General features: G+C 44.3%; 6 protein-coding genes and 2 pseudogenes across 12 annotated transcripts; 3 read left to right on the forward strand and 5 right to left on the reverse strand.

Annotated features, from left to right (window-relative positions):
* The window catches only part of LOC133924215 (probable helicase MAGATAMA 3), a 6182-nt pseudogene extending 438 nt beyond the window's left edge, over window positions 1–5744 (forward strand).
* A 4869-nt stretch (window positions 5745–10613) lies between these two features.
* LOC133924216 (putative disease resistance protein At4g19050) lies at window positions 10614–12340 on the reverse strand. Its single transcript, XM_062369655.1, has 2 exons — window positions 11345–12340; window positions 10614–11222 (listed from the first exon to the last, which is right to left on the reverse strand). Exons 1-2 carry the CDS (start codon window positions 12175–12177, stop codon window positions 11219–11221), a joined length of 837 nt encoding a protein of 278 aa, XP_062225639.1. The 5' UTR covers window positions 12178–12340; the 3' UTR covers window positions 10614–11218.
* Window positions 12341–13265: 925 nt separating this feature from the next.
* LOC133924217 (uncharacterized) lies at window positions 13266–18267 on the reverse strand. The gene is made up of 3 exons (XM_062369656.1): window positions 18187–18267; window positions 14062–17210; window positions 13266–13939 (listed from the first exon to the last, which is right to left on the reverse strand). Exons 1-3 carry the CDS (start codon window positions 18196–18198, stop codon window positions 13936–13938), a joined length of 3165 nt encoding a protein of 1054 aa, XP_062225640.1. The 5' UTR covers window positions 18199–18267; the 3' UTR covers window positions 13266–13935.
* Window positions 18268–19869: 1602 nt separating this feature from the next.
* LOC133924218 (COP9 signalosome complex subunit 8-like) lies at window positions 19870–25381 on the reverse strand. Of its 7 annotated transcripts, none has more exons than XM_062369658.1 (9): window positions 24901–25381; window positions 24555–24689; window positions 23985–24098; window positions 23605–23783; window positions 23101–23261; window positions 22917–22993; window positions 22652–22833; window positions 21719–21826; window positions 19870–20290 (listed from the first exon to the last, which is right to left on the reverse strand). In XM_062369658.1, the coding sequence occupies exons 4-9, from the start codon at window positions 23771–23773 to the stop codon at window positions 20151–20153; spliced, it is 837 nt and encodes a 278-aa protein (XP_062225642.1). In that variant the 5' UTR covers window positions 23774–23783; window positions 23985–24098; window positions 24555–24689; window positions 24901–25381; the 3' UTR covers window positions 19870–20150. The 7 variants fall into 7 exon arrangements, with proteins under 7 accessions (XP_062225642.1, XP_062225641.1, XP_062225643.1 ...); XM_062369657.1 differs by having other exon boundaries at window positions 24866–25381; XM_062369659.1 differs by lacking the exon at window positions 23985–24098 and having other exon boundaries at window positions 24555–25381.
* Window positions 25382–30414: 5033 nt separating this feature from the next.
* LOC133924219 (uncharacterized) lies at window positions 30415–33778 on the reverse strand. The gene is made up of 8 exons (XM_062369665.1): window positions 33392–33778; window positions 32614–32694; window positions 32433–32521; window positions 32270–32344; window positions 31776–31837; window positions 31631–31690; window positions 31312–31515; window positions 30415–30845 (listed from the first exon to the last, which is right to left on the reverse strand). Exons 1-8 carry the CDS (start codon window positions 33512–33514, stop codon window positions 30751–30753), a joined length of 789 nt encoding a protein of 262 aa, XP_062225649.1. The 5' UTR covers window positions 33515–33778; the 3' UTR covers window positions 30415–30750.
* Window positions 33779–40221: 6443 nt separating this feature from the next.
* Window positions 40222–41027, reverse strand: LOC133923496 (ethylene-responsive transcription factor ERF110-like). Its single transcript, XM_062368783.1, has one exon. It carries the CDS (start codon window positions 41018–41020, stop codon window positions 40319–40321), a length of 702 nt encoding a protein of 233 aa, XP_062224767.1. The 5' UTR covers window positions 41021–41027; the 3' UTR covers window positions 40222–40318.
* Window positions 41028–54492: 13465 nt separating this feature from the next.
* LOC133925475 (uncharacterized) lies at window positions 54493–59779 on the forward strand (annotated as a pseudogene).
* A 747-nt stretch (window positions 59780–60526) lies between these two features.
* LOC133925476 (transcription factor bHLH95-like) lies at window positions 60527–64258 on the forward strand. The gene is made up of 4 exons (XM_062371392.1): window positions 60527–60907; window positions 61013–61155; window positions 63586–64063; window positions 64173–64258. The coding sequence occupies exons 1-4, from the start codon at window positions 60577–60579 to the stop codon at window positions 64256–64258; spliced, it is 1038 nt and encodes a 345-aa protein (XP_062227376.1). The 5' UTR covers window positions 60527–60576.
* The last annotated feature ends 6254 nt before the right edge of the window (window positions 64259–70512 follow it).

The raw sequence follows: 70512 nt of genomic DNA on the forward strand, positions 1-70512 counted from the left end.
TGATTCCGTGCTTTGTCTTGTGTGGTGTGTGTAGAGGTTGGGCTGAACTGGCAGAAGGGGGTGGTAGCATCGAGCGCGGAGTCCGAGGGGTTCCACAAGGTGTCTATGGCTGTGCTCGATGATTTCAGGGAGAATGTGTCGGAGAATGATCTCCTGCTGCTCTCCAGAGAGAAAGTAAGTGATGTGCAAGTAAATTCAGCAGTTTAGGTGGTCCTGATTTGCAAGTATCTGGTACTGATTGACTGGAGAGTTTGATGGGACAAAATGTGTCAAATACTCAAAAATGTTGTTTGGTGTGCGGCTATGTGCATCATAGTTGAAACTTGAAACTCAAAACAATTAATATATTTAAGTGCCTGAGGGACTGTGTTACTTTTAAGTTTGTAGTTCTTACCTTTTGAGCCATTTTTCTAGGAAAAAGTAAAACCGGCTCTAAGCTATGTGTATTATAAGATTACTGAAATTGTTCAGTGTGGCAAGCTGAAGACACTAAGTGATAAACTGGATATGCCTGCACTTTTGTAGTTTGAGAAGGGAGTGACCCCTACTGCATACGCCTTTGCATTGGTGGAACAGCGTGGTGGTAGAGAAACGATTTCTCTTAGAACATGTGTGGCAGGTGAAATTAAGAACCTGAATGTTGCAAAGCCTGTGAATTCTCCAAGGCTGCAGCGTATTGCTTCCGTTTTTACAACCGCAGAGAGCTTTCTGTGGATACTAAAGGTGAGTTTCAATTGTTTTAAAAAAGTGCCTGAGTTTTCAGGCTTGTATTGTTTGTTGACAGCATGTACTCCTTGATATGAACAATGAACTTGCATACCCTTTTTCTGGTCAACATTTTCAGATCTGCAGCTTGTCGACAATAATGCGAGAGTACTCAGCTATGCATTCTGTAGCTTTCTTCTCTTCCTTTTAAGGATCTGATTCTTTCGGCTGCTGAGAAGAATAAAGACAGTGATGATCAAAGTCGCGCGTGGAACATTCCTGAGCCACTTATGGATTACCTCAAAACAAATCTTAATGATTCACAGCATCAATGTGAGCATCATCTGTGATTTTTGGCATTGCTGTTGTATCTATTATGTATCCGATATCTTTGAAAAATCATGTCTCTGATAGATTACTGTATTATCTCTAGGCAGGTCTTTCGCGCAGATCCTTTGTTCTTATTCAAATTTGTTATTTTTTACTACTATTATTAATTTCCATTGTTATGACTTACCTGTCTTGATTAGTACTGTGAAAATAGTGCAAATATCTGAGCAGTTTTAGATGTATGTTTTCTGTATAGAAGGATACACAGATTGGCACACAGCACACTGCTGAAGAGTGATGTGCAATTTATATGTTACTTCTTGTAACTGTTTATTTGCAGGGTCCTCCAGGAACAGGAAAGACACAAACTATCCTTGGACTCCTCAGTGCTGTTCTCCATTCTGCTCCTGCAAGAATGCAGACCAAGAAACAAACTCACTTGGTTATCCTTATTTCAGTGAAAATGGAAAAGTAATTCCATTTTGGAGAATAGAAAGAATCACCATGTTTATCAGATATGAGATACTAGGTAGTACTGAAATATAAATGTTGACTACAGTTTGCGAAAGCTTATCCGGTTATCCACTTCTTTTTTTTTTTCTCCACAGTCTTCGTTCGTAGCTAAACTTGGTGCATGTATTTCATATGCTTTGTGATCCTGTAATGCAGAGGAGAATTTGATGTTCAAAAGCATGGGCCAGAGCTGGACATTGAGGGCAAGTATGTTAAAAATGCATATTTCCTATTTAATTTCTAACATATTTATTTGACTCTGGAGCATGGAAGGATAATAAGCTGAGTAAGAATGCCAAGCAGCTTCAAAACTATGAGTTTTGCCTGCAGTCTTTCAAATGTTCCATCCTTAACTGATTTTTCGTATAGTTCCTCTGTATGGTGTGTTTCATAACTGAAATTATCTTAGCTGTTGATATTTCTGTCGCTCCTTGGATATCACAAATCCACCAAATGAATCTAGGGACTGTTGGAAGGATAAGATCATCGTTATTCCTTTACATACGCCACCATCATTTGTAGCCTTCTTACTTACTAGCTTTGCTGTGTGGAACTGATAAGAATCTGTTTTTCAGTGTAATACTGGTTGTTTTTTCTGTTGTGAAATTATGTGGTTCTAGTTTACATTCACCATGCTACTGCAAGTTTCTTTTGGCACTATCTAACTGCGGAGTTTACATTGATAGGCATGCACACTGGATGAAAGCATCTCCTTGACTACTTGGTGCATATCCTCGAGATCTGATTGTGCCTGTCGATGGTGATGATTGTTTTTACCCCACTGGGAATGAGCTGGTACTCTTGTGTACTGTGCACTTGCTAAATTTTGCCCTGGTGCCTGGATGATTTTACCCCTTACATGGCAAGAAATTTTTTGTACAGAAACCTGAAGTCGTAAGTTCCAATCGGAAGTATCGGGCCCATGTGTTGGTCTGTGCTCCTTCCAACTCAGCACTCGATGATATTGTGTTGCGTGTCCTTCAAACAGGTAAAGATTTTCGGTGCTAAGTCATCCAACACAGCAACTATATTCAAAACTAAAATTTATGCATCCAGTGCATTCTGTGACTAGTTGAACTTTACATTTTTAGACTTATGCTATCATTAGGATGCATCATGAGAAAATTAAGTAATGAAGTAATGCTTCTTTTTTCAGGAATACGAGATGAAAATAACAACACTTACAACCCTAAAATTGTGCGCATTAGAGTATTGGACTAAAGGCGCATCATTCTGTTAAAGCAGTTTCCAGGGATTAACTTGTAAGTGACTTAAGTTGCATAGCATTTTCTGTCTAACTTCTGTCAACTACAATAAATTCATACCTTTGCAGATACAACACAAACTTTCTGGTGTAGATTGCATGTTAGATGGTGGGAGACGAGGCGCTGGCGAATACGATCGAATTAGAGTTTCAATACTAGACGAAGCAGCCATTGTACATCCTCTGCTATTATGAATTTAGCTGATTTATTTGTTAGAATTTATTCTCATTGCCAACAAAACTTGTAGGTATTTTCTACTCTAAGTTTCAGTGGATCATCAATTTTCAGCAGGATGACCCGTGCTTTTGATGTTGTTATAATTGATGAAGCTGCGCAAGCTGTAGTGATATCTTTTAAATGTTGCTCTATCATGGAGCATTTACATTATCATTTTGGATAATGGCATTCTCTAAGCATTTATTTCAATTAATATTTCTGAAGTCTGACTTCTCTTCTTTTTCAGGTGGAACCTGCAACTCTTGTACCCTTGATCCATGGGTGCAGACAAGTTTTTCTTGTATGTTGTCTACTCATCTCAGACATTCTACAGAGTTTTTTCTTTAACAATCTCACTTTCCCTTGCGCAATATGTATATTATTCATCAGTATATTACCTTGTTAATAGAGGTAATGCACAAGCATGGTATTTTCAATATTTCTCTTCTCTGGGTTGTAGTATGTAACTACCTATAGAAACATTTGTCTGTCTTAGCTTATGTTAACAACTTCCTTTCGTTTCATGGTGTGCTTGTGTGTCCAGTCCCGCCATTTATCTTGACTTATTTCCCTCAAAAGGGTTCTCTTAATATCTTGATGTATGAATACATTCACTATAGCTTTTGCTAATGATGATGATCTCATCTCCTCACAATTTCTCTTTATATCCTGATCAGGTCGTGACCCAGTTCAGTTGCCCGCAACTGTCATTTCCTCAACTGCTCAGAAGTTAGGGTAAGATGATCCTTATTTTCTTTATACTGGTACATATTGTTAAGGTGTTGCCATATGCTAAGATAATTCTCATTTATCCATTAGATATGGAACAAGTCTGTTCAAGAGATTTGAAGGTGCTGGTTTTCCAGTGCAAATGCTTAAAATTCAGTATCGCATGCATCCAGAGGTAATCTCCCATCCTAAATTATCTTACGCTGGAAATTGGAATTATTGTTGTAATTTGTTATCCACTCCAAAACAGATTAGTATCTTCCCTTCAAAAGAATTTTATGAAGGGGTACTACAAGACGGAGAGGGACTTAGCAAGAAACGTCCATGGCATTCCTACATCTGCTTCTTGCCATTTTGTTTCTTTGATGTTGACGGGATTGAATCCCAGACATCTGGAAGTGGTTCGTAGGTGAATCAGGATGAAGTGGAATTCATAACTCTTTTATATCACCAGCTGGCAATGTGCTATCCAAAACTCAAATCTAGTTCTCTGGTAGCTGTTATATCACCATATAGGCATCAGGTGAAACTCTTGAAGGACCATTTTCGGTCAACCTTTCGTGATCAATCAAAGGAAGTGATAGATGTAAACACTGCTGATGGATTCCAGGTAACTAGTTCACTTTTATGTATTTACGAATGGGTTTCATTACGAATCGGCTCTATGCGTCTATATACTCTTGCAAGTAGCAGTGATTATGATGTTGTATCACACTGCTCGTATGCAGGGCCGTGAAAAAGAGGTAGTCATTCTTTCATGTGTAAGATGCAATGAGGAGCAAAAGATTGGGTTTGTTTCTGATTTTTGACGAATGAATGTTGCCATCACAAGAGCAAGGTCTGCTGTACTAGTAAGTGCCTCTTCTCAAACTTTTGTTTCCCCTTTACTACGTTTTGCATTATCTGGGGTAGCATCAGTACCATCTTTTTGAATGATACACATCACATATATGCACTCAAGTCACAACTAAGAGATAGAGGCAGGTTATAAATTTTATAATTCAGGAGCTAACAAGATGTATACATAAAGGGTGAGATTCTTTCTCATGCATCCGTGCACGCAAAAGTAGATATGTCATATCTGTTCAATGCTGCTGCTTACAGTTATGGCATCTGAGATGATGAACTCCAGAATACCTTTTTGAGATCAATGACTGTGCATTATGTAACTTCAAGTTCATGGCTCCATCCAGTCTTCAAGATTTAGCTGACATTTAGACACCCAATCTTTCTAGCTGTACTGTTATTTGCCCATGCTAATATACTTCATGTGTTTACTTGTGAATCCAAATAACATTCTGCATAGTGCATACCACAGGTTGTAGGTTCCGCTTCAACTCTGAAGCAAGATAAACACCGGAACAACCTTGTTGAGAGTGCCAAAGAGTGAAACCGCTATTTCAAGGTGTGATTGTGACCGCTACTATCCTTTTTTACGCTTGGAAGAGCAAAGCATTTGGATGAATCCAACTATGAACATCCTGCAGGTTCCCAAGCCATTTACCACATTCTTTGCTGAGGATAAGCTGAAAACCATGAAAGTGGAAAGGCTTCCTCCACAGCTGATGCTCAAGCACTGGAAGCAATCAATGAAGTAGTTGTAGGGCAAGAGCTCATGGATGTCGATGCTGCTGCCGATCAAGCAGATGGAGGGGATGCTGCTGCTGCCATGGATGCTGATGATGGAGGTGGCGATGATTAATTTCCCGCTACCATAGAGGTGTGGCCTGGGTAGAGAACTGGTAAATAGAGGAGTAGGCATTTGTTAGGTGGACATGGAGGTGGCCTTAGGTGAGGCTTCAAATTAGAAGCTCAAAGCATTAGACTCTTTTCTTGCTTCCTTTTCTTTTTTCCAATTCCGAGAGGCAGAGGTGGCTGAATGCCTGAGTTTATATTGCAGACTTGCCATCTGACGTTTTAATTTTTATGTATACAAGTTCTTTACACTACAAAAGCAATGTATTACAGAACTGCGGATATGGCTTCTATTTGCTTGTGCTTACGGTCATACGGATTCACAGAGTTTTATTTACATTTTCCACCGTTCACAGTTAACTTCAAAGAAATGCACTGGCATCAGGCGATGTAGAAACATGGGGATAGAGCCATGCTTCAACTGAAAGAAATGCAATGCCCACTAGCTGAGAAGAAATTCATTCTATGCGAGTTCCATCGTCGCGGTCCACTTCAAGTCCTACATGTGCAAGTCCTACATGAGAAGTAAAAGTTTGGAGGCAGCAAACACGTGCAAGTCCTACATGAGATCGCGTTATATATAGCCATCTATGGCCGCTGCACGATATAAAATCATGGCCTTGAGAGGCAGCGCAGCAGCGTGTCCGTTGAGCCGAGAGCAACAAAACGCACGCACAGCTGCAGCGTGTCCATCGAGCCGAGCAACAAAACGCACGCACGCACACAGAGCGAGGAGTAGTGATGAGAACTGAGAAGTGGCTGTGCTCGAGAGGGAGGGAGGACGCCCTGCCCTCTGTGCTTGAGGTGAAGAGTGCTGAGCGCATCGTGGGATCTGGAGGCACTGGGACTCCGGGCTATGCGAGCATAGAAGCGTCGGCTGCCCATACCAATCTGGAGTGCTGATCGATGCCGCGCTTGAGAGCTAGGTGTTCTCGCGGTGCTGCTGATTGCTCAGGTGAGTGAAGGAGACATCGGTTTCCCTCTCCTTCCGCCGCACCGCACTGCTCGGCCAGCACGGTCCGCGTTTCAAACGCCGAGCACGACGAGGATCACATCCCTTCAAGTTTCTTACGTCCAGACGAAGTATTTACTTGTGCTTCGGCATTGCTAACCAGTAGCAGTAGCACACTAAAATTTTCGTGGGAGCAAACGCAGAAGAGGATCGAGCAAACCAGTCTAACCCACCTGTTCCTCGAGAACGACGAATTACTTCCTCTGTCCAAGTACAAGGAAGAACGAAAGGAACAGCAAACCAGTCTATCCCATCATTCCGATCCACACGCCCTCAAACAGCGTAATGCGATCGAGACGGAGGACACCAGTGTAAGTGTGTAACTATGGTCTGTCATCGGCAGCAATCCTCCTGTCAATGAAAAAAGCATGGCTCGTTGCTTGTTGCGTCCCTCCATGTGTATTTGGCTTGGTGCTTCTCGCCGGCCTTCTCTGTTCGAGCTTGCTTTGCTTTTATCTTTTCTAAAGATGGATAGGAGTAGCTGTGATGGATTTGCGTTAAAGACAATCATGCATGGCCCGGTAAAGAGTAGCAGCTCGTTCTCCTTTGTTTAAAGAGATTGGTCATCTTTGGGCACTAAAGATACTGTAAGAAACTATATGTTGTCTACTTCAGCAGTAAATTCTTCTGAGCTATCTTCCTATACTCGACAAAATAATAAAGTACTGGTACACTGTCCAAAGAATTGTTTTCGTGTAACAGCCCATTTTACCCACACAGTAGCCTCCACAATTTTTAGAGAACGTAGTAGCATCCAGAATTTTTTATTTTTCTATTTCGAAAATCAAATAATTATAAAAATAGGTGTCTGCTAGAAAAATTGCAAAACTAGGTTATTGTCGTCCGCGGGAAGGATGATATGTTTAAAAAATAAACCTTTTGTTCTTCAAACAGACGACAGGTTAAAAATAAATAAAAATATATCATTCCGATCATCTCAAAATTCAAAACACTATTGAAATAGTCATAAAAAATTCTAAAACAAATGTATGGTGTAGAGGATGCTATAATCTAGCTCTAAAAAATTTCAACTCAAACAATTACTTTTAGAATGAGAAACAAAAAAATACAAGTTTTATTTTTTTATTTGAATTTTTTTGAGAGCTAGATCATAGTATTCTCTATACCATCAAAGTTTTTCAGAATAATATATATCCATTCACGTCCTAATATTGCCTTTGCTAGTTTAATATGGGCCTACCATAGAAATTGTTAAAAAAAATCTCCATAACTAAAAATAACTAGAGCTCAGGTCAATAAAGAGTAGAGTAATGAAATATGAATTATGACCATTAAGAACAAACACTTTATACTTGATAAAGTTTGCCAAGAAAAAACGTTCTGTTATATGCATTCACATTAAGCATGGGTAGTAAATTATATTTGGGGAAATCTAATACCTAAAATGTGTTAAAAAAAGGCATATAATATTTGAAACGTAAAAATAGATAAAATGAGTTTGTATATCAATGAGCTCTTAAGTTCCTTAGCTTTTATATACTACAATTAAATGAATGCGCATAAGTATATTGTGGAACAACATCAAACATAAGGGGGGCCTGGCCGCCTCTGTCTCCACCCCTGCCTCAATGTTTAGCTCCTTGAAATTAGTCATGAGATCCATCTTTTATTCAGTTAAGATTTCATCCCAATTTATGTAAATATATGTCAAGTACCCGTAGACTATTATGTGGTTACGATACCCAGGCAATGTGAGAAGCAGATCGAGAAAACAAATAGTACATACGCTGTCTTAGCACAACACATGCAATCAGTCAGAACTGACAAAGATAACGGACGGATAAATCATGAATGTACGGGCATGCACTCCAGACTTAGCGACCTTGGTTCAAATCCCGATGGAACCTTTTTCTAAACTTTTTATTTTTGTTTATACCTCAGTCTTCAGATTAAGCTCTACTTCCAAAGGTACATGAAAACGAGCAATGAAATTTTGCATGTTCGTCTATGCATGTAATGAAAATGTAAAACAGGACATTTGTATTTTACCACCTGTCCTGTTAGATTGTCTTGTAGTGAGGTTGAATCTATCACAGTTCTTGGATCATTCATATTGTTACTGTTAGTTATGTTGGCATTTTAGCAAAGTAAATATTGAGTGGACAAAGCCATGAGTTGCTTAGGCTCTTCATACCAATAAGTTGTACCATTATGTACACAAATATTGCTATGTTCCCAAAGAATACGTAGGATTATGATGTTAGCAAGTAGCAATAATTATACTGTTATGCAACAAATCAGTACTATGTTCCTAAACAGTTTCACTTGCGATAGAAGGAAAGTGGTATTCTAGATGATACTATTTATATATGTGTAGGAAGAGATAGAGCTGCTATAGAGAGGTAAGAGAGAAAAAGGGTTAAATTGTTTGTCGAAGATACCAAAAAAAAAAAAAAAGCCAGGCTCTCTGTTATAGTAACGTGGCCAAGTGCTGTGCTCGCTTCTCCTAATTTTGGCATCGAAATTACGAATCCCTCAGTCTTCACATGTCGGTAAATATTGTCTCAGTTTTATTCTTTGAATTTACTATCTATTATCCAGGCCCAAGCTAGAAAAGAAGAGCTGCGGAAACAGCCAGAACAATTTATCTTATCAGAGGTTCGTCAAGTGGTTCAGCAGATGCAAGCTCTCAATCAGCGTCTCAAAGAAGCTGTAAGCTTCTGCTGCAAAAATTTATAGTCAATGCTTTCCTAGGAAATGTATACTGCATTTTGCAATTATTAGATTGTGAACAATTGTACAACCAGAATGAATACCAGTCTGTAGTGACGTCAGTGTGAAACAATTAGATAAAGATTGTCCATCACCCTGTTGGCATGTGAATGCAATGGTACATGTTTTATTAATGTGAAACACGGCAAATATATTCTGAAAAGTCCTAATAGTTCTTTGGTTCAGGTTTCGGGTGCAGTTTCACGGGATTGCTGGCAATAAGACTAATGCTTCCTGTGTTATGCACATCCATTTGTAATAACTTTCTAACTTGTTTTCCATCTTAATTGTCAGGAAACTGCTATAGATGAATATTTGAAACCAATCGACAAGAATGCTCAGATCATAATGGATATGCAGATGGAGAAAGAAGAAAAGCAAATGAAGGAGATGGCATAAGTTATGCAAGAGCAAATAAAAATGCAAAGAGAAATCACAATGAAAAGAGCTGAGGCCACTGGCGTAGAGTCTAGAGATACCCAAGTGAGCGAAAAAAGTAGCTGAAAGTCCTCCAAAACAAGAAGCCGCAAAATAGACTCTAGGCAATGTTCCCGGAAGGAAGTTAATGTCGGCGCACATACCCTTTGTGTAAGTTTAATGGGCTAGGTAATAAGTATGTATGTACCACGAGACAATCGCCAATTTTGTACCTATCAGTGGCTATTCTTTTCTTTGCGGAGAGCTATTGGGTTATGTTCTTTCCCTTTTCATGATTGTGAAATGATGGAAGTTTTGTCTGATGCGGTGACGGCCTATGAGATGAAATTTTGCGACATTGTCTTTTATTCAGAGGTGCTGTATCAGTTTTTTTTTTTTCAGAATATAATGCGCTACTTGCTGATTGTGAATGTCCATTTATTCAGATCTGCAGATGAAGGTGAGTTTCTTTCTTGAGTTAGAACTGTATTTGAACTTCCACTAGATATCCACAGGCTAAAATCTTATGCACCAGATCCATATTAGTAAAAAGTTATCAATAAATTTAAATCTGACGGTTCCGTTGTGGTTATCACTCCAGACTTTGAATCTGGGATCTGGGTTCAATCCCGGTGGGACCTATTTTTAAACTTTTTATTTTTGTTTATGCCTCAGTCTTCAGATTAAGCTCTACATCCATAGGTACATGAAAACAAGCAATGAAATTTTGCATGTTCGTCTATGCGTGTATGGAAATGTGAAACAATTTCCATAAGAGGAAATAGACCCCAGATGAAACAGAGCTTCACAGACATGAAAGCAAATTAAGAATCCCTGTAGTATTGCATCGGTAATCAGGACACTCAGTGTAGCAGCAGAAGCTTGATTCTTTTGATGCTAGCTATACCAAAACATGTGTTGCTTAATAGTATTGGTAAGTACTTTCGGCAGTATAATACTCCAACCTCTTTCCCAAGTGGAAACAGATGCACAGCATGGATAGAAATATCTCCCGGTTGATGCTTGCAAGTATAAATCACACACCACAAGCTTAATGGTTCACAAATCACAACAGCCAACATCAGGCACACAACCAGCTGTTTGTTGGTTCATGAGATAGTACATAGCAGCATGAATCACACGCAGCTGCAGCTTATTAGCTACTCCCGTCTCAAACGGCATAGCAGAGCACACTCACAAGCCATACAAAACCAAGCACACACAAGCAGCCAGCAGGCAGACACACCCGGCTGCTGCTTCTCTGTTTCAGATTGAACCGCAAGCCACACACTCGAGCACACACATCGGCCAGGCCTCAGCACAAACCAAGGCCGCCTTTTTATTCCAAAGCACACAGCAAACGCAGGCCAACCCGGCCATCAACACAGGCATGGAGGAGCCAACCTGAGGCTCGCACCTTGCAAAAAATTCTCAACGAAAGGCAGCAGCAGCTGTAGCGTCACAGCAACCCAGAAGCGTCAGTGGCAAAGCCAAAGCCCACACGACATGAACCAAACACGGCATCAGTAGCAGCATCCATAGCAGACGTAGAACATGCCACTGATCGATCTCTCGTAGCAGCAGTAGATGCAGGGTTCAGGATTCACCTAGACAATGCGAGAGGCAGAGTTGCAAAGAGTGATTAAGCTGCAGGCAGTTGAGTAGCAGAACTAACAGAGATGGATGGATTAATTTCATCAATCAATAAGCAGGGCATGTATGTATATACCTGAGGACGGTGCCCCTGAGGAGGCGCCTCTTGTAGTAGCGCGAGTAGTGCACGGGCGCCTCGAAGCGGTCAGGGTGGTGGTCGGCGGCCAGCCCGTCCCACTCCAGCGCGTCCCACACGTCCTTCTCCATCTCCACGGTCGGCCTCTTCGCGCCTGGCTCGCGGGCCGCCACGGCCGGCAGCCGGCGCAAGCCAAAGCATCCCCTGATCCTGATGGTCTCCAGAGCGGGTGCGAGCATCTTGACCTCGCATATCTGCCGCAGATTCGGCAGGTCGTGCAGGTGGATGGTGGCCAGCTTCCGGAACGGAGCTATCTCTCTCTCCTCCGGGGGCATTTCGTCAAGCACGAAGACGTGCCTGAGGTCGCCGCAGTGGATGATGTGGAGGGTCTTCAGGTTGGGGAAGGCGTAGATATCAGACACCGGCAGCACAAACTGGAGCCTTGGGCAGGAGCGCAGATGCAAGTGCTGCAGATTGTTGGATTCAAAAGGCACACGGGAATATTTGTCTAAAATGCAGCGGGCCATCAGGAGATCCGATGCCCAGATGGTCTCCAGTTGATTGAACCAGTTGTTCGTAGCGAAGACGGTGTCCAAGTTGGGGCACCTCTCCACGCGGCACCACCTGACGGATGGTCCTGCTGGCATGCTAACGCTGGTTGAGATGTCATGCACATGCAGAGATTCGGCAAACTCTGTCATCATATCAGCTAAATTTCTTTTACTTGAAGAAGAAATTGCTGCTTCTAGCTCACTCTCGAGGCTGAGGCCCCCATCACCAATCTCGATATGGCGATCCGAATGTTGAGTCGGAGGTTGCGGGAAGGCTTGCATCGGAGCATCACCAATCTTGGTAAAGACATCACCGTACCGGCCTGATAGAACATGGTGTTGTTGATCACTGGGTATAATCTTCTCCTTAATGGTTGCCTTAGGTTGAACAACCGCACCATAAACAGTTGAAGTGGTGATGTGGATATCAAGATATATATCCCGGTACCCTGCTGGATGCCCATAAATCAGATTTGCCAAGCACCGAGCCAACCTTGCGTCCACAAGAATAGCATGCACCTGCAACCAGAAGGATTTATGCTGGCCAAGAGATGGCCGAGTACACCCAAGTGCCCTCCCAGGTCGTGAATCTATGCAAAGCAACTCCAGCTTCTGCTGTCTAAAGGAATCATCATTTGAATCCCATCTTATTGCACGAAAGTGCTCACAGCCTAGCAGAAAGAGCTATTGGGTTATGTTCTTTCCCTTTTCATGATTGTGAAATGATGGAAGTTTTGTGTGATGCGGTGACGGCCTATCACCTATGAAATGAAATTTTGCGACATTGTCTTTTATTCAGAGGTGCTGTATCAGTTCTTTTTTCAGAATATAATGCGCAACTTGCTGATTGTGAATGTCCATTTATTCAGATCTGCAGATGAAGGTGAGTTTCTTGAGTTAGAACTGTATCTGAACTTCCACTAGATATCCACAGGCTAAAATCTTATGCACCAGATCCGTGTTATATTAACATAAAGTTATCAATAAATTTAAATCCGACAGTTCCGTTGTGTAGTGGTTATCACTCCAGACTTTGAATCTGGGATCTGGGTTCAATCCCGGTGGGACCTATTTTTAACTTTTTATTTTTGTTTATGCCTCAGTCTTCAGATTAAGCTCTACATCCATAGGTACATGAAAACAAGCAATGAAATTTTGCATGTTCGTCTATGCGTGTATGGAAATGTGAAACAATTTCCATAAGAGGAAATAGACCCCAGATGAAACAGAGCTTCACAGACATGAAAGCAAATTAAGAATCCCTGTAGTATTGCATCGGTAATCAGGAGACTCAGTGTAGCAGCAGAATCTTAATTCTTTTGATGCTAGCTATACCAAAACATGTGTTGCTTAATAGCATTGGTAAGTACTTTCGGCAGTATAATACTCCAACCTCTTTCCCAAGTGGAAACAGATGCACAACATGGATACAAATATCTCCCGGTTGATGCTTGCAAGTATAAATCACACACCACAAGCTTAATGGTTCACAAATCACAACAGCCAGCATCAGGCACACAACCAGCTGTTTGTTGGTTCATGAGATAGTACATAGCAGCATGAATCACACGCAGCTGCAGCTTATTAGCTACTCCCGTCTCAAACGGCGTAGCAGAGCACACTCACAAGCCATACAAACCGAACACACACAAGCAGTAGGTGGACGCACGCAGGCAGACACACCCGGCTGCTGCTTCTCTGTTTCAGATTGAACCGCAAGCCACACACTCGAGCACACACATCGGCCAGGCCTCAGCACAAACCAAGGCCGCCTTTTTATTCCAAAGCACACAGCAAACGCAGGCCAACCCGGCCATCAACACAGGCATGGAGGAGCCAACCTGAGGCTCGCACCTTGCAAAAAATTCTCAACGAAAGGCAGCAGCAGCTGTAGCGTCACAGCAACCCAGAAGCGTCAGTGGCAAAGCCAAAGCCCACACGACATGAACCAAACACGGCATCAGTAGCAGCATCCATAGCAGACGTAGAACATGCCACTGATCGATCTCTCGTAGCAGCAGTAGATGCAGGGTTCAGGATTCACCTAGACAATGCGAGAGGCAGAGTTGCAAAGAGTGATTAAGCTGCAGGCAGTTGAGTAGCAGAACTAACAGAGATGGATGGATTAATTTCATCAATCAATAAGCAGGGCATGTATGTATATACCTGAGGACGGTGCCCCTGAGGAGGCGCCTCTTGTAGTAGCGCGAGTAGTGCACGGGCGCCTCGAAGCGGTCAGGGTGGTGGTCGGCGGCCAGCCCGTCCCACTCCAGCGCGTCCCACACGTCCTTCTCCATCTCCACGGTCGGCCTCTTCGCGCCTGGCTCGCGGGCCGCCACGGTCGGCAGCCGGCGCAAGCCAAAGCATCCCCTGATCCTGATGGTCTCCAGAGCGGGTGCGAGCATCTTGACCTCGCATATCTGCCGCAGATTCGGCAGGTCGTGCAGGTGGATGGTGGCCAGCTTCGGGAACGAAACGCCACGGACGGCTATCTCCTCCGGGGGCATTTCGTCAAGCACGAAGACGTGCCTGAGGTCGCCGCAGTGGATGACGTGGAGGGTCTTCAGGTTGGGGAAGGAGTCGATCTCAAACACCGGCAGCACAAACTGGAGCCTTGGGCAGGAGCGCAGATGCAAGTGCTGCAGATTGTCGAATACACGATTCCAACGGCGGGTTTTATATTTGTCTAAAATGCAGCGGGCCATCAGGAGATCCGATGCCCAGATGGTCTCCAGTTGTTCGAACCAGCTGTCCGTGCCCGTAGCGAAGACGGTGTCCAAGTTGGGGCACCTCTCCACGCGGCACCACCTGACGGATGGTCCTGCTGGCATGCTAACGCTGGTTGAGATGTCATGCACATGCAGAGATTCGGCGTGCTGTGACATCATATAAGCTAAATTTATTTGAACTGGAGAATTTGCTAGCTCACTCTCGAGGCTGAGGCCCCCATCACCAATCTCGATATGGCGATCCGAATGTTGAGTCAGAGGTTGCGGGAAGGCTTGCATCGGAGCATCACCAATCTTGGTAAAGACATCACCGTACCGGTCTGATAGAACATAATGGTGTTGTTGATCACTGGGTATAATCTTCTCCTTGCTGGTTGCCTTAGGTTGAACAACCGCACCATGGACAGTTGAAGTGGTGATGTGGATATCAAAATATTTATCCTGGTAAGCTGCTGGATGCCCATAAATCAGATCTGCCAAGCACCGAGCCAGCCTTACGTCCGCAAGAATAGCATGCACCTGCAACCCGAAGGATTTATGCTGGCCAAGAGATGGCCGAGTACACCCAAGTGCCCTCCCAGGTCGTGTGTCTATGCAGAGCAACTCCAACTTCTGAGGTATAAAGGAATCATCATCTGAGCCCCATCTTATTGCACGAAGGTGCTCACAGCCTAGCAGAAAGAGTCGCTTGAGATTTGGGACATCCACCACCATAATTTTAAAGTCAAGTACCTTGATTGCGCTTCCTGAGAGGTCCAGCTCCACAAGATTGGGTAGCCCACGCAAGAACAAATTCTCTAACTGTGTGCAACCTTGTAGGGATATCTTTAAGGTTTCGACAATATCCCTCTTATTTGCATCTGACGGGCGCTTCGGACGGGAACTTTCTGGAGGTAGGTCAACAGTTGATTTCCAGTGGGATGCAGACCCATAGCCGTCAAAGCTGAAGGATCTTAGCGAGGAAGGAAATCCGCTAGGCAACACAAAATTTTCTAGCCCATCACAACCATCAAGAATAAGCACCTGAAGGCTGCTCGCCATTGATAGGCTTGCTGGTAGATTGTTCATGTCACTGTTGCCAGACAAATCAAGTATTTCCAGCTTTGTCTTATCCATAAATGAGTTGCTGCTATCTATTGATGTCTCTGCCTCATGTGTAGGTTTGATTATTCGGAGCCTCTGAAGGTAAGGCAGTCTTCCCTGTAATCTACTTGCAAACTGCCAGCAACAGACTCCCTCTATGTTTAGCTCTCTGAGGTTGGCCATGAGATTCATCTTTTCTTCGGTTAAGATTTCATCCCAGTCTGTGTAACGCACGTCAAGCACCCATAGACTACATAGACATATCCACTTTGTATAGTCCTCTCCTGCACTTGTGTTACCATTTGTGCAGTGGTCCAATCCGAGGAATCTTAATCCGTGGCACAGGAGGAAAGGAGGTGATGCAAAGCTGAAGGCACAACAAGAGAGAATTAGAACGCCAAGGCTGCTGCAATAATTGAACAATCCATTTGGTAATCTTTGTGGGTTATTAGACCTTTCAAATGCTACGAATAAAGATGATACTGTTTCAAATATAGTTTGCATATTCTCCTGTACTTTCAGGTTCTTCGAGGTAACGAAAATCCAACGGAAAGGCCTCTTTTCATAAGCAATCTTATCTTTGACTACCCAAAAAGGAGAGTTTTGATCTTTCATGAGCTTTTCAAACACACTCTCAAGCACAGAAGCATCGCATTCCCAACTTATTTCCTGATGCAATACATTACTAATCTCCCTTGTTCTATCCCCTTTAATGATCCCATCACATACCCAGAAGTTGGAAGCATGAGCTGCCCAAGCAAATCCAGTGGCCCTGTGAAAACCATAATGCAAGAATAACTCGTAGAGACAACAATCTGTGACCAATGTTAGGTCAATATCCACCAAACATGGGTTGCGAGGAACTCTAATAGCAGCCTCTTCACGCAGCAGTGCACTAAACTTAGAAGTTGTTAATTTGTAGCCCATCCGAAAGTTTCTAAGGAAAAGGTCGGTGTATCTTAGCTTGCCTTCTTTCTCATCCTCATCATTGGGGTGGTACATGGTCGGAAACCGTCTTTGGAATGTCCATACTATTACGTGGTCGCGATACCCAGGACTGAGGCCAAATCTACTCACATCAACCTCATCATCACTTCCATTAATAAAAATCAGCATACAATTGATGGCCCATAGGGTCTGGGCAATCACTTCTGCAACACTTCGTATCACATCCCTAGAGCTATGGTCCACACCATTGAAGTCATCCTCCTCGTCCTGCTTGTCAAACATGGCCATTGTTGCGTGGTCAAGTTTTAGCTCCTCTGCGATTTTCCTCTGCACCGTCCTTCTATTTTCCCACGCTGAGCAATCCATGTAGATTACTCTATCAAAGCATAGTTCTGGAGGAAGATTTTTCATAGATTTTTGTGCTAGGGATTTAAGAATCGGGGCCGTCCCAAAGCCACTCCAAGTACAAAAATAGATGACCTTTTTGTCTCTGTAAATCCGAATATAATCAAGTATCTCAGCTACGGCTCCATCAACCGTTCGCGCCTTGAGATACTGAAGGGTAGGAACAAGTGAGGAAAGTGAGGTCACATTAATTTGTTGCAGCTTCAATTAATCAGTTAATCTAATACATTGAATGCATGCTCTGACCGGGTGCATGAGTCAATAATTAAGTACTAGCGAATATATAAACCAGCTGCGAGAATTGCTTACGGGTGTTTGAAAACTCCTTTGAATAAAAACTACTCTGCTTACGGGTGAGACGAATTTACTAGTTGTAAGAATAGATAATTAGATGTGGGGTCCACATTGTAAAGCCATTTCTTTAGCTCATTGGTCCCTTTTATCTTTATTAGACAGATACAAAAATGTAGGTCAAAAAATTGCTTAACTTCTCATCCTTCCTCGCGTACGTGCAAAAATTGTTGGTCAGGACTTGTGAACTAGCTGACCTCACGCCCTCATTTCCTTCTTTTATGGGTAATGGCCAGTTGAATGGTGGTAGCTAAAAAATAGCACCTTCAACATGCATGTGTTCCAAAATCCCACCCTATATACTTGGGTAGAGATACTTGGTCTATTATTGATTAAATAGTAGGTTTGCCACACACATGACAGACATTTCATTTTTCACACTATTTTTGGGAGCCATAATTTTCCTAGTCCCATCGTTGTGGCAAATTAGCTATTAAGTAAACAAGCTTAGAACAGGACCTAGTAGATTTGATATAGCATAGGATCTTTCTAGCATATATATGACTACACCATGAAATGATGAGCGTTAATTTATGGAAACACCGACCGTTCCCCGTATATCTTGATCAAATGCTAGCTAGTTAATTAAGTTATGTTTCCCCATGCTATAAGACCATTTCAAACGTCAGCTAGATCCAACTACACATCATGCATGCATGATCGAGTGATGTTGCCGTACACTTGTACAGCCTTGAAAACAACAACAGGATTGGCTAAAAGAAAACATTCAAAACTGTAATACTTGTGAGCGTAAAACAAAGCAACACAGTAGTACCTTTTTTTTCATGATAAAATTCCACTGTCGTAGAAGATCAACAAGAAAAAGACGTAGCTGATTATCGAACTAACCCATCAATCAGTCCACTAATCAAAGTCCACTCGCCAACCTGTCAGTACTAATTAATTAAGCCTCTGCTTCAACATTTTTGTGGGAGCAAATGCAGAAGAGGAGTACCTGTCTTTCCATGATAAAACTCCTCTGTCGTAGAAGATCAACAAAGTAAACAGAAAAAGGCGTGGCTGATTATGGAACTAACCCATCAATCTATCCACTAATCAAAGGCCACTCGCCAACTCCTGTCTGCGCACACAACGTTGAAACCAATCAGTACGAATTAAACCTCGATCTGCGCACACTAATATTTTTGAGGGAGCAAATGAAGAAGAGAAGTACGCACCTGTTCCGTCGAGATGAGCTATAGCTCCACTTCCAGCGTCTAAGACCAAGAAAGAAAGAGAGACGCAGCAAGCAAACCAGTCGTCTAACCCATCACTCCACAATAGCACGCTCGCCCTCAAATCAATTGGAAGCCGGAAATGCGATGGAGGCGTAGGAGATCGAGTAGCGTACGGTCTGGTATGTGGTGCTATGGACGGCAGCTGGTGTGTCTGTCCTTCTCCAAAGCACGCTCTCGATTCCTTGCTTGCTGCCTGCATGTATATTGGCTGGGTGGGTGCTTTGCTTCTCACCGCTCTTCTGCTCTTTTCCAAAGCATGAAATCCCCAGCCCCCTTTGCTTTTTCGCAAAGATGGCTAATTCCGTGTAACTTTATTTTGCGTTAAAGACAATCATGCATGGCCCGGTAAAGAGTAGCAGATCTTTCTCCTTTGTTTAAAGAGATCGGTAATATTTGGGCAGCAAAGCAACTGTAAGGGTTTGATAGGCAGACTCTACCTTCTAGAATTTTTGGATCTGAAAATCCATAGGTGTAAAAAAAAATTGGAGCTGGAGTTATTGATAGACTAGGAATGTTTAAGTTTAAGTCATCTTATTCGCATTTTAGATTAGAAATAATGATTTAAATTATTTTATTTTAGCTTACAAACTTCCTATCCTGCATGACTACTACATATATCGTTTTCACGGTCGGCCCGTACTGTTCTTCCATAAGATTACATGATTACACAGAACAAATAAATCAACATCTATATCTTTAAAAGGTGATTGTACTGTTCTCCCATACGGTTACATGATTGCACAGAACAAACAGATCAACACCTATAGCTTTAAAAGGCGATTGAGAAGCCAAATGAGCGCAATTGGGTACATGGGTACAACTTTAAAGAAGAGAGAAGCTAGGGAGATGGCAAATTGCCACGGGATAAGCGAGGCGTTTGGCATGAGCTATATATGCTCAGGAGGTATTGAAAACTCCATATCGATCTCTCTCCTAGATTCTGCATCCCAGACTCCCCAGTGCAGGCAACTGCCAGCTCCATATCTTATGCAAGGCTAGAAAAGCATTAGGCAATTAACCAACGGTGCTTTCTTCGCGCTTCAGTGTTGGCTTTGTCATTTGTTCGTCCCCCCTTTTATGTGAAAAATAATACAAGTTTAACCATTCTTTTTGTATGCCGGGAGAATCTTTTTCACATGTTGGACGTACACACAAAAGCCACTGCTAGCATTTTGGTGCAAACAAAGTCTCGCCAACCAGACCAAATTGGTATATCCCACTACCAATAAGAAAGTTAATATCTATCAGCTAGCCGAAACATGGGCAAAGCATGTCTGATTTCAGTCCACCTCTGGCTGGAAGAGTACCATATGAACAAACAGGAGGTACAGTAACGGCTAGCACACTAATCAGAAATCAAGCAAATTCAGTACCGAGAGAACTCCCCTTTCCAGCTAAATATCGACCTAGCCGTTAAGGTATCTAGCTATCAAATGGTAAACAGGCTTCTTAGACTTGACATAGAAAAGTAATGGTAATGCAACACAATTAACAGTGGGCATCAGTGTTCCAGGTGGAAAACGCATTCAGTCAGACGCTGCAGTTTGCTTGCGTCAAGCTTCTGGTTGGTCTGAACCTTTGGTTTTTTGACAGTAAGCATCTTGGTTGCCGCATCTAAACTCCAACCATTTTGCACAGCATCTGCATTGGGGGTAATGTTATTATCATCTAATTCTAAAGCAAGAAAAGATCAAATGCAATAGCATAAGTAAATTTTGCATAAATATCTGCACTTCAATTACAGAGGCTCTTCAGCCCATAGTAGTTCAGGCAGCTTTCACATTCATGTTCATAAAAAACGTTCCCCTGACACTAACAATATGTTAATATATGATACTGATAAAGTAATAATGTAAAGAGCTAACTGAATTATTCTTATCAAACTGAAGTGATGTTTTATCTTCATAACCGTCAAAGACTTTTCTAAGGGGAAAAAGAACGAGGCACTACACAAATCAGAAAAAATGAGAACAAATTGTTGGTGGCATCCAACAGTCCCACTGACTATGCTACATTGCGGTCACTGGTCAACAGAAATTCGATATAGGTATCAGGGCAGAGAAGTAGATACTGGCATATCTCACTACCAATAATAAATCATAGAAGCCAGTATTTCTATTGCTATAGAAATCAAAACATGTTAGAGATGGTGTACATGATATATTATAATCAACTAAATGTGTGGCACATTTAGTCTGTGAACACACACACACAAAAAAAACAGTAATTTATACTAGGCAAGTACAAAAGCAAACTAGGAGAGATTTGCACAACATAATATTGGCTGCGATGCAATGTTGTATCATATGAAGGGAAGATTTCTATGTAGTCATAAAGGAAAGCTCTCAAGATCATGATAAATATACTTAGAATGACCAAAATGCATCTATTGACCTAAAAGAAGACAATCACTAACACACGACAAGTATACTAGAGAAGTAGCTGGACATGAATAAACAAGTTTAGAGCAACCATTGTAAACATAAGTGAAGCATATGAAATCATAACAAATTCGACTCCCACAAGAACATCTTACATTTACAGACACTTAGATGGGGCATAGCCGTGTAGTGCATATAAGCCTCCATGTAAAATACAATCAAAAGCTCTTCATATCAGAAAACATGCGGAATACACATGATTTAGAGTGGACGGATAGGTACAAGAAAATTAGTTGCGTTATGACTGTTATCTATTATATTAAATAAGTTATAGGTGTCCAAAGGATAGGACTTAAGAAGTTATTGGATCTAAAACAATTCTGGCCCATCAGCAAATATTTATGAATAGAGAATAAAGTATGAACTCTTCAAAAGTTCAGATAGACATGAATGGCAGTCGTCGTTTCTTTAATGCACTTACCTTCACAGTTTGAGGAAATGCACCAATCTAATATAGGAAAAATAAATGCATCGCCAAGTGGAAAAGAATTCAGTATATTCCAAATGTACGACATTAGGAAAAATCCTACACTACAGCTTTAAACAGGAGGGGAATTGAACATGTCAGAACACTCAAATTAAGACTAAAAAACATAGACAATCTAACTAGGTAGATTGAGAAACATACAGTTTGTAGCATCCTCCTCACTCATCCCCATGAAATGAGCCACATCAGCAACGCTGATTGTGGAATACGGAGAAGTCAAGAGCTGGAATATCCTCTTTCTGTAGCTTTCTGCATCATAAAAAATGAAGATCAGATATCCACCTTAACCAATTACACAATCAGAGGGAAAACAGAAAAAGCAATGAACAATCTCCTACTGATCAAGCATGCAAAAGGAAACCGTTCACCTTAACAGAGGACAAACATCACCTACTCATCATGCAAGCAAAAGGAAACCGTTCAACATAACAGAGGACAAACATCACAAAAATGTTGAACCTCTCTAATTGTGTTTTCTAAAATAATGCTCCCTTCGCCTTGCATTAAGAGCTACCCTTGGAATTTTAATTGCAACATTTCTTGAACAGTAAGTATAATGACATTACACTCAAAAGATTCTCTCAAGTAGTGGATAGAAATGCTATACTACAGACTATCTGTCACAGTGCATTTTGCACCTGCATTATGCTGAATCATGCTGTCACCTTAGAAGCAGAAGGGTATAAATATTTAGTATTTTGGTCTCAAACCATGGTCATCTTACCGAAACACAATAAAAATCACTAGGTGCTACAGCCAGTTGACAGTGCCACCTTGGAAAACAATTAATATTTAACAGAACGATTCAACAACCAGAGCATCATACCACAAAGTTCCCTACTAACTTCTTCATCATCATATTCAACGAGGATATCTAATTCTCAGTGTGGCCCAATTCTACAAATAGATTTTCTGACCCTTAATTGATGACCCCGTCCGTATTCATCAATCTCTCCCCATCCATGCCATAGAACTACAACAACTATTGAAGCAAGCAATTCAAGCTACGCTACTTTGCACAACAAGCACATGAAAATTCTATGTCATCCTAAACAGTGAACACAAATGCAATACCTAGGAAGGCAGTGACGAAGTCAGCGAGCTCAGGGCCCCACTCGAACCCTTGCGTGGCTGTGTAGACGAGGGCGTAGTCGCGGTTCCAGAGACACTGACCGATCCTCCAGACGGCAGCAAGCTCCGGCCGCGCGTCCTTCACCTCCTGCGGCAACGACTTCCACAGGAACCTCGCACTGTTCCTGCTCGCGCAAAGCCACACCACACAGCGTTCGGAAAAGTTAGGGGGGAAATCAAGGTGGTCAAGGGGCGGCGGATCGCATACAGGTCGTTGAGGTAGAGGTGGGCGAGGAGGTGGACGGCGTAGGGCCAGTCGTCGGTGGCGGCACCCCGGGACGCGGCCTGCGAGTGCCATCGGGAATGGCGTGAGGAGGCGGGCGCTCAGGGAGGGTGACGCCCCGTCGATTACCCTAATGTGAGAGGAGGCCTGGAGAAGGGGTGCCGGGTACCTGGAGGAAGAGCTCGTCGCAGAGGGGGGCGAGGTCGGAGTAGGACTTGTCGGAGAGGGCGGCGTGCACGGCGGAGACATCCATCGCCGGCGGCGGAAGAGGAGATCCTGACGGCAGAGCAGGGGAGGGAGATGGTTTTGGCCTTTTGGGACTGTGGAATACTGGGTGGGATTCGAGCAGAAGCAAAAGAGAATTGGGTTAATTAATTTCTTTTCCAGGGCATCTCTCTTGCCATTTGACCAATTTTCCATCGCTAAATGGCATTTTTCTTTTTCTTTTAACCTATCCGATGTGGATTCGAACAGGAAATGATACTTCTAACCTCACGCCCATCTCCTACTCTGCCTCTCCGCTCTCGCATCTCACCAATCATGGTCGCCGCCTCTGATGGCGGTGCTGCTGCCTCCCTCTCGTCGCCACCTCCGACGGCGGTGCCAGCAGCGCAACAACCCCAGCCTCCTTCTGAATAGACTTACAATTTAAATATTAATTCAAATAACTTACAATCAGGTCTGACATATTTGGCTGCAATAGCACTTTGATCCTCTGGTAAATTTGGAAGTTTTCGGTTGTCTTGGTCAACAATAACAGTGCGCTCAAAGAAGTATAGCTCTATTTCGGTCCGCACTTCATCTGGAATTCTTGCAAGCTTCCTAGTAAGCTTGTTCATCATAACCCATTAACTGCACATTCAGACAAAAATTAGAACAAATTTGCAATAGAATGTCAGTGTAACTCAAGTCGCAGAACATTTTAAGAAGAAAAGGAATAAAAGCAGCGTACATAGGTTAAGGATAACATGGCAGGGGTAAGCAGCTAGACATAAAGTGCTAATAAACTTTTGTGATTAGTGGTATATATATCTGAACGGCTGAGATTTGAACCTTGTTGCCTTCAATATCGTGTGGCCTGTCATGGAATCACGTGTATGCCAATCTCAACGCATTCCATTTTTACCATGAGCACCAACCCATGTATCTACATCAACAGTATCACCCCTGTAGCAGAATAGAGGAGCAAACTCAGAACACATAATGGTAGAACCGAGACGGCTAGGTGCTACCATCAGTTCACAAAAGCAAAACTTTATATAACATCTGTTAGCAAACATAAGAAAATACATTAGAGTTTCAGTGAAGCAAAACTTTATAACATCTGTATCAATTACTGTAAGTCTGAAAAGTGCACATGGTGACATATAACTACGCTCCTTCAGTAATTGTTGTCAACCAGAGTGCAAAACAACCATGGAGCTTTCCTTTCACATTTATTGTCAAACAACCTGAAAACTCCATTCAACTAATTACTCACACAGAAAACAAAAATTTAATCATTAATCGAACACACTTCTATTTCTCCATACTGTCAGCATGTCTCAGAGATTAACCACACGATGTCAAAAGCTAGGGGTACAACTTATTCCAAGCAAGAACGTGCAATTCTGCGAATCTTACCAGCATGGATAAAGTGCAAATTTGGCCTGCATTTGGCTAACCATCCAGAACAAGTTTCGTTTACTCAATCTCTGGTGTGGAGCCAAAACCATCACCTAGCAGCCCAGCGGTCGTCACATGATTAAGAGCAGTTTCCTGTATCAAATCCAAACTATTTCATTCCCGGTATCATTGTTTTTATCAAGACGTTAGTGCCATTCCTGTCATCTTTATTACTTTATTATAGGTCTGACTTTCCACTAATATTTCATCAGAAACTTGTAGTCACGGCTTGATAAAACAAATCAGATCCAAACATGGTTGGCACATACAAGTATAGGATACAATGATGCCCTGCAGATTGAACCTGGAACCGGGAGTGGCCATGGAAACTGGTCGCGGGAGGGCCGGGAGGGCTGATCTGGCGAAGAATCGTCCCATGGGCAAGGCATCTGGACGAAGATTGAAGAAGAGGTGAGCAGGAAGACGAGATACGTAGGAGAGGTCGCGCTTGAGGTGTGGCTTGTAGCCGAGTAGCCACAGCTTCACATTGTCGCCTTCGCCGCCGCCGCAGATCACCGTCTCCACCCCGTCTCCGTCGCCGGCGAGTGGGCTGTAACCGTGCTACCCTTCCATCTCGATCGCCCGCTCCTCCTGAACTCCTCGCCGCGCTACTCTACTCTGCTCCGCTTGCACCTCCTGATCTGGAAGCTCACAGCGACCGGGGCAGGCAGCTAGCTAACCACCACCAGATATTTCGTTGGTCTGCGGCCGCAAGCGCTGAGCCTCGTTTGGTGTTGTTTCTGGGAGACCAGACGCGAAGAACTAAAAAAGACGAGGAGCAGGAGAAAGAAGGAGGCGTCTATTAGGTAGATAATTAATGGGTGCTTGTTATTATTTTTTAAATGAAAATGGGTTTGATTTTGATGTGAGCTGCTAGATTAAGACGGATAGGTGAAAGGATGATCGGATCAGTTACAACGGATGAATTATATAGAAATATAAAAATGACTTTAAAAATACAATTTTAACAATTAATTTGCAGGTCTAAAAATTGTTGTAACATTTTGACCACTACTTTTCGAGGCAAGCCTATAAATATGATTTTCTATGTATCTAATCTAGATATTTGAAATGATATTGGTGATGTTTCTAATCTAAATTTTCAAAAAAGTATAAAGGTCAAAGTTTTAAAAATTTGACTAAATGTATATCAAACAGCAATTATTTGTGGGCACAAGTAGTATTATTTGTTATGCCACTGACTATTGCAATGAAGGGTGAGCATATCTTTTAGAAAATCGAAAGTCTTACAGAAATAAATAGATATTCCCATAACTACCCAGATTCTGATGTAACACGATAATCCATAATTGACCTAGACTGACATAACCTAATTAGACCGTAGCTTCCACTCGGGAAAATAATGATTTGAGCCTGAACTTGATATCACCAGAATTTGGTAGGAATTTCATAGACTTGGAGCTAAACAAAACAAACAGCACAAAAACCACAAAATTCATGGAGAATTCGAACAAGTAAATCCGATGGCGATGCACTACTGGATACAGGGGAGACAAGAGAATGGGGAATAGGAATACGGTTTTGCGAAGGCCGGTAAAGCAACCAAGTAAAAAGAAGGCCATGTCTACCTCTTGCTCGGGTGTTTCCGACCAGAATTTCACCTAAATTTTGAGCCATCCAATCCTCCTCCTTTTATCTCACCAGCCGCTCGACTCCTCCCCCTTTTATTCTTCCTCCTTCGCTCGATCTCACTAGCTGTCGGCGAGCTCGCTTCCGCCTCGCCCTCCTGCCGCATCTCCGATGGCTCCTCGCCACCGGATCCACCTCTGTTGCTCGCTCCCTCGCCAAGCCCTCTCATTTTGACACCCCTTATTAGTCTTTGGAGCAAGTAGCTGATACGCACAATATAACAGTTATAGCTGATACGCACATAAATACTAATGTTTAGAGTATAAAAGGTTTACAAACTATATAATATATTACAAACCTGGCCGAACGACCAATAAAATACAATGAAAAACAAAGACCTAAAGCAACAAGAAATTAGCGTGCGAACGCGACTTCTCATACCACTCTTTGAAGTCGACATCAGCCATCTGAATGACAGCAAGAGTGATAAGAAAGTTACTCAGCAAACCCTATACTACTTTAAGATGTTAATAGATGCATAAATGGGTAATTCAAGGATGAGACTTTACGGTTTAGTTTTAAGCGTAAAGCAATTTATGTATGTATTCAATTATATCATATTGACTTAAAAATAGTTTAAATAGTTCGAAACCAGGTAATAAGCTATATCTAGGAGCTACATCTCACTCCACAGTTCCTATCATCACCTCAAGTGTACCTCTAGTACCACACAATTTCTAGTGGATTGAGCTAGCAATCTCATCACACGGACATCTAGTCCACACACTCACTCATCAAGACACACGCACTTGAAGTCTAGTCAAAATGGTTACTGTTACCGTATGTCTATGACCGTGGACACGACTATTCAAATAGTTTTATATTCTGTAGATGTTGTACACTGTACCCATACGATATGCTCAATCTCTAACCGTTGCAAGCGGAGGAGCGAATCATACCGAGCCACTCCAATCACCTTTCCTGTCGGGCTTTTCTACGAGATTTACCCTCCAAGTACTAATGGTCTTGTACTGAACATGTTCCCCTTTTAAGTATTTGCCAGTATCAGCGCGCTCAAACAGAGGACCACATAGTCACTTAACTGCTTGCTGCTCTCAGTCTCCTAGTATGATGTCTAACTCAGTCTGGTGAAGGAGAAGTCGAGTTCTGCCCATTCATAACGCATGGTTGTATGAGGGTGGTTAAGTATGACGGCGTAATGACTCTGTCATTAAACAGTCGGGCAGGTATCTTCTAGTAATGAACACCACAGAGGTGACTCAAGCCCCTAGTAACATCCTCATCTAGAGTACTACTCCATCTGCCCCCACTAAAACAGTTTTCACCTATTTTTACACCTTATTCTCCATATCTCATATGACATCAAGGATTTCACAACCATCACATAATTCACAACCATCAAGGATATATGGTATATGAGTTATTATTAATAACAGTAAATCCTGTCTCCGAGGAGACGTATTTAATCCTAAGCATGGTAGATATCAAGGCGTCATCTATCATTAATATCGATAACAACAGATAATCCTAGGATAATTTGTATTTTGGATGATAACATTTATGGCATGACAAGTGTTTAATAGGATTAACTACTACAAGCGATTTGTAAAAGCGCAATACATAGCACATACGATATAAGTCTAGTTTTAGTTGATCATGTAGATTAGTTGAAAACATAGGTTCAATATGATCAAATAGATAGGACTTATCTTCTCCGAAGTTTTCTTCAAAATCTTGGTTGTAGTTAGGCTCTTCCTCGCTCTTGATGCTTTCCACACAGCACTCGCAGAATTCTGGTAGTTCTACAATTATGATTATGATTATTAACGGACTATACTAGAGAAGAATCAAATAACATCAAATAGAAATCCAAATAAGCCCTAATAGATATCACACTGTGATAGATAGGTAAATCTTGAATTTAGATAAATTTCAACGAAAGAATCATCGGAATCGGAGCCAAAACGGAGAAGTTAGGACTCCCGGAAGATCTAGTTTAAAATTAAATTGAGAAAATACAAAATTGCACTATTTATAAGTGGGGTCCACTGAACAATAACTGGGGCCACATGAACTATACTCGAGTGGGTCGAGTTGGGCTTGGACTAGGCTGGGTCCTGGCTTGAGCTGCACAATACTGGACTGTACAATACTAGCCTGCTTAGGTTTGGGTTGGTGGCTTAGCAGGCTACAGAGCTGGGCCGACCTATTGGGGCGCGACCAGTGGGTAGCTAGGCTGGCTTGTCAGGTCAGTGACGTGTGGGCCGAGCCATAGCCTGTGACCAGTCTACGCGCGCGCGTGGGCGCGCAGGTGTGCTGGCGGAGCAGGGCTGCAACGGGTGAAAAGCGAGCGGAAGCGAGCGATTCGCACGGCATGTCGCTGGGGAGCTCATCAGAGTGGGGTTTTCACCAGAGTTTCACGAAGATGAAAGGGCATTGGGCTTCTACACGATATAATTGATTTGGCTGGGAGTTCATTGACGGCGGTCGATGACGAAAATAGTACCAGATGACAGCCGGAGGAGAGAGTGAAGGTGCAAGAAAAATGGGCAGCACCTCCCCTCAACTATGCATTATCCACCTGCAAAGAAAAGGGGCCTAGCACCCTTGGGCTCCACAGCATGATGGCCGGACCACACATACAGAGCACAAGCACGCAGGCGGTGAGTTGAAGCACGATGGCTGAGCTAAATAGCATGATGCATGCGCGGCTACGCAAAAAGGAGGCATGGGGGCGACGATACGCTACCTAGGAGGGTTGTGCGAGGGGAGGGAAGCTCACAAAGAGGAAGAGCGGCGACGGGCAAGGCGGGGCCCGACAATTCGTCAAAGAGGTGGCAGTGGTTCTGCTCGGCTCCAGCTCAGACGGCCTCTCATCGGGCTTCTGATGAACGGACGACGGCGTAGAGACAACAACGGCTCCTTGGTAGCATGTGGGGGCAGATCGGCGACGACGGAGCTGCGGCACACGGTCGTCGGCGACAGCGTGGCGGTGAGGTGGCGGGGCAGTGCCCACCTATTTTCCTAAGGCATGGGCGCACTGTGCCGGCCACGCGCGTGCGGAAGCGAGAAAGTCACGGTGCCAGACGGTATGGGCAGCGTGCGGGCATGGTCAGAGAGAGAAGAGAGAGAGAGAGAGAGAGAGAGAGAGAGAGAGAGAGAGAGAGAGAGCAGAGGACGGTCACGACGATATTTTCTGGAGGGGAAAACGGCGGTCGACGATGCGTGGCGTCGCGTTGGAGGAAAGAAGGAGAGGGCGCGGGCGACGATCGCTGGATGGGTGGCATGTGGACGGCCGAGCACGCGCAGGTGCGTCTAGTGGGAAGTGGGGCTGTGCGTGAGAAGAGCGAGGAAGATGAGCCCGGGAGGAATAAGAGAAAAGAAAAAGGAAAACAGTTTTAGGATTAAATTCAAATGAGAGATTTGAATTTGGATTTGATTTTTGATTATGATAAAATCCAATAGACATATTTGAACTTTGATTTGTACTTGGATCTTGATTTTCGAGAGAGGATTTGAATTCAAGGGATTTGAATCTAATTTGATTTGAGCTAAGAAGAAACTAAGAGTAGATTCCAAATTGAGAGACATTCAATTTCAAATCTCCACACGAAGAATCATAAAAACCATACACATGAACCAATTTAACGCAGAGATCATTTTGAAAATAACTTTAGTGCATTTTAGAATACTAGACAAATTAGTATATTTAAGTATGTATTTTCTTTGATTTTAGTTAACTTAATTAATAAAAAGATTTAATTTGGAGTAAATTTATAATTAATTAACATGTCAAAAACTCAGGATGTTACACCAGGCGTCCTCCACCACACCGGCCGATGGTGCCCTCGCAATCTCGCCCACCAACCGCTTCCTCCGCCGGGTCAGCCTCCCTCCCCAACAACTCTTTCTAAGCTTGGGGACCCTGAACCCTAACCTCTCGACCTCACCGAAGCTCGTCGGGGAGGGAGTAGATCAGGGCATATCTCATCGGAGATGGAGAAGTTAGGGGCGGATCTCGCCAAAGATGGAGAAGTCAGGTTCGCCGAAGACAAAGAAGATGGAGGAGAGGGTGAAGAGGAGGAAGAGAAAAATTCAGATGAGGAGACTCCAAATTGCCCAGATAAAGTATAACAATCCCCAAGAAAGGCGAAAGCCAGATACTGAAGATGTAAGTTAGCACAGGAAATACAGGACGATGGCATCCAACTCGGAAGGTAGTTCAACAGTCACGTTTCCACATTCATAGAAAACTGAACGATTTCTAACCTCATAAAAGAATCTTCTGAACTAGATTTGATGATGGCACACTGAGGCTACAATGCACAATTTGAACGGTATCATGTCTGGCATAAAAGCAAATGGAAGAATAACCTAGCTACAAAACCATAACTAGCCTATCCTCCACGTTGGAGTCACTATGTGAACATGTGAACTTTAAACATAAACCTAAGCAGATAAAGCTACAATGGAAGATGACATAAATCTTGTGACGATGACAGTTATATAGCATTCCATCGTTGATGAGCCACAGCCAGCCAATCTACTCTTGAGGAGGAGGTCCACGGCCTCGGCCTCCACGCCCGCGACCACGGCCTCGGCCCCTACCCTGGCCCTGCCCCCTGCCTCTGCCACCTTCTGTAGTTCAACAAAAAGTTCAGAATTAGTAACAGGAGAAAACATATTCTGGAGATTATGGTGGTATTCCTACTTGAATAACTAAAAAAGAAATAGAAAATTGCTGAGCAAATCATCTTGAGATAGAAGCTGGACTACACATCACTACTTTCCAATGAATCCAAAGTCAAATAATGGCTGAAGTTGTACATTGAAAAGTTCATAATTATATTAATTTTGGGGTTGCCCAAATCACAGGTTTTGAACACCTCATGTACAATTAGCCTTAAGAGCATGTACAAGTAAATGTGGAGCATATCATCGTAGACGAAGCAAAACCAACATTCAAAAAGACTAAATGTGGAACTAAAGTTATAATTGATTTTCGATGACACGATTGCAACAAGCAAGAGATAAAGTAGAGTCAAACTAAACAAACACAGATCAGTTTAGAGTTTTACACCCATCGAATTTAAACAGAACTAACCATATCCTTGAACAGGTGGTGCATTATACTCTGCATCATCGTATCCACCAGCTTCTTCCATTGCATAACCGTCACCACCATAGCCCCTTCCAGGCCCAAAGGATACACGCCTTCCTCGTCCTCTCCCTCTGCCACGATATCCCCGTGGAGGCTCCTCTGGGTATCCATTCTCATCATTGTAATCTGCTCCTCCATTGCTGAACCCTGCAACACAATTATGCAAATGCGAAGAGGATATCAGAGATCAACACCAGGACCAGCCATAATTTACAGAGACAATAACTTTACAGTCATCAAGTGTAAACAGGCAGATATTTACCTCTTCCCCTGCCCCTGCCCCGGCGACCACGTCCCCTTCCACGACCACTTGGTACTGCCTCTACAGAAATTTAAAGGAAAAATTGTGTTCCATAAACAAAAGTGGGGAAATTATAGCACAAGTTTGCTAATTAACAACAGCATACCTGCATCCTCATTGAAGTCAGTTACTGGCCTGACCTGCTCAGCTGGTATCGGTGGCTGGTAACTGAGATGTACAAAGTGATGTTCGTGTCACGTATGTTTTACAAAGAGAGAAATATAGCAGGAGAATCTGTACAAAAGATATTCATAGCAAGCTTGCAGGAATTTCTCCAAAGTCCAAAGTAGGTGAAAGGTTGGTGTAATGTTTGGAGTAAATTTGCCTAGATTAGAAGTTTAGCACATATAATTATATACACTGTCTACTAGCAGTGACAAGATTGTAAATTGAGAAACCATAACGAAATATTGGGACCAAAAGTATATGGTACAATGAATCCAAGCAGAAACAATTTACTGTTTATATAAAAAGAGCTATTCATTGTATAATTCAATCTAGTCACAATGGAGGATAAAATAGAACAATATATGAGAAATCATATGAAACTACAACTCTCCAATAAATAACAGATACGGAAAAAGACACAATACTACTAACCCAGGAGATGATGTATCCAGCTCCTTCTTTGACAGCTTAATGGTAATCAAGGAAACATGGCGAGTGGTCTCAAGGCTGTCATAAATACATAAAGGTATCAAGTAAAGACAAGCATCCTTCCAAAACAGAAAGGATTATAAGGAAAATTCCGATTGCTCCTTACGTGACAAGGCCTTCTTCTAACGGCTCCCAAGTGTCAGTTATATCAAGTGATTCAATAGAGGTATTTTGATGGAGACCAGCAATCCTTCTCTGCTTGGGGACAACATAAATTAATCAATAATTGATATAATTATGACGTGTATCTGATATTAGGAAACGATTTGACTAGGTTGTAATTTCACCTTAAGAAGCTCCACAATGACAACTGTCTTGTTGATCGCTCTTCCCATAGCCTTGATAACGATTTCATCCGTTGCATTGTCCTATAACAGATTAGGAACGAGAAATCAAAAATGGTTACAATTTAAGTCAGGAAAACAGCAATAGATGTTCTAAGTAATTTAAAACATAAGGATATTCCCCAGATGACCGTTCTAAAATTTAAAACAATCAGCAGCATAAGCATTGGCAAGATGTTTCATGAGCCCAGAGTCAGGACATCATCATAACGCTATCTCCAAGTCATTAAGGAACACTAATAAATAATACTAGGGTGACAAATCGTTACACATCAGTACCTATTTCCACATCAGACACTAGTAAGCAAAACAAAATCTCATCAGACAGTAGTACGATTAATCCACAAAACTCGAACTGAGTAGCTTTATTTAAGTGGTGAATACCAAAAATATGCATCGCATAGAGACCCCACATACCAACCATCTACAAGACTACAACCATGAAGGGGAAAGCCTAGTCCTGCCTCACACAGTCCAAAATAACAAAATAAATAGCACTACGCAACCAAACAGGTAATTGCTACTACTCCCCTAGCGCTCTAGGCCTCTGTACGAGGGGCATAACAGCACTCGAGCCCTAGAACGATAAAGCATCCAAATTCGAAGCCCTAAACCTCGCCATTCAACTCGCACGGCTCTCAAACCGCAAGCGCTACCAAGCCTAGCTAGACCTCGCCGAACGGGCCAAGCGAGCAATCAGAGAAGAGGCGAGCGGGCCAACCTGGAGCAGGGCGAGCGCGTAGGTAATGTAGTTGCGTGGGCGCCCCTGCGCGGTGATGCGGATCTCGTTGGCGCCGATGAGGGACTCCTCCCGCGGCTTCTCCACCCTCTGGTACCGATCCATCGCCGCCGCCCCCGAGCCTGCTACTCCTCCTCGCCGCGCAAGCGCAAGCGCAAGCGCAAACGCGAACGCGAAACGCCCAAACCCCTCCTCGAATCTCCCTCGCGTACAACTCGAAGGTTGGGTGGTGCTCTCGCGGCGTTGAACTCGTGGTGGTTTCGAGGAGGGAGGCGTGGTCGTGGCGATATAGGCAGAAGAGCAGGGAAGGGGAGGGAAGCGGCGGGGAGGCCGGTGTCGATAGCGTTCGCTGGGTCGGCCCCAGCGGGTCCGACAGGGACACCGGCTACTGGGTCCGGGCCCGGCACGCTCGGTCCGCGTGCGCCGTTGGGTGTTCCCGGTCGGCTTTGGGCTCGCTGGTTGGGGACTCTGCGCGCCCTGGCACGCGTCGTTGCGAGGTAGGGGTGGGAATCCGAGGCCGAGCACAGAGACGATCGGAGGCGTCGATTTGCGATCGGATGGCGGTGAAGGGAGCTGTACTTGTCTCGGCCTGGCTAAGCAGCGTCCAGTGGAAGGAAATTACTATATAGGTCCTTAGTTGAAAGATTCTAATGAGATGGTGTGGGCAGGAGAAAAAAGGAGAGTACATGTGTCGTGTTGGGAGAGAGGATTTTTCGAAGGATACAATTATATATAATTTCCATTCATATCGTGGATTCTACTATCTCTTCTTCGCTTGTCAGAAGATAGGGCACGTATCTTAGAGCGTTGAGATTCGGGCTACACTTTTCTCGCTAGAATTACACAAACTTTAGCAATTGTCATACTTTTACAACATCATGCCTAAAGTAGTTGCGCCAATTATGTCTAATATTTTTGTTCGTTGCCGGTGCGGCTTTCAAAGCTTTTCTTAGCTACTTGACATATCTGTGATAGACTCATAATCTATTTGGTTCATTGTCTAGGTTCGGCAAAATTTACCTAACATTGTTGCAATACTTGATAAAGTAGCGATGAAGAAAATTGAAGTCACTATTTAGGTACCTAATGGAATCTTATCGGAACTCTTTGTCTCTGACGTGTGGTACCAGAAAATAATATGGCATATCTAACTCGTGACTGAGGGCTAAACACTAGACTAAGGTTTTTTTTTCAATGAGGTGGCTTTTTTAAAAAGTGTTTATTTATTTCTATTTTTTTTTTTGCAGTTGCTAGTTGGAAGTATCCTTTTAGATCTATAATAGCAAAAATCACACTATGAATGACAAATATTCCTCTAAATAACTTGATCCTACAGCGCAACAACTGCAAACAGACCCGATCAAACTTTGCCTAAGATGGATTGTGGCAAACTAGAATGTCTCAACCACACATACGCTCAATTTCACGCTTAAATCTGCCACACTGTAGTGGAAGGCTGGTAAAAGCACAATAGTTTGGAGTCCTATATTGTGGGTCAATAGAAAAAGACTCGCCTAAGAGGAGCTAGGTATTTTTCACTTAAAAAGAAAATAGACATCCAAATTTGAAGTAAAAAGAATTTAAATCTAGGTGATGGGTGTATACCCACACCCCACCCCTATAGGCCAATAGACTGCATGCCTCCATGCAACCCAAGGGGCGATCTAGGTTGAAATTACTACCAGAGCCCACATTTGGGGAGAGATCTTGTCAGATCATGATCCTCCTGTAGTGACAGTAGCGTCATCTCCTTGAGTCATATGCATTACAATATCAAGGTCTAGGAGTAGGAGTAGCCCATGCTGGTGCCTGTTAATTGGGTGCAGAAGCAACGGATCCGGATCCCCTGACGCATCACCGATAGTGCACGATGTTAGAGGATCCTCGTCCCATAAGCAATGGGCCTTGCCACTTCAACCAGGAAAATAATGAGAATCAAGTCCATCCTGGCTCACGGTGTGTTTTCGGCACAACCGTCCAAACGAGAATTGGTAAAGGATGGATGATGCCCGTATATTTTTGTTTGTTTTGTTAGTCCCATACTGGATAGCTTGACAGGCACGGTTGCGCTCAAATGGGTGCCCAACCGCAAGGAGAGCACGTAGAGCACAAGGCAGCTCGTGTGCTGGTTAGAGATGATAATGGGTATCTGTTACTAGCTATCTGACGGGTATTTACGCTATTAAGGATCGGGTATAGGATATTTTTCGTACTCACGAGTCTGTTAGCGGGTAGAAAAACTCACCCATCGGGTGAAACGGGTTTCGGGTACGTTCTTGGAGTATCTCACCCATCGGGTGAAATGGGTTTTGGGTACGTTGTTGGAGTATCATCCTAACCTGTTTATCCATGATCCCCCACCAGCATTTCATCCAGGATCTGGCCCATAGTGATGTAGCCTAATTATTCTTATAGTATCCTAACCCATTTATCCATGATCCCCCACCAGCCGGTCCATGATCCCCCACTAGCCGATCCAGCCTACCTCCATTCATAGGGCATAGTCGCCTTACCTCCCGGGCTCCTAGCCTCCATCACCCCATCCAACTCCAGCCACCGCCACCAACCATTAGCCTGCCTCAGGCCACACACAAGACGGGTGTGGGTAACCCGTTGGGTACCCGTTACCCATACAATACAGGTACGGAGAAGTGTTATACCTATATGTGGGTATATGTATTGTAATAGACATATTTTTTTGTACGGGTATGGATACGGGTGGCTCTACGGGCGGGTCCAAACCTATTTCCATTCCTAGTGCTGGTGGCGTGGTGTCCACGCTCAGCATATCAAACATTGGATTTCAACTCAGCCACCACAGCTGACTTTGCAGGCGCATGACACGTGCGCTAGGCTATTTCTCCTCTCCTTGTTTTCCTTTCTTCGGCAGGGACAGTGCTTGGCAAGGAAACGCGGAGACTAATGCCCGCTCGGCCGGATACGGAACGGGCCTCCATGGGGTCCAACGGCGGAACGGCCTAACCACACAACGACCGAAAACTTGCAAGTCGCTAACGTAGTAACGCCTGCCGCCGAGAAGATGATGTATTTTTAGTGCCACATCGAGAAGCTAACCACGTGGTTCCCTCCTCAAAATACATCCGGTGCCGCGTGTGGGATGCACGCTAAGCAATTCAAACCCATGGTAAACGGTTTAAAGATGGTACCTACTACACGCCCAACTAGGGCAAGCCGCATGCGACATGTATGCGCTAAGCAATTTTTTTCCTCCTTATATAAAAACATGTTTTATAGATCCTTTTTTTCTTTCAAGAAGTGATGTGAGATATAGCGCAAATAACAAATGAACATGATTTCATCACTTGAAGGAGTGGCCACACATGTGCAGTCCTTCAGCAAGTGCCCATACTCTAGGTACGTTGTCAATTTTGCATATTTATAGACATGACTATATATTTCTAGTAGAACACCTCTTATAGTTTTCTTATACGTGAAGCTTTGCAAACAATTGATGTAAAAAAAACTCCTTTTATGGTTTGTTTGGAACACAATAATTTCATATGAATTTCATATATATTAGTTCAATTCTCACAATAAATCGGGAAAAATTCCCGTGGTCCAAGCATACCTTAAACCCAATACTCTGTTCAATTACGCTTTGTATAACTGGGCACAACGAGGGAACTAGCATATGTACCACTGCCAATTCTTTATCTTGTTGTCAATTCAACCCTGCAGAGCTGGAATAAACACATTAAGGCTTGTTTGGAATGAAGGGCTTTCATTGGGATTTTCTTTTATATTGGAATAATATAGGAATTATTCTTCTGATGCCATTTGGATTGTAGGAATGAGCTTCAAAATTCCTACAGTGGAGCATTCCAGAGTCTAAAGATTAGTTCATAGCTTTATGATTATGTTTCCTTTCAGAAGTTTTAAGCCAATATGTCTTCATCTCTCCTCTTCTCTCTACTTCAAGAGCCAGTTTTAATTCCAGTTTAGTGTCATTGTTTGTCAGTCGCTCACTCTGCTTGTCAGGCGTGGTCAAAACAACTGATCAAAAACTGAAGATTAGAGTCATTGCTTGAACTGCTCAACTAATTCCAGTTTTAATTGTCTTTGTGCAATGGTATAGGATTTAGTTTATTCGTGATCGTTTTGGTATACGCACGGGATTCTCCTGCCATTTTTTGTTCACATTAGGGTTGCACTTTTTTGGTACAGAATTGAGTTCTCTATAAGGCATGCAACATCTATTCAGTTTCAAAAGACACGCCACATCTATTTGCCTGCAACGTTCAAACTTGAAGACTAGACGTGCTTTGCTTGTCGCATTGAACAAGACCTAGGAAGGATATGTTTTTCTTTATATTTCCCTTCTGTCGAATGATCCAGGATGCTTGAATCTTGAACTGAATTTTGGACAAATTGTCATCTTCAAATATGTTGCAGCAGTTATTGCTTAATCTATCTAAAATAGTCAAAGAAATCAACCAATTCATCAGTTTCTGCTGTTATTTCTCGTTGACTGACGAACCAAATGTTGGATTATGCAATGTTCGGTTTTTCTCTCTTTTTTTAATTTCTTTTGTTGTAACGAGCTCTCTAAATAAATTACTTTTTTTTTTACTTTTCTCATGGCTTCTCTCCACGCCAACACATGCAGTCTTCCGTTTAGAGATGGCACAATACTCACAGGTAGAAGCTATATAAATTCATGCCCGCGAGCTAATTCTCAAATATATGCCCGCATCCATTACCCGCTATAGGTAAGAAATGTCACCCGCGCTTGTTGCCCTCGGGCATCACATACCCGCAGACACGCCCGTTGCCCCACGTGGTGTGGCTTCCTCAGGTAGTGGTGCGATGTGGGGGTGTGGCAGATTCGGCTGGCGGCTGTGCGGCTCGGGCCTCCAATGAGGTGGGGTGCATGAGGACGGCAAGATGGGGCGGACATGGACGACGAGGTGGGGTGAGTGGGGCAGACAAGGACGGCGCAGCGGCTCAGGCGTTTGACGAGGTGGGGTGGACAGGTAGGGCGACGAGCGGTCGACGGAGGGCAACAAGTGGCGACGAGCCGATGTCCCCGTCGGGGCAGCGAGGCGACGGGGACACTCCTAGTCGTGGGTAGTAGAGGACCGTCAAATGGGCCAGTGCCGAGGCAAGAGAAGCAAGTCGACGGTCTCGGCAGAGCCATGTTAGCGCAGTGGGAGCGGCGTGCGTGGATCTGACGGCGGGAACGTCATCGGAGACAAGAGAAGGAGGGCGGAGCGAGCTTCAGTGACACACGGCAATCAGGAGGAAACACGAGAGGAAGAAGACGACGCTTAGAAATCGGTCGATTAAGATCAACGCCGTTCTCATACGTCTGAAATATAGCACCATCCTTTCTTTTATATATTTGGCTTGCAACGAGGACTCCCATTCTAAAAAAAATAGTACGCACGCCACCTGCCTAGTTGCTTTCAGAATCTTAGTGAGGTTATATCACGTTCTAGATTCCGAGCTAGTACACGAATTTTCGGCCATGGTTAAGTTAGTTTTCCTCTCGATTCAAGAGTTACATGTTACTAGTTATTCTGCTTTCCAGGGCTCCATTTTTCTCCTTTTATCGGAGTCTAGCGATGCTTCAACCGTTCAACGAAACACTGTGCTGCCACAACGTGAAACACGTACAGCTAAACCGGTAATAAGTAACAGCGTGCCGGAAACTCGACAGTAGTTGATCCGCGAAAATTTTACATTTCAAATGGACCTATTAAAAAAGGCCATCCTCCTCTGTACATGCTATCTCTTCTACGCTCATGTTGTTGCATGACATTAGCTCGGAGACAAGCTATGGCGTCGATAGCAGTGTAGCTAAGAGCGCATCTTTAAGCCAAACATTTTCGAAGTTTTTTTTGTAATATGTCATCTTTTCTTTTGTATATCATATTTTAAGAACTTTGATGTGCTGCATGGTAAATATGTTCTTGTGTTTTGAACTTCTTGTGGCAGTGACCACTGTTAATAGGAAGTGTTACACTTTTATTATTCAGGTTCCAGTTCTTTAATTCAGATTTGGATGCCTATATCGTTCTTGGTACAAAATCACCTTGTTCCGTCCAAATGGTTACGTTCTGTATTATTTATTTAGTTATAGAGCTGTAAACTAAAATTTGCTTACTTAAATATAAATTCCATGATTAGTTATGACGGATATTTAATCGCATCTTGCCTCGGTATTCTTTAAGTTGAAGACCGCCTCGTGTCTCTCGGATTGTGACTGATGTTAAGATTTATTCTGAATAAAAATATATAAGAGTGATGCTATATTTCAATTATCTGAAAATGACGTTAGTTTCAATCGATCAATTTCCACCATATCATCAAAATGTAATGCCTACCGTCTTCTCTTTTCTCTCTGGGCAGCGTAGCCCTATTACTCTTTCCCGCACCACTTCTTTCTCTGCGATGCGATCCCCCACACCACCCGTGTCCTCCCGTCTCCGATGACAGTCTCACTGTCAATTGCTCCTATACTAGTCCAACATCGCTGTTATACTTACCCTAACCCTTGCTAACTAGTTATCCTCTGCCACCTATGACTGATAGCATTCTCTTTACCCCACCATGCCACCTTCGTCGGGATGGCCTACCTCCCAAGAAACTACCTCTAAACACATCATCTATGGAGATGCTCACCAAACTCGAGAAGAGAATGAATGAAGTGAGCGCCGATTGAAAAGAGCGTCGTTTTCATATGATTGAAATATAGGAAGCATGAAAATATAATTATACATAGATAAATTATTTCCATCTATCACTAAATATTGGTAAATCAATAATAAATCCCTGTGCTAGCACGGCTATCAACCTTGAATGAGCTACAAAATACGCATCGCCTAGACTAAAACGCTACTACTGGTATTTGTTTTGTATACTCGAAAAAAATACAGAAATCTTCAGCTAATCTCCAAACGCACTATTACTGCTCTGCTTCCCGCCATTACAGCCACGAAACAGAGGAGCGGAGGGGGCGCCGGCAGGCGAAGCGCCAGAGCCCGACGGCGGCGGCGACGTCCCGATGCTCCACGAGCCCAGGAAGCGCCCGTTGCCGTCGCCGCCTAGGAGCCCGTCCATCATGGCGTTCGTCTCCGCCCCTTCCAGGATCCTGGTGTACTCCAGGTAGTCCATGACGTCGCCGGCGGCCTGCGACTCCAGCAACGCGGCCGGCGCCGCGCTCGCCGCGGCGGTGGCAGCCTCGGCGTCCCTGACGCGGCGTGCGGCGGCGTCCTCGGGGAAGTTGAGCTTGGCGCGGCTGCCGCGGAAGCGGAGCGCGGCGGCGTCGTAGGAGCGCGCGGCGTCCTCGGCGGTGACGAACGTGCCGAGCCACACCCGCGCCGCCTTGTGGGGGTCCCGGATCTCCGCCGCCCACTTCCCCCACGGCCGCCGCCTCACGCCCCGGTACTTCCGCGCCGGCACCGCCTCGCCAGCGAGCTGCTGCTGCGCCTGGGCGGCGGCGCCGTCCGCGCGCCACGGCATGACCAGCGCCGGCGCCGGGCGCGGCGGCCCGCGTCCGCTGGCGATGACGTGCGTGAGCGCGGACACGATCGCCGCCGTCTCCGCTGCGAGCGCGTGCTCCGAGCACACCATCGGCGTCGGCGGCATTGCTCTCTCTCTCTCTTCTCTCTGTCTCCTCTCTGTCTCCTGTCTCTCTCTCGGCAACAACACTCTCGCCGGTGCAGCACGACGACGATTCCTATTTATATGCTCCCCTTCCTTATTCTCCCAGAAACAATAAAAAAACAAGAGACGCATATCCGCAGCCCTCGGATGCACATCAATCATCACGATAAGGACAGCCAAAGCACCAAGCATCACGCAGAAGCGAACTTGGATTAAACCTGCGATTAGCAGAACCACGGCGCGATCAACGAGGTATGCATGGGCCATTTCTCGAAGCTACGTCTGAAGAAATCATAGAAAAACCACAAACCGACTTGGCCCTTGGGCAATCATTGCTTGGCGACTAAGGAAGGATGTGATGATCTGTAGCACTGCGTCACTTCGGCTTGAGGCATTGAGTTTCGCCTGGACTCTTTTTCCTCTTTCGGAAGAAACCTCAGACGGAACAAAGAAATCTTGGATGCGTGGGGGTGGATTCTTGCGGTTGGAGACAAAGGCAGAAAGACCATAACTCGAGTTTGACCTGTTGAAATGCCACGTTGCCATCTGGAAGTCAAAAGGAGGAGATGAAGGCAAGATATGTAAATCGGCCACAGAGGATAGGCCCGTCTCTAGAGGAAGCGAAACACTCCAACTTTACTTAACAGCGAAACAATTTTTGCTGTTCCTTTTTCGATTTTTTAAATAGAAGAAAGTGATATTTTCTCTTGGTCTTCAGGTTTCTTTTTGACTTCTTACGTCAGAGTGATTACATAAGCTTTCTACTTTTTTCCTTCTTTTTTTGAGTTGCAGCACCCCTTGCTGCTTGCTGGTTCAAAGGCAGAGACTAGCACTTCATTTCAATACGTTGAGCACTTGACATCCTCCTCTCACTCTCTTAGCTTAGTGGTTACATATTTAAGAATGTGAGAGCATCTAGTGCATATCTTTGAAGAGTTTGAGCTTTGTGACACTAGTGATCCTTCAAGCAAGCGTCATCGACTTGTTACTCTTTGAGGTTGCCACCTCCTAGACGGCTTAGAGGTGGTTGCACCGTAGAGCCCTTCAAACAAGCTTGTGAAGGAGCTATGGTGGTGATTGTGAGAAGTCTTGAGCATGCCTCACTGGGCCATGCATATAGTGGCGGGCCTCAGGCTAGCCTAGCAGGCACGGCCCATTTGGACATCTTTAGAGATAGGTGCAGGTTTCGATAAGAACTCTTAGAACTTTGTTGGAAAGTTGTGAGAAGGATCCATCCTTGGAGCCTAGTCTCTTCATGTGCTACACCCGTTGTCAAGTTGGTGCACATAAATGTGCTATGATGGTAGGTCCATGTTCTACGATTAATACTACAAGTCAAAATTGTGAGAGTTTTGAGACTGCCAACAAGCACTACAACATAAACTCCCATCGGCAACCGCGTATTAGTGCCGGTCTTGCTAGCACCAATAGTGATAACGTATCACTGCTGGTTGATAATAACCAATGGCTAAAAAATTGATGATTCTGTTGGAACCAACAGTGATACCACTTATCATTACCGGTTCATAACACGAATCGGCAATGGTACATCACTGCCAGCTTGTGGCTAAAATCGGCAGGGATATACCCTTAATCATTGTCGGTTGATGCCACGAGCAAGCAGTGCAAAATAAGACAATAAATTTGGAAGTTGCAAAAGTTAGACTAATAAGGTAACTACAAAATAAGTTTTTGATTGCACTAAGAAATGTGTGTACACTAAGAAATACTCCCTCCGTTAAAAAATATAAGGCAAATTTTGTTTTAAAAAAGTCAAACTTTATAAGTTTTGATCGACAATTAGTCAAATTATATATATGTTTAGTATACAAATTTGGTTTCAATAGATTCATATTTCAAAGTACTTCTAATATGATGTTGAGTTTATATCAATTGACAAGATATAATAAGAGAAATTAATGGTCAAAGTTTACTTTTGATGAGTTTTTTTTTTAAAAAAAATACACCTTAAACTCTTGAACGGAGGGAGTATATGAATACACTAAGAAATAAGGTCATAATCGATTACAAAATTTATAAGACCCTGATTACAAAAGAAATCCAGATTACACAAAAACCATCATTCGGATTGCAAAAGATGACTAAGCCTATGCTATAGGTAGCCTACTCGTATGCTAGCTTAGGATTCTTCGCCGTTGGCTCCTCGTCCTCCTCCTCGTTGTTTGACAATGATGACAACAACTTCTTTCCCCCCTCCTCGTTGTTGTTATTTGATGATGACTGCTACTTCTCTTCCTCCTCTGAGGACACATCGTCCTCCGTGCCGACCTCGTCCTCCTTTGAGTTCGCCGCCAGGAGGCGCGAGGGCGGAGTGCCCTCCATGAAGTACATCCAATCCTCATCATGTGAGGAGGAGTAAGGGAAGAGAGCTCGTTGTTTTGTCTGGTGAGGTTTAGGGTCGGGTGTTAGGGTTAGAGTTCAGTGCTAGGGTAAGGGGTCAGGGTTGGGTCGCCTTGAGCTTTAGAGGGATGGGTGAGGAGGCTGGTTGGCTTGGTGGTAGGTGGTGCGGTAAGGCGATGTGGCATTTGTGGTCGCGGTTGCAAAGGATCGGTAGTGGGCAACTAGCTGATGTCACTACGAGTTAGGAGGCGGGGAGTGCGAAGCCCCCAGAGATAGAGGAGGAGGGCAACACGATAATGTCCCGTTGGACACAAAGAAGAAGGAAGGCGTGGCATGAGATAAGAAGAGGTGTGTGTAGGTAGTGACGTAGGAAGTTCTAGCAGTGGAGGAAGAGTTGGTGACGGGAGTACTAGTGGCGCTGTACTAGCGGCGGTGAGGCAGGGCAGATGTGGTGCGTTAGGGGGTTGCGATGTTGAGCATCGATTGGAGTCTAATGGGGGTCGGGCAACGAATCGATTCTTGCTACTCCAGTTGGTAATTGGGTGTGTGTGGCCGACAAGAGCACAACTACTTCTGGACTGTGCGAGTGGAGAGTGCGTCTGCATGCACACATCTGCAGGGGGTGGGCAAGCGGGTTCGCGTGCAGCCATGAGGAGTTCTCGGTGCAACATTGGCGTGGATGGAGATCTATCCGGTTATGATTGATTTTCTCTTTCTGGGAAGGATGCCCTTTTGACATGTGATCCCTCAACACAGTGCAACCTGGCGATATTCGTCTAGAACATTCACACCATAGGATGTGTACTTCCTCGCCAAGACAGACAACACCGTGGTCGTGTTCCCACTCCTCAATCTCCTGCTCTTCCATATCATCTAGTCTAAATCTCTTCTGGAGCCGTGGCTGGGCCTCTCGGCAATTTTATATTTTCTGTGATACCTAAGGTACCATCTGTGATTTGAGGCCATATATCATTTACTGTTTATTGAGTCACGACTGGAATTTACACCACTGATCCATCACACTTGACCTGAGTGCTTCACACGAGAGAAACGAGCCCTCGACGACATTTCATTTAGAATAGTAAATAGCACGGACGTACCATTATACATTATAGTATATAAAAGAGACAAACATTGCATTCATTTGAATTCATAAAGTACAAATGTGCCATTATAACTCACACGCCACATTGTCACAGATGCCAGATGCCACACACACACGCATGTATCTAAGAAACTCTCCGAGTTCCCAGATCTTCATGAAGCTTGCCAGTTAATTACGTCTGTCTTTACAGACTATCTTCAAGTAAGCTATTGTGATGGTCGTGGTACTGATGGTCTCCTAAGCTTTGCATAGCTATAAACAAGAGATAAAAGGCAAATATAGCAATAATAGTATAACAGATTAGAATGAAAGAAAGGCTACTCTTAGTGTTAACATCATCGACCAGTAGGCAACTCAAAGCGTCATTGACCTCGTATAAACAATCTCAACATGTGTATATATAATCGCTTATCATTGGCCTCGGCCTCAGGGGGATTTAGAACAACGGTGGGAGGAGAAACTAGACGCATAGCAGACTCGCATAGCTATGACCTAAACGAGAGCCTATTGATCTGCTTAGTGTCACTAATTTATCTCCCAGACCTCAACCCTAGCATCTTTGGTCACGACAACATAGGTAAGAAATCAAGTTAAAATGTGCCTTGGTTTGCATGTGATGAGTCATTGACAACGTTGAATTTGAGATGGTTTTAGAGTGTATGAGCTTGTTTGTGTGTGATCTTATTTATGGCTAACTAAACTTTGAATTGGAGCAGACTATTTCAGAGTCTAGAAAATTATGTCTCACCGGAACATCCGGTGTGTGGGTTTTTGACCACACCGAATAGTACAGTATTACAGTGAATTGAGCACTGGAGCATTTTAAGTGCTGAAGCAGAAATAGAAGCAAACATCAGATGATCCGGCAATGGACTTAGAGAGCGCCAAAGTATTTTCTATAGAGAGGAGATTTTTAACACCAAGTTTAAATATGTACACTGGTGTCACACCCAGTTTTAACGGCCAAAACCAGATGCGGCTTATGTGTGCCTAGGATGTTCAACACACATAAGGACGTCACAGGTGAAGTAACAAAAACAATACTTTTATAGAATAAATGTTAAACTCTTACAGCAATTGACATATATTATCTTCTATAAAGATATCTGCAGCGGAATAGAAGCACTGGTGTCCAATAACACTGCAGGCAACCGACTAGGAGACACGCGCCTAGAACGTCACAACCTCGTCTTGATAGTCTTCAACATCTTTACTCACTAAGAAGAAGCACACATTTCACATGACATAGAGAAAATAGCAAGTGTGAGCACATAATGTACTCAATAAGTGTGAGAAAGATAATGATATTCAGGCTTATCAAGAATAGGCTAACATATGGTATATTTACGTAAATGCGAGTAATGAAAAGATATTTGGACTCAAAAGCATTAAACGATTATTAAGTGAATGTAACACATACAATACAACATCCAGCATACAAGGCTCCCCACCTTGCATACCATAAACGTATAGTACTCCCTGTACTATAACCAAAACCACAACCATCTAGTACTCAATGTATCAGAACCATAACCACAACCATCTAGTACTCCATGTACCAGAACCATAACCACAATCCATAATCACAACCCATAACCACAACTCACTAATCATGTGAGGATCCAAGTCTCTCATAACCGTGAGCACGGCTGATATATCAGATTTTATACTCTGCAGAGGTTGTCCAGCTTTCCCCATGAGTCGTGATTTCCATATTGCTATGTTAGCTAGACACTTAATACACGCCAGTGGTGTGTCACCCGGAAAGTCACTTCAAAACCGTTACAAAGTTTCATCAAGTATGTGCATGCCCGCTAGGTTTTACCATCGTCAAAGTGGCATTCACACCACCCAGAAGCCCCCTTTTGCGCCTTGTAGCTCCAGAAAGATTTCACTCTTCCCTTCCACTACACATCTCATACCACTAACCAAATGGTTTTGGCCTTTGCAGTCCCCACACATCCACTCTTCCGTTTGGCACGCACAAAAACTGGAATCCACTAATTAATAGGCTAGGCATGTCCCATACCAGGTCTCGTGGTTGGTACGATATTTCTTAGATTATCGCTCCATGAATAGGTCCTTACTTAGGTTACTTGAGCAAACACTAAACCAATATCATAACCATGACAACCATCAAAACCACTTTGCTCAAGGCCTAAGGTTCCATATTGATACACCATTAACGACCATTGTTGCATATATTCATTAGTCAAGATTATGACACTTCTCAGTATTCAAAAAACATGGCTAAGCAATCTACCCATAAAAGACACCTAACCATAAACCATCTAGGTTACAAGGGATGATAAGGGAAAATCTAGAGAAAACCCTAACATAGGTGATTACCCATCATATTGACAGATACTGCATGCAAACTTTGTAAAACAAAATATTTAAAAATATAGGTTTAACATGATCAAAGACACTTGCCTTTTACCCAATGCTGCTCAGTGTTGTTGAAATCTTGGTCTTGAAGTCCCTCGAACTGCTCCGGAATATTATCGACTAATCGCGAGAATTACCGACAAAAAACACAAAGTAAAATACTAAGGACAACATACCAAACATTATCAAAATATTTTAAAAATACTATGGTTGGATAGGGATGATTTTAGAAATATTTAGACATAAGAATTGAATAAATCGGAGTTAAGATGAAAAGAGAACATCTTTTGAGAGATGGATTAGACTGAAAAGGAAATACTGATTTACCAGAACTATCTTCCTATGGGAAAAGAGTTTATTATGCAATCATTGCACTAGGCTTGACAACGTCATAATGTATGGTTTAAGAAGTGTAGGACAGACCAGACTTCGCTGACTTGATATACTATGCAAGTACCATCTTGGATTAAAGAAGGGATACACTGAGATCTATTATCGACCACCCATGATCAAATGGCTGGGGTTATGCTTCTAAGTTAAGAATATAACTGGTGACTCTATGTAGTGGTGGTGGTTCGAGTTTCATCGAAGATGGCGATCGAACACGTGGCCACATACATCGATGTTGGGTTTCAGTGTTGTTTCAATGAAATGAGGAAAGCATGACGTAGAACGCAAAAAGACTAACTCAGCGGTATGGTTGGTTTCGGAAGAGGTCATCCGAGGTAGCGGCAAAACAGCAATGACTGCTGCTAGGTTTGGTGGCGACCGCGAACAGATGCAAGAACGAAGACGCTCGCGTTCCCAGAGACTGGCTTTGAAATTTGAGAAACCATTTGAATAGAGATGTTCATATATCCCGGGAACATAATGCTACAGCATAGTTTTGGGTAGATCATCCACTGAGAGGAAGAACGATCAACAGAGATGAGACGGTGATGGCTGCGACGTGCTGTGGGTGGTAATGGCATCCTGGTCGTGTCGCTGCACAAACGAGGATTTGCTCCTAGGGTCACGTAGAATATTCCATGGGACACGTCGTGACGCGGTTGGTGCATCCATACGACTTTCGGATTGACGGGGAACACGAATGCAAATCTGGTGCGTGCGCAGAACGCGTCTAGAAACCGAACAGCTGGTATGTCGACCTTGATTACGGTGGTTTGGCTACTCTACTGGCCGAACCGGTTGGTGAGGGTGTGTGTAACATCATGGGACATGTGCTGGTGAAAGAGCATGGCAAACGGTGCACTAGTTGGCTGAGAACGTCGATACCAATCGGCTACAGCATGACTGTCTGCGACGGCGACGACTGTGGCAGATCGGGCTTTGGTCGAGGCTAGGGCTTAGCTAGGGACTTAGTATGATGCTAAAACAGTAGTAAAGGAGGAGAAGAAGGGGTACTCACCCTGTTTTGACGGTTGAGGAAGGAGGATTCGCGGAGAAGACGACGAGGTAGCGCATCACGGGCGGCGGCAACAGCAACTCCGGCGAACAGCGGCGCACGGACAGGGAAGCAGTGACTTCTAGGGTTTGGTGGCATGTAATAGTAGTAGGAGAGGGTGTGAAACTCATATTTATAGGGCTAGGGGCGGCTGGTTGAGGTGGAGTCCAAACCGAACACGAATCGGATTCGAGTTCGAGTCGGTTACGGTTTCTTTTTTCATAGCCCTCTATTCCGATGATGATATCTCCATCGTTCGGACTCCAAATTGGACATTTCTTGACTCTAAATTGTATTACTAGAAAATATCTACAACTTTAGTAGTCATTGGAACGTCTGAAAACGTCATCTTGATTTCAAAAAATGCACCACAAGATAAACTATTTGAACTCGGACTTATCTGCGCAGCACTGATTTCGGGGGCCATAACTCCTAGCTCCATTATTCAAAATATGACTTCCATAGGTTCAAATTGAAGCTCTCGACGAGACCTACAAATTTTGTATTGTAAAGATTTGCATTTGAGGTCGTTTTGAACTCTGAAACTTCATAGGAAGATGAGGCTGTCTAGGACTCCGCGAAAATTTACAGATTTTGTGGATCCTTTGTTAGGCCATCTAGAAGACTTGGCTAAGGGTTTGGACTTGAGCAAGGTTGAACCCAAAGACACTTTAGGTATATCTAGGGTTTAGAAGAGAAACTTTTGCAGAGAAATTTGAATAGGATTTGAATTTGAATTGAGTTTGGAGTGAATTTAAGAGAAACACAAAATGAGGTTAAACAAGAATAGGAGTAGATAAGGAATTTGAATTTGGATTTGGGTAGAATTTGAGAAAGGGAGTGATTGAATTTAAACAAGGATTTGGATAAGATTTGAATTGAACTAGAGAAGAATTAGGTATGATCAAGGATTGAATAGATGATGAATTCAAAGATTTTGAATTCCAACCATGAAGATCTTTAACTTATTCATTACTGAGTTTTGTAAAAATCTTTTCAAACTCTTTTTCACTCAAAACACCAAAGAGAAAGAAAAGAAAAAGAACTCTAATGCATTTACCTGGCTCCTAGCAAAACTTAGCATGCAATGCACACAAAATAATAACCTATATTGATTGATTGATTAAGAAAATAGGTTTTAAACCTATACTACTGGTGAAGCTATTCAATAATCTTAGAAAATTTTAGAAATTTGAGAAATCTAAAAATAAGGGTGTTACAGCTGGATGGTCCGGTGCTGAGCTTGTGAACACCGGAGAATACGTCAGACCTTTGTTGCAGAGAGGTTGCGGAAGGTTAGTTCCATGAATTAACATACACTAAATTATCTGGTGATGGACATGAGATCACCAGAAGCTTTCACTGGACCTTTTCTTGCACAGAACAAAATTTTCGTAGAACAGATAATGCTACACTCACTGGATGATCCGTTGTTCAGGAGCAGAACACACAGGAACATCCGGTGTTCACATTTTCTGCAGGATATGCTCTGAATTGAAGTTTTTGATTTTGTGCTAACCTAGAGATGTTTTAGAGTGTGAAGAAGTATGTTTACTTGTTTCATGATGTGCAGGTGACGGATGTAACTTGACAATCAACGACGGGTGATCGGAGCTAAACAGGTGCTTTGTACCGGACGATCAAGGAGGACCAGACGAAGTAAAGGGTGATCCTAACTGTACACATGGAGGTCAAGCAAAGTATGAAATGGATGATGAAGACGGTGTGTTAACAAAGTCAAGCGAAAGGGGTGCTGGTAAAAGTAACAAGGCGGCCCGATGGATCGAGAGTGGGAGAGACTTGCCGATGGTCAAGATCGTTAGACAGAGGACACGCATCATCATCGGAACGCTTGCTTCATGTGGAAGCAAGTGACAACTAGTCACGCTTTGAGAAGCGTGCTAGGGTTTCATGATTTGGCCTCAAAACCGAGGGAGGACTGGAGGAGTACGTAGCACTATTGTAAAACTTGCGTCGATACAAAGCTAAGTCGTGAAAGCGTTGAGGCCGTCTGATTAATGGAGAAGAAAATAGACCAAAATACCCTCGATGGTAGGTAGAAGTGTACTACAAGAGAGAGATATTTTGGGAATAAGTTAGAAAACTTAGGGGTAAGGCTATGAGAGAGGATAAACCAACCATTTTAAGCCCCTTATGCCATCCATATGAGAGCCTTGTGCTAAGATTTTAGAGGAGAGGAAGAGGAGGGCTTAGCCTATGTATTAGGTGACAGCTTTGTGAAAAAAATCTTTGTAATATGCTTAAAATAGGACTAACCTCTGCTTCGATGAAGTTTATTTTTCTTCTTGCTATTGTGCTCACCTTCTTCTAGTTTCCCTCTATTGGTTCATTTGCAAGTTTGCAAGTTTTTCGATTTTCGGATTTGATTTTCGTTTTGAATTTTGGGCTGAAATTTTAGCACCTTGTGAGGTCATTATTCTTGTTGCTAGAGACATAAAATTCAGATACACACGCACTTATGAGATGAGGTCTTGAATTCCATTACCTCTAGACAATCAACTTAAAGGGTTTCGTTGCTCGGTGTTCATCTTTTCTTGATTCTTTGTAAGTTGTGATCTTTCGAGTGCTAAGACACATTGATTGATCTTAAATTAAACCTATAGTTTATATATCATCCGTGGAGTCATGTTGCCTTAATTTTATCTTGTGAAAACTTCTCTATATATTTACTTCCGCTTGAGTTTTGAGGTACATTGGGTGATCCAAATAAGATAAGATCATCAGTTTTACAAGAAATTTATTGAGACATCTATTTATCTCCTCTAATTGCCAGTTTCGTTCCTATGGTAGGCAACATCTCATAGGCGACAAGCAACATCCCATAGGCCTCAATTCTCATCATTGGCCATCCTCAAGGCAACAAGCAACAATTTCCTTAGTCTTAATCATAGCAGACAATAAAAGGGCAGGAGCATCTCAGCCTTGAGCCATCCGTACAATAGGCAACCCCAAATGGCAAGCATTACAACTTTGACCACCATGCATCAGCTGATTACCATGACAAAGGCCGGCAATATCACTAGCTAACCATAAAAAAAAACATCAGGCTGCAACCAAAGAGTAGCCATCAGCAGAATAGGCCAGTCAACCTCTCTAGTTACATGACAGCAAATGAAAATAGAGGGACGGTCCACAATTCACCTTATAGTCACTTTCAAACAGCCAGACAACCATGAATAAAGGTAAGATCGGCAATAGGGCACCGAGATAACAGGGCTGCCAGCACCATATGCTTTAGGCAACAGAGAGCATCAAGCCATTTAGTCATTGCCAGCAGCATAGTTATTGCCAACACTTAGCACTGGGCAACAGAGGATTAGGCATAGGCTGAACAACATCAGGTGGTCATCAACATCCAGCTAGACCAACATAGATAGCCAAAGCATTGACCGATAACAGACCAACAGAGCCAAGATCATACCTCACCTAGCAACAGGTCATAAGGAGCCACTGAACCAGAAAGGAGGATAGCCCATGCATACTAGCGTCTTAGTGCCAACTATAACAAATGTGCAGCTCATCTATTCCATATGCCCTAAAGGGGCTGATATACAAAAGATTGTACATATGCAAAAAGACCCCTATACAAGAGCCAAATAACAACTAAGGGTTATACATCACTGAGTTTGGAGGGGAAATAATTATATTGAGCTTTTGCTTGTGCCTTTGTAAAGAAGTCAGCTAACTAGAGCTTGGAAGACACATACTGAAGAGCCACAACTTGATCCTGCACCTGGGATCTCATGTAGGAAGCATCAATACAGATATGCTTGGTGAGCTCATGCTTCACTGGGTCTCAAGCAATATTGATCGCACGAGTGCTGTCAGAAGAAACAGGGGTGGGTGCTGTAACTGACACACCAAAATCTGCAAGGAGCCATCGAAGCTAGGTGATCTCAGATGTCAACGTTGCCATAGCCCGCAACTCAGGCTCAGCACTCAAACGGAAAACTGATGTCTGCTTCTTGGTCTTCCATGCAATTAGGATGGATCCAAGGAAAACACAATAGGTAGAGAGAGAGAGAGAGAGAGAGAGAGAGAGAGAGCGACAGTCAGAGTGATCACTAGTCTAGGTCGCATCAGAATATGCTTGAAGCTAGAAGGAACTAGAGCGAGGAAAGAAAAGATGATGAGAAGTGATGCCTCGAAGATATTGCAAAAAACGGAGGAGGTGTGTGTAGTGGAGCCGAGAGGGAGCAGACACAAACTGGCTGAGGATGTGAACAGAGTTAGAAATGTCCGGACTAGTGATGCCAAGGTAGACAACACTCCCAACAAGATAAAGATAATGAGTGGGGTCGACGAGAGGCTTACCATCAGTAGAGCAGAGATGAACACCAACACATAACATGCATTGCGTCTCTTCTTGCTTTCTTGTTTAGGCCTTGTACATTCCAACACATAATGTCTAGTTGCGGTTTTGACATGGAGAGCAGGTGGTTGCACTCAGATTGGCTTTCAACCGACAAGTAGGTCGGAGCTACAGTGCCACACAGCTGAACACACAGACGAAGCCAAGAGAGAAAATGCCGGTATAGCTGAAACAACGTTGAACACGGGAGTCTTGCAACAGCTAACACATAGGTGAGTTCTGAAATATACAGGTGATAACACAGACCATCAACGTAGCTCTAATACAAGTGGAGCACCAGCATCCATGCTACTAAAAGCCCAATGCAGTGGGCCGCGCCAATGCGAGATGCAAGACAGACGAACATAAAGACAAAATGTAGAAGACATAGGAGAAACATCAGAGGGAACACAAATTTGTTCATCTTGTGGTGGTTGAAGCACCGCATCAGGCTGCGTTCTGGGTACCTAGGGCCGTCTTCGTGACCCCATCCACTGCCTCCTGGCCGCCGCGGGCAATCAGAGTCCAGTCAACCTCCTTGGAGCTCTTGTTGTCAAGGTGGAAAAGACATATCAAAGCCGCAATGACCTTTTGGGGGAGGGGGCCCTTGAACATGTTGAGGTAGTCTCTGATCGCATGCTCGATCAGATAGAGCTCGTCCTTTAGGTAGCCCAGCTTCTTGCAGATATTACATCGTGCTCACTCTTGAATCTGCAGGCACTTAAACCTGTTGCATGTATGCCGCTTGCTACGCCAGAGCTTGGTGGGGTCGATCAGTGAGAGCTGCACTTTTGTCTTCAGCCTAATGATGGGTGGTGCGGGGGCAGGGAGTAGTGATTGCGTAGGAGTAATGAACATCCCTGCTAAATTCGGAATGGTAGTGCCCGGTGGAGAATTAGCCATGGGTGTGGACATCTGCCTCGACTATGGCGTTGCCGGGTGGGGTGCTAGAGATCCCATTGGAGATGCAGGCTTGCCGAGAAGGTAGCTTGGGTCTCTCGATCGCCCACCCAGGTCTGCCAAGCAGGCACACAGTAGGGATGGAGCAGGAGACTCATGTCCATGCTCAGGTCACAGGCTCAGCATGGCCTGAGCGAGTAGCTCGTGGCCTGGTCACGCATCAACTAGACTCGACAGTGGTTGGTCGGGCGGCATAACTGGACCAGGAGCTGGTGAGGCACTGTCGTGAGTGTCCAGGCTCCGGGAGGCCTGAGTGGCAGTGGCCACCACCTTAGTGGTGGTGGCGCTCGGTTGGAAACGCACAGTGGTGAAGTTGGCGACCACCGCGAACTCCATGCGACTGAGGGCCTCCTCAACCTGCTGAACTGAAGGAGCAGGCAACAGGTTCTTTGATTGCCCCGTGGAGAGGGGACCAGCCACGGTTCCAGTCTTGAAAAACCAAGCTTCATTCCACGAGGTAGGTAGCAGCGATGGATCAACGTTGAGCTGCCTGTCTGCTAGGTGACAGGCCTTGCCCATGTATTCTTCCACGTTCTTCATCCATCGCCTTTGGGAGTAGAATCGCACACAGATGAATGAACTTGTTCGCCTAAAATGTGCTGCAGATCAGCGCGAAGAGTCGAAGCTTGGGTGGCGAATAGGTGATGTAGGTCAGTCAACTCCTTGACGCGGAGCTCCTCTAGGAATGGTAGCTTGAAATTGAAGTCCATCGGGAGTGCATCTGTGGGCTCGGAGACCATATCATGCTGATGGCAAGCCCCATGGTGTCCCCCATCCTGATCCTACCACCACGGGGAGTGAGTACCCTCCCTGTGCGGCCTACTATGACTCCCATCATCACCATGTGCATGAAGGCACCTCGAGCGGCCATCGTGGCTGGGATGATCGTCATCGTTGTCGGAGTCATCGTGGCGGTGTTGGTGCCTGTGGTGTCATGTGTGGTCATCTCAAAGACCACGCCTGCCACGTGTGTGGTCACCATGCTCCCTGCAGTCGCGTGTACCGTGCCGAGCGTCCTGATGAGACCGGTAGGACGTTCAATTTCTATCTCATCCCGTGGAGGTGCAGGGTTCTCGTACACCTGGACGGGTTCCGGCTCTCCATCTCGCTTGCCCCTGAACCAGGGGAAAGGGTGTGGAATGGGTGGGTGCTGCAGGACCTCATTGCCCCTGGAGTCAAAGCCGATGGAGGAGTTAGTGTAGTCTTCACGTTGGTCCAAATGCATGAGGACGAGGTACTTGGTGTTGTATTGCCATCTTTCCGACGGGACAATGGCAACCTGGACGGAGAGGAGGGGTTCCCTAGTGCCCTGTGCGTGAAGAACAACCACAACACATTGGGGATAGTAGTGGGGTTGGCCATCCACGCCCACAAGTTGATGATGCTGGTGTCGGTAGGCTAAAGAATATCTATTTCAATGTACTGCAGAGAGCACGTGCAGCCAATGAGCTTCTCAATGATGTCTGGAGGCCATGCATGCATCGGGACCCCCTCCAAGCACAGTCGGACCCTGAAGAACATAGCTGTGCCGAAAGCTTTGGCAAGACTACGCTAGGGGCACAGCCGAAGCTCCACTCCATTCCGCTTGATACGCCGCTGTCGGAGAACCACCTCGCAGCGCATCTTCTTCTGAAACTTGATGAGGAAGGCATCCGAGCTATGAGTGGAGACAGTGACCTCTCCACAGTGAAGGCAAAACTCGTCGAGGATCGCTGTCAGAGGATGAACTCCTGTCGCAGGGATCCCGAGAGACCCCTTTTTAGAGATTCGGCTGGGGGGATGATCCTGAATGAGTTCGTCGGAGAAATAAATGAAAGTGGAAATAAATGCAACGGCCGGTGGGGGGGGGGATGATCGACCTAGTGCAAAGAAAAATAAATGCACCGGAGTTTAGACAGGTTCGGGCCGCACGGGGGCGTAATACCCTACTCCTGTGTGGATGCAATATCCTTCCCCGAAGGGGATCCCTCAGGGATATGTCTGGTTACAAGAATATATTGTCTAACTGAGAGATTGAGGCTCCCTTGTTCTAGCTCTGCTCAAGCTTGCTTGCGGTGTTTTTCGGATGATGTCTTCGATCGTCTCGATCTGTCTTCGAATGTTTTCTCGTGTGTTCGGGTCTACCTTCGACGATCTTCGGGGGCCTGTGTTGTCGATCTCTCTTCTTCTTTCTGTCCGCACATCCTTTTTTCACTCGCCGGCCACGACATACCCCAAACGGGAAAGAAGGGGCACATGTTCCAAGACGCCACGACTGAGAAAGGCGTTATCATTTCCTCTGGGCGAAGTGACAGGGGCGGTGGAAAAACTCGGCGCGCGTCCGACCACCCGTCACTGTGGACGCCCTGGCGCCGGGCGCCGTTGAGAGGGCCCACCGGGCAGCCACAGAGGCACCCGGCGCGCCCACCCTGTCTTATTCCTCTGCCAGGGCAGGGTGGCAGGCGGAACGCTTTGGTCCTGGCAAGGTTATCCCGAGATACACCGGATGATACGGGACGGGACCCGTGCAATTAATGGACCCACGCCCCCCTGCCAAAGCATGGCAGGGACTGATACTGCGGCGGGAGCAGTTGGGGATGTCAGGATGTCAGGCCGCGCATGCCCATTAAATGCGGCCTTGGACCTCCGACTGGTTGACACCTCGTCGGCGGGCACCTCGGGGGCCCTTCTGGCCCGTCGGGGCATCGGGTGCTCTCGCGCGAACCTTCGGGGAACCGAGTGCTCGGGGGCTGCCACGTGCAACCCCGAGCACCCTTTCCCGAGTGCCTTTGCACGAAAGAACCTTCGGGGAACCGAGTGCTCGGGGGCTGCCACGTGCAGCCCCGAGCACTCTCTCCCGAGCACTTCTGTAGAACCTTCGGGGAACCGAGTGCTCGGGGGCTGCCACGTGCAGCCCCGAGCACTCTCTCCCGAGCACTTCTGTAGAACCTTCGGGGAACCGAGTGCTCGGGGGCTGCCACGTGCAGCCCCGAGCACTCTCTCCCGAGCACTTCTGTAGAACCTTCGGGGAACCGAGTGCTCGGGGGCTGCCACGTGCAGCCCCGAGCACTCTCTCTCGAGCACTTCTGACCATCGAGGGACTAGGGTACTTGGGGGCGAGTGGGCACCTCCCCGAGCACTTTCTTCCCGGTACTTGGACTCTGCGGGTCATCGGGGAACTGGGGTGCTCGGGAACCAGAGGCTGTGGCCCCGAGCACCTTCTCCCGGAACTCAGATTTTCCTCATCCCGCAGGAGGGACCTCGCGGGATGGTGACGGGTGGCGGACGGCTGGCTTGGCCTCGGGACTCAGGGACCCCCGGTTCCTGATACACCGACAATCGCCTCCTCGACCTGTCGCGCACCGCCTCCTAGAGGGAGGCTGAACGCCTGTGGAACGAGGGCGGTTCCTTCACATTCCTTGATCTCGTGCTCTGTGTCGAAGGAGGTTGGGGATGTAGGTGTCTTCCTCTGGACATGTATTAGGGTCATCGAGCACCATCTTGGCCAAAGGAGAGCCTTCGCATGTCGATGTCGAGGTGCTACGCCGGTTGGGTGGGTGGTGACCGCAGACGTACTGAGGATCCATCTAAGGAGGCAGTAACTGTCCCCCGAAGTGCAGCAGCATCGGATGGTGTTGGTCCAAGGGACGGCGACTGTGTACAAGGTGGCCGGTGTTGAAGGCGCGGGGGGTGCAGGAATGTTCCCGGTGCCCCGAGCGATGACAACGGAAGCATCGCACCGGATCACGGCAGGTGGCAGACTGGTGTTCGGAAGCCAAGCACCGGAAGCAGTGTCCTCTTGAGAGCACATGGAAGGTGGAGAGTGTGCTGCTGTGGAGGCGATGCTAGGTACTTGAAGGCGGTCGAGCGGAGGCACCACTATGGAGGCACAGCTGGCCCAGGTCGCCCGTCGTGTTGAAATGAAGAACTGTGCAGATCCCATCTTTAATGCTCCCCCTTCCTCCACCAGTAGCGGCTCGGGCTTGTATCTAGCCCAGATCTCGCAAAGGGCTCGTCGTCACACTAGCTGGACTGCGCAAAATCTAGGGGCACAACGGAGGCTGGAGTGAATCCCGGACATGGCGAAATGATGGCGCGTCGAAAGGAAGTCACGTAGGGCTACTATAGTGTTGAATGAGCCTCCAGTCCGGTTGTTGGGGTGGAACAGTAATTACGGATCGCAGACGAGAATAGAGAGGTTGGTGCGGAGCATTGATGGGAAAAGGGGGGGTCACCTGACCACCTCAGCGTACGATAGGTGCCAAGAAGCCTCCGAGTCGGGAGTAGGCGGAACTACGAGGACATCCTCGAGCTTCAGCGGGTGAGTTTTGAGTGGCGGCGGTGGAGAATCGATAGGAGTGGAATTGGTAGTTGACGGTGACTGGATCTGGAGGGGTTTTGAGGTCGGAATGGTTCAAGGCGCGCAGGATCTGGGTGCTATGGGTGGCTGTGGTTGTGGCCGAGCGCCGGAGGAGCTCGAAATAGGGTTGTCCCGGTGGCGGCCGGTGCGGTGGCAAGGGTGGGGGTGGGAGCCATGCTCTCTCTCGCAACATTGTTCTGCATTCACTCCTCAAGGTATCCGCAATTGAAAGTACTCATTGGAACTTACATGAACTGTCTTAAATGGTATAACACCTGCAGTATTGATGTCCTCTTCCAGCTTTTGTGCATTCATTTGCTACGTGCTTCAGTCGGTATTGATGCTGAGCCTGTCATTCATCAGGTATGCACCATGCGACATGTGAAACATGGTCACTTTATCACTCCATATAAATTATCTACTGAATGGTCCGTAGTTTGATTGCAGGGGCATATTTGTTTTCCTTTGCTTCTCAATCCATCCCCATTTGCATGAGGTACATTGAGCACTGGACAGGGACCTGTCCATTTGCCAATGAACACACAAACACATGGCCAGCAAGCTCTCCATCTGTATCGACAACTGAATATGCAGATGTCTTTTTTTTAAAGACGGCACGAGAACTAACGATTTTATTATACTAGGAAGAAAAACAGAAGTTTTAAAAAAAATAAAAAAGAGATGTTCTTATCAGAGCATTTGGGCTCCACTACTTAAGAAACAAACTAAGAAAAGTGAGACCGACAACTGCTAGATTAGGCTATGGCTAACAGGTATTGGTAGGATTTGTCTTTGATCTTCTGGGCCACATCCATGCTGAGGTGCTTGCGTTTTGGAAGTTTCTTGCGTTTCTCTGCTTCCAAATAAGTATTCCACCATAAGGATCATGAGTCAGTTGAATTGACATCTTAGCCATTTGTCGATCTTTCTTGCAGCCGCCTGCCACCAGCTAAAAAGGGTGTGAAACTGATCCATCCCTGGTAAGTTATGGAGCTTTAGCCAACTTAAGAGGTGAGATCACACCTCTTTCATGAACACACAGTCTTTGCAAAGATGTGCCAGGGTTTTATTTTCTTGATCACATAGGTGACGGTCTGATCATGAGGCCATCCTCGTTTTGCTAAATTGTCAACGGGCAAGATCTTTTGGTGCAGGTGGATCACACAAAAGTTTTGCATTTTGGTTGCACTTTGGCTTTCCAGACGGCTCTCATATTGTGTTTCGTCGTTGTTCAGTGGAATTGGATATGCAGATGCCCTTGGATGTGTTACCTACTGGCGGGAGCTTATCAGGTCAACCGTGTAAGGATGATGTGACAAATAACAGTGGCTGTTCAACTTACGTGGTTGGTTAATCTACTTTTAACATTTTGGTACTTGATTTCTCTACGAACTATGTTGACATTCCCAGTCAGCTCTTGATCAGATTTAAGTTGTGATAAATTCATTTGACCTATTGTCATTTTCAGGGAAATGTTATTGTGTCTAGTAGTTTGTCATCGTCACCGCTACCACCATAGCCATCATCGTCAAGGAGCAAGTTATGTAGTCTCTCAGCCGTCGTGGAACACAGAGCACTATGGGAAATGTGGAGGAGGGCATTATGCTGTTTACCGGAGAGTAACATCAAAGTCTGATGCTTCTGATCCAGGGCAACCTCTTTCAGGTCTTGGCAAGCAATGGTTTTACATCTCAGATGGTCACGTATTGCAAGTTTCAGAGGATGATGTTTTGGGTGCAGAGGCCACCCTCAATTTCTATGAAAGATTGTAGCAGCTCGTTGAGTAGCAAATACACTCAAGAGATACATCACACGAATTTTAGGGCGATTTGTTGTCAAGTTTCATGTTCTTTCACGCAAGCAAATGTTCTTGGATAGAGAATAAAATCAGGCCTTTATTGTTTCGTGATATTGTAAGCGGCAATCCGCAGGTTGCATAATGTTCCAGTGGTGATAAAATCTGAGAATCAACTGGATCAACCTCTGTTACATCTGTAGTTGTGTCTCTGTAAATGGTTCAGTGTTCACTGTGCCAGCAAAAGGAAACATGTATTGCCCGCAATCCAGCCTTTTTTTTCAGTAGCAGCATGAAAAGCCAAATGCAGTTTCACTGGAAGAAAAAGAAAGGGTGATGTTTAGCATGAATGACACCTATCCAATTAGGCCAATTGATATGCTGATGTGTTCTTGTCATGGCTCTCACTTTAATCGTTCCTTTTGCTGGAAGCGTTTCCAAGGGCTTAGCTTTGAAACTGCATGCAAGGGAAGTGTTTTAGCAGCCCTTCACACCATGCAGCCAAGGGCCCAGAGGTGATGCTGCATGCAGAAGCCTTCTTAGCTGTTTCTTGTATTATCTGGCAAATGTTTGGTGAGGCACAGAAGGTTCTGAAAAATGCTGTTGCTAGGGTGGAAATCTTTTAACTTTTCTGTGTACAAACTGCAAAGTGCATGCATTCTCATATAGTCATATGTGTTCTTGCCGTTTCAGTTTTGCAAATCCTTTTTCTCCATCACAAGTCTTCCCCTGAACCATCTTCTCCTCTCCTTGCTCCCCTTGCTGCCTTGCACCATGTCTCAGGATGGCGCCAGCCGGCCTGAAGACGTCGAGGGAAGCCATGATCGCGCCGCCTCCCCCGGCGGCAGCACGCCGGCCGGTGCTGGGTCGGCGACGGTGAAGACGGCTGCCTCCAGCTCCAGCTCCGTCAAGCCGGCCGGCGAGAACAACAGCTCCGGGTCGAAGCCGGCCAGCCCCGCGGTGATCCATGCCGGCGAGAACAGCAACGCCGGGTCAAAGCCTGCCAGCCCAGCGGTGGTCGACGCCGTTGAGAGCAACGCGGGGGAGGGAAAGGACGACGTCGCCGTAGGAGAAGGTGGCGGGGACGCTGCAGCAGCTGGCAGCGGCGGCGTCCTCTCCAACTCCTTGTCCACCAAGAGCTCGTCGGACGACGGAGGCGTTCACGACGCCAAGGATGCTCCTGTTGCCGGTGCCGGCGGGGGGCGAGGAGGCAGCGGCAGCGGCAAGGGCAAGAGCGCCAAGGAGGCGGAGGCGGAGCACGCGCTGCATATCTGGACGGAGAGGGAGCGGAGGAAGAAGATGAAGAACATGTTCAGCAGCCTGCACGCGCTCCTCCCCCAGCTCCCGGAAAAGGTCAGCATGGCTACCATTTATTCTTCTTGCAGTTCAACCATGCGAGATCGATGATGGGGTGAGCTAGCTGCAATTTTTCCCCCTCCTCTTTTTCTATTTGGCCAATCGTACTGTTCATATGCAGATCACCAATTGCACGCGTCATCTAGAAATTTTACTTTCGTGTGCCTGCCTTGGCCATGGTTGGAGTGTTAAGTAAATCGTATTTCCTATACATTAGACGACTGAAAATCTCATGTCGTACAATCGTGACGATTTTGAACTTCGTTGGTGAAATTAGTGTTTCTAGAGGGTGTTTCTGGGCTTAGGATGTGTTCCCCGACGATGGCAATGTCGATGGGCAGTAGGCGGGACAATAAGGCAGCAGAGACACCACCACCGGCTGTTGTGGTAGAAGACAACTGATGGGAGATGTTAGGGGTACGAGAGGAAAGAAAACGACCGATGATACTAGGTTAGTACAGTAGAGCACGGTGATGATCGCTGGGGATAGAGAAGGGGTGAGGCAAGGATGAGATCAGAGAAATGAGAAGGAGTTCAACAGCTCATATCCATTCATGGTAAAAGACAAAAAAAAAGTAGTCCATTATAATATATTATTTCCCTAATTAAATTAATGCATGAGTGGAGCATCTCGGCTGCACACACTTAGAAGCACAGTGTGCCGTGTTTCTTAACTGAAGCCAGAAAAAACCAGTGAAACACCTAGTCTTGACTCTCAAATCCAGCTCACAAAATGAACTAAGAAATAGAAATGCCTAAGTGGCAACTCTCAGTGCCTTGGATCTAACTTCTTCGTAGGCTAGCCTTCTAGGGCGTAAAAATTGGTGTCGGAGCTTGGCTAATCGGGTTGTGCATGATTATGTCAGGCATAAAATTTGAGCTTTTTATGAGTTTTTAAATTAGTTCTATTGACGACTATTATTGTGGATTTACATTTTGTTTTGTTTTATTCATTACAGATTTGCAGTTGTTTTGGAACATATATACTTGTTTTAGCTTGATATTTTAGCAATATTTTTTGGCAAACATACAAGTATAAAAAAGGAGAAAATAATTGATAGTAAAGATAGAGAGTAACGCTCAAATTTAATTGTAATCCGAATGTAAGCAAGGGTTTTCAGCATGCTTCTCAGTTATTACCATGTTTATCACATTTTTTCCTTAAATACAATGATTCTTGATCTCTATCGGTACCATTTGTTTATGCACTGGTATCAACGGAAAAAGGAAAGAAAAATACCTCGGAATTTAATAATAAATTTGAAGAAGAGTTAAAAAAGACTAAGCTGACTTATGACTGGAATCTAGTGTAATATTAAGATTTGATTCACATGATTGTATGTGAACACAGTTTTTTTGGTTCATTTATATGAACCTAATAGTTTATTTATTGGTATTTGATCATAAGTCCTTACCATTGTAATTTGTGTGCAAATGATTGAAATCAATTTCCATTTTATGAACATGATGTTGTTGTTGGTATTTTATCCTGGTTAACTTGTTTGTTACCAATATGCATGAAGGACATATTTTTCAAAGAACAATATATCTTATGCATCAAAGATTATCAACAGTTTTGTCAATTGTATTCTAGCATATGATATGGCCTGTGACGCTTTTTCTAGATAGATGTCAATCATTTTTAAAATAACTGGTCTTCAATTGATCAATTCGGTTTTCATGCATCATGCAGTATAATTATGTTACCATTTCTTTTTAATCCTTTCTTTTGGTACATTACATTTTCTTTTAATTCTTTCTTTTAGTACATTACCATGTTCTGTACTTCTTCTTCCCATCATAAAAGGGTGATGTTTTCTATGCAACTTTATGAATTTTGGCTAGCGGCGTCTTTATAGGTATTGATATTGAACGACATATGAAAACAATGTGTAACTTTTTGAAAAAGTATTGAAATTCATTTTATATGTTGATATCAAAGCAACACTTTTTTATAATATGAACGGGCATTACTTTTACCCGTCTCCTAAATAGTCACTGAAATCTAAAATGATTTCTCAGTCAATGCCATTTTCTTATTGAGGTTTAGGAGGGGTTGTTTTTTTTTGGTAAAATGGGTGAGAGGCCAGACTGGCGAAGGAGGTGGGCGTGAGGGCAAAGCGGTAGAGGATCGTCGGATGGGCTAGTTCTAGAGTGAGGGAGCTCCAAAAAAGAGAGATTAATTCGATAGGGGTGGTGGGCTCAGATCTCGCGTCAGGGACATCGCTGAAGATAATTGTACGTGAAAATGGGAGGCAAGAGAGCGAGCCAATGTCGGGATTCGACGGAGGTTGAAGAAGACTAGTGACGAGCGTGGGCAAGGGTTGAAGATGATTTTTAAACCGTCCGATCGTTGCCTCAATTTTTTTTAGAAACAAGCCCACGAAGTATAGCATCACCCTTAATTTATTGTGCTTGATGTTACAGGCTGACAAGGCCACCATAGTGGGGGAAGCCGTGAGCTACATCAGGACTCTGGAAGGCACGCTCCAGAGGCTGGAGAAGCTGAAGCTGGAGCGCATGCGCGCGCAGCAGCTCGGTCTCGGCAGCAGCGCGGCACCCGCGTCGTCACCGATGCGCCACGGCACACCGGCGCCAGCGACAAGGGAGGCGGCCTTGGCGGACATGGCCCAGGGCTGGAACGCGCTGCGGGACGCCGCGGCGGGGGAGGGGAGCTCCGCCGCGCCCCCGGCGCCGTTCCAGACGTGGTCCGGGCCGAACGTCGTGGTGAGCGTGTCCGGCGGCGACGCGTTCATCAACCTGTGCACGCCGCGGCAGCTGGGCCTGCTGACGAAAGCGCTGTTCGTGCTGGAGAAGCATCGCATCGACGTCGTGACGACGGACATCTCGTCCGACCGGAACCGGAGCATGTTCTCCATCCATGCGCGTGTAAGTCAACGGCAACGTTCGATCGGGATAACGTACAACAGAATTGCGTTTGCATTTCAGTTTCTTCACTGATTTGGCTGAAACCTAATGAAACTTCGCATGTTTGCGTGAGCAGATCAATGGAGCCTCCGCACACTTCTCGGAGAACCTGACGGCTGAAGACAGGTACAAGCTGGCAGTGTCAGAGCTGCTGCACTGGCTCGCCAAATGAGATGGATGCTCATGCATAGCCTGCAATCAGCTCTGAGCTGAGCTGCTCCTGCCATCAATCGGCACTCGTTATCGCAGATTTTGAAAGGAAGAACTCGTTTTTCAAGAAGTTTAGTCATTGAACTATTGTCTTTTCGCAACAATTTGGTGCAAACCGTACAAGTACTGTTTTGTCATTGAACTATTGTCTTCTCGTAATAATTTGGCGCAACCCGTACCAGTACTATTTGAGCTTACACATGTTGTGGTTCGTTGGTTTTTTTGGAATGGAGGGCTTGACGTCCTATATTGTTAATATAAAGACCAGTATATTAGAGCAGACAAACCACTGTGAGGGCCAAATCAACATCCACAAAGACACCAATACATTGAATGCAAGTGGATGCTTTGACTTTGATGCGGCTTCTGGAGGTCTCTCGAGACGACGCACAACAAATGTCCATTGGTGACCGGAAGGAGACCACTGACAGCCTGACCAAGCCGGAGAAGAAGATCTAATAACCATTGAAAAGCCACATGCTAGAAACCAATGAACCAACATCAACCTGCTTCACCTCTTGGCAGGATACAATCGGCACCACCATTCCCGCTGGTTGCCTGAAGGAATATCTGAAGCTGCAAGACACCAGAAGATAGCACCGAGAATCCAGAGGCAGTTCCCGGCGCCGTCGAGAACAAGCCCAGCACAGGGGCATACAAATTCCAGTAGCTCCAGAGAAGAGCTAGGGCTGCGGAAGACATACCTCTATCCGACTTTGCTGGAGAGGACGCCAGATCCACCAACACCCGAATCGGCGGCCAGGACAAGTTGCTCAAATCATTCCAGTAGCGCAGCAACACATGCATGGGTTGTTCCCTTGGAGGCCCTTAGAGAATGAGAGGTGACACTCACGTGAACTTTAAAGAAAACTAGCTCTTGAAGTAGAGAGAAGAGGAGAGATGAAGGCATATATTGCCTTAAAATTTCTGAAAGGAAACACGGTCATAAAGCTTTGAACTAATCTTCAGACTCTCGAACCCGCCACTATAGGAATTTCGAAGCTCATTCCTACAATCCAAATGGCACCAGAAAAATAATACCTATATTATCACAATCTAAACAATCCCAATGAAAACCCTTCATTCATAGAATCTAAAAATTCTCAATAAAAACTGTTGAAGGAATAATACCACATCAGCGCTCCATTTGACTTTGGCCGACCTCAGCCAATCCCATATAGGAATTGGCACTACTAACACAGTAATGAAGTTGTTTCTGAAGTTATCATAAAGGGTTGGAGCTGAAGGGCAGGCCGGTCTGGAGATTTTGGTGACCCATGCTGAAACTAAACTAAAAACAAGGTCTCATTGTATTGAAACATCAAAAAATTAATTAATATATAAATTGTAAAGATAATATTTGATACATTAAAAATTTGTTTTCGATAGACACTTAAAGAATATCCAAAAGGTCAGACGGCCCGCACCAGCCAGTGAAGACGCAATGTGCCACAAGGCGCCCGAAGGAGGTGAGGGCCGTGGCCGAGGGCGCGCTAAGGAAGTCGAGTAGATGCTCTAGCATGGCGCCGCGCCATGCGCACCTGCACCCACTAGCACCAGCGCCGCGTACATGGATGACGACGATAACACAACATTATTGGTGTGGGTGGAGGAGGTGGCGGTGACGTCCATTGGTGAAAGCGCGAGGTGCTTGGCGAGGCAGAGCGCAGTGCCGTCTGCCTGTCCAGTGAGGTGGTGTAGGAGGCGGATTAGAACTGCATGAGATGAAGTGATCTCGTCGACTATTTGACTTCTCTATACACGAGATGATTACTAATTTAGATGCTACTAACCTACTGCAAAGGAACCAAAGCTGCTTCTGGGTCGACCAAAAGCCAAAGGTCATACACGACCATGTAACTTTGACCGCAAGTCGATTAGATTTTAGATTGTTGTGCTTTTTTGAGTCATAGTTAATATACATGTGTACCTATATGGGAGGAGGCTCTGGATTTTAGGGGCCTAGGGTGGCCGTCCCGCTTGCCCCTCACCAAGGCCGGCCCTGCCGAAGGGACAACTGACACGAAGCATGGGGCCCAAAGGCCGAGTCTCCGATCCCGAAAGGTTGAAGTCAACGAAGGTGCCGGCAAAGCCCGAAAGGCTATTCAACGTGGAGCGAAGGCCTCGAAGGTCAATGTCTCGTTCTCAAGGACAAGGGTTGCCGACGGCAACTGTAGCAAAAATGACTCTATTAGATCATGATTGTGATTTTGGTGATTAATGATAACATAGTTATTAGGACTAACATATTTGTCAAAAATATATGTTAGTAAGTCTCATTGATGTAATACATTAAGAAGCCATCGTAGCTGGGACAAAGTTTGATTAAATTAGAAAAATCTTAGAAAGATTGGTCTCATCAGATGGTCCGGTGCAGATAAGTTTGCACTCATCGGAGCATTATGTCCAGATGCTAATAACCTCACTAGATAGTCCGGTGAATAGGACATGAACTTATCGGAGTTTCTAACAAAGGGGGGGAAGGCTCGAAGGAGGCAGATAATGTCGCTGAAGGGTAGTCTAACACATGTACCAATAGACACGTGTAGCGAGTATAATACCTTAAGAATATTTTGGGAATATTCTTAGGGATAGTTGAGAACATTCTTAGAGATAGAGACACTAATGTAATGTGAACTTGAGTGGTTAAAGTATGATTATAAATATCCTCACCCTATTGTGTGATGCAATGGACAATTAAGATACCACAAAATACTAGTTCATTTGTGGTTTAAGTCCCAACAAAAACCCTTCATTCCAAACATGCCTTAATGTGTTTATCAGTTTTGGCCGTATAATATTCTTAGCTCCGCTGGGTTAATTTGACAAAAAGGTGAAAAATGGCAGTGGTACACATGCTAGTTCCCTCGATGAGCCCAATTATACAAAATGTAATCATGGGCGGACCCAACATACAAAGAGTGGGGGTACAGGGCCCATTCAAATTCTTATTTTTCAGAGAACTTTAGTGAATTTAGTATATTTTTTAAGTTACAAAGGCTCAATCACTATTATGGTCCTGCTTAATTTTTTAGGCTGGGTCCACCCCTGAATGTAATCTAACGTAGTATTGGGTTTAAGGTCTGCTTGAACCACATGATTTTTTCTTGATTATTGTGAGAATTGAACTAATTTCTCTGTAATTCATATGAAATTAATGTGTTCCAAACAGACCATAAAAGGAGATTTTTTTTAAATCAAATGTTTGCAAAGCTTCACTTTTAAAAAAACTCAAAGGGGGTGTGCTTCTAGAAATATATAGTCATGTCTAGAAATAGGCAAAATTGACTACATACCTAGATTATGGGCACTTGCTGAAGGAGTGCATATGGCTGTGTTTGGTCAGACCGAGGCTGTTTTTAGGCTGAAAAGTTGGCTTCTAGTTGATAGCTGATGACTTTTTGCTATTAACTTTTGCAATAAATTTTTAACTTCTCAGCACGCTAAAAGTCAGAAAAGCTCATGTTAACAAACTTCTCAACTTTCAGTTCATTTCATTAGAAGCTAGCTTTTCAAAAATCAACTTCTTAGCAGCTTGTTTGGTTGGGCTTCTGACTTCTGAGAAGCAAAAATCAGGAAAACCCCAACCAAACAGGGCCCATGTGTGGCCACTCCTTGAAGTGATGAAATCATGTTCATTTGCAATTTGCGCTAGCTATATCTCACATCACTTCTTTAAGCAATAAATGATCTATTAAAAAGTTTTTAAATAAGGAGAAAAAATTGCCTAGGATACATGTCTTATGCAGCTTGCCCTAATTGGGCGTGTAGTGGTGACCATCTTTACACCGTTTACCATGGGTTCGGCGGCAGACATTTCCTCGCCAAGTACTGCCCCTGCCGAAGAGAGGAAAAGAGAAAAACTAACACGAAAAAAAGGAGAGGAGAAATTGCCTAGCACATGTGTCATGCGCCTGCAAAATCATCATCATCATCAGAGCTGTTGTAGCTGAGTTTTTGAAATCCAAAATTTGGCGCACCATGCCACCAGCACACGAGCTACTTCGTGCTTTGCGTGCTCGGTCACCCATTTGAGCGCAGCCGCGCCTGTTAGCTATGCAGTATGGGACTAACAAAACGAAAATATGCGAGCGCGTCCTCTATCCTTTACCATTTCTCGTTCGGACGGCTGAGCCAAAAACACACCGTGAGCTGCAGCAACAAAATGCATCGGCTGAAAAACTAGATCCGTAACTTGTAACCATTTTTTAAGTATTTAAATGGATTTAAATAGAAAAATATTCAACTACAAAATTATATACCTTGTTGTTGGTACAATTTTCACAAAATTTATGAATTTTTTCATCCAAGATCATATAGAAAACTTATATGTAGGACACAAGACATGTCAGTATGCGAAGTGACTTCAGACCCAATGTCAAGTAAGATGTCGGTATGTAGAGTGCCGATGTATACTTATTTATGCAAATATTGGATTTTAACTATTATTTTTGTAATTATCCAATAAAATAATATTATTTAAAAAAACTCACCAAAAATATGAGAAACCATGTGTTACCGGCATTTTTAAAACCCTCTTCTTAATGGTTTTCGAGGTCCACTTGATGACTTGAGGGCATTTCATCAAACACCTACATGGTTTAAAAAATTAAAAATAAGATTTTACATAGCAGTTGGATCTGTGGCGATTGCGGCTGAGGAAGATATGTGGTGGCCGATGCATCACAAACTGGTGACAATGGTGATGCCTCACAAAGACGGCAGCAGGCAGGCGTCGTGTGTACTACCACACGACGGATGGCATGGTGATTGTGGAAGGGGGCAGGGCGGCTCCAGGGTGGCTGTGACGCCTCGCGATGACAACGATGGGCATGCAGCTACAATGTGGACTGCCACACGACGACGGGTGTGGTGTCGGCTATGGAAGGGATCAAGGCAATGAGTGCATGCCTGGAGGGAATCAGGGCGGGTTGAGGATGGTAGTAGGTGGATGCGACGTGGATTTTAGGAGAATCGATAGGCAGCGGACATGAAGGAAGGGAAGGGGTGGAGGGGATAGAGGATTGGGATGGCTTGTTCGCTGATTTTAGGGGAATATTTCCTAACAAAGCGTAGCATGTTTATGCCACTTACCATAGTTTTAGGGGAACAGGTCTTTATTAATTGATCTCATGATTTTAGGGGAAACATATACATGATTTGGACCATAATATGATGGATGCTTCACAAAGTTCCTGCTAAACTCATGCTTTTTATATTACTAACATCTGCACACGTGTTTCACACATATGGAATCAATCGAGGATATAGCAATATAGAGGGAAAATTCCTTATTTGCCATCGGAAAAACATCCCTCTTCCCTCTATGTCATTCCAAGAAACGAATTTCCTTATTTGTCACCTGTTTCATTTTTTTTTTCCTTCCATACCACTCTATTAGCCTTTCTATCAGTTCTACCAACGAAATTCACTGTTCATATGTACTGTTCATATACACAGTAGTTTTCTGTTTTAAAAAATAAGTGGTCTTCTGTTTTTTTTCAAAAATTCTAGAACTTTTTGTACGTCTTTCATAATCTACGTGCAACCTATTTTAATTAGATTCATCCAAAAAATCTGTGTAGAATTCAAACTAAAATTCTCTAAAAAAAACTACTTTTATAACTTTTAACAATTGTTATGACTTCAAATAAAATCCTAAAAACCTAGAAAAATTTACCAATATTTTTTATGTGATGGAAAAACTTCTAAAATTATTTCTGGCCTTATGTTATATGGTGAAAAAGTGACTTCCAAAATGGGGTATTACAGAGGAACTCACTTTTTTACCATATAACATAGGGTTGTAAATAATTTTAGAAATTAGTCCATCACATAAGAAGAATGTTATTAAATTTTCCCATTTTTTGGGATTTTATTTAAGTTCCTAACAATTGTTAGAAATTATAAAATTAGCCTTTTTAGAGAATTTTAGTTTAAATTCTACACAAGCTTTTTGTGTGAATCCGATTAAAATAAGTTTCACATGGATTATATAACACGTACAAAAGGTTCTAGGATTTTTAGAGGAACAGAAGGTGTCTGATTTTTGAAGAAATAGAAAACCATTGTGTGTGTGAACAATACTAATGAATAGAATTGGTAAACATGCTAACAGAGTGGTATGGAAGGAACGAAAAATGAAACTGACGGCAGTGGAGTGTCATAGAGGGAAGAAGGATGTCTTTCGATGGCAAATAAGGAATTTTTCTATAT

Source organism: Phragmites australis, chromosome 7 (genome assembly GCF_958298935.1).
Source record: "Phragmites australis chromosome 7, lpPhrAust1.1, whole genome shotgun sequence".
Taxonomy (NCBI): domain Eukaryota; kingdom Viridiplantae; phylum Streptophyta; class Magnoliopsida; order Poales; family Poaceae; genus Phragmites; species Phragmites australis.

Excerpts from the sequence above, each read along its gene's own strand:
- LOC133924216 (XM_062369655.1), bottom strand. The coding sequence starts at position 12,177 with ATGCAAGCCTTCCCGCAACCTCCGACTCAACATTCGGATCGCCATATC.
- LOC133924218 (XM_062369658.1), bottom strand. The coding sequence starts at position 23,773 with ATGATGAACAAGCTTACTAGGAAGCTTGCAAGAATTCCAGATGAAGTG. Across the intron at positions 23,262-23,604 it reads CAAATATGTCAGACCTGATT|TATTCCACAGTCCCAAAAGG; the intron begins GTAAGTTATTTG and ends AATCCCACCCAG. Across the intron at positions 21,827-22,651 it reads CTTCGTCACTGCCTTCCTAG|AAAGCTACAGAAAGAGGATA; the intron begins GTATTGCATTTG and ends TTTATGATGCAG.
- LOC133924219 (XM_062369665.1), bottom strand. The coding sequence starts at position 33,514 with ATGGATCGGTACCAGAGGGTGGAGAAGCCGCGGGAGGAGTCCCTCATC. Across the intron at positions 31,691-31,775 it reads TGACTTCAATGAGGATGCAG|AGGCAGTACCAAGTGGTCGT; the intron begins GTATGCTGTTGT and ends AAATTTCTGTAG. Across the intron at positions 31,516-31,630 it reads GGGCAGGGGCAGGGGAAGAG|GGTTCAGCAATGGAGGAGCA; the intron begins GTAAATATCTGC and ends ATTGTGTTGCAG.
- LOC133923496 (XM_062368783.1), bottom strand. The coding sequence starts at position 41,020 with ATGCCGCCGACGCCGATGGTGTGCTCGGAGCACGCGCTCGCAGCGGAG.
- LOC133925476 (XM_062371392.1), top strand. The coding sequence starts at position 60,577 with ATGTCTCAGGATGGCGCCAGCCGGCCTGAAGACGTCGAGGGAAGCCAT. Across the intron at positions 61,156-63,585 it reads TCCCCCAGCTCCCGGAAAAG|GCTGACAAGGCCACCATAGT; the intron begins GTCAGCATGGCT and ends TTGATGTTACAG. Across the intron at positions 64,064-64,172 it reads GCGTGTAAGTCAACGGCAAC|CCTCCGCACACTTCTCGGAG; the intron begins GTTCGATCGGGA and ends AGATCAATGGAG.